The sequence below is a fragment of the Rattus rattus genome, chromosome X (genome assembly GCF_011064425.1).
Source record: "Rattus rattus isolate New Zealand chromosome X, Rrattus_CSIRO_v1, whole genome shotgun sequence".
Lineage (NCBI taxonomy): Eukaryota > Metazoa > Chordata > Mammalia > Rodentia > Muridae > Rattus > Rattus rattus.
Genome location: NC_046172.1, coordinates 76867936 through 76940024, shown reverse-complemented (window position 1 = coordinate 76940024; position 72089 = coordinate 76867936). Strand labels below are relative to the sequence as shown.

The following is a 72089-nucleotide window of genomic DNA, read 5'->3' as shown; positions in this document are numbered from 1 at the left end:
AACTATCATGAGAAGTTTTAACTGACTAATACTTAGATGAACAAAGACAACAACTACAACAAAAAGAGATGCCTGATCACTTTCTTTTGCCAGTCATTATTCATAATTACCTGAACATATTTCAATATATTTAAAATGACTATTTTCTAATTCATCCCAGTATTCAGAAGAAAATTTCTACAAAGAAAAGCTAATACTATTTTTGTTAAAGTTGAAAAACAATTGATATATATATAAATAACAAATTTTAACCTTGTCAAGCTTCAGAATAAAGTTTCTTAACATGTTCTTGCAGTGAACAATGGTACAGCTACCCTGAGACTAGGAACACATTTTTTCAATATTTTTATATCTTACATACACTCTAAACTTTATCAGTCAAATTTTATCATATCGACTTAATTATAGCTTCTTCACACTATAGACTTCAGACTTCAGACTCCTGAGAAATTTTGGTGTAATCTTAGCAGTGCTCAATAGTTTTTTTTTTTCATTTTTATATATTACGGAGATATAATAAATGCATTTTTCTCATTTTTGAGAGAAAATTTTGTATTTTCCTATTTTCTTATCACCATTTCTTCCATTATGCAGAGTATGGAATTTAAAAGCTTAGGAGAACATAACTAATACTGGGTAAATTAATGTTTCTGGATTTTTTCAGTGGGTATAACTAAAGAGTATAAAATATTTATGGAAATATTTTATAGAATACAAAATGAACAGATTGACAATAAGTTCAATTTTGGAATAAAATATTTTGGTTTTTACCCATGTTTTACTAAACTATAGTGTTAACTTTTTTCTAAAACAAAACTATACTGGTATTAAACAAGTGTTTAACAATAATAATATCAGTCAATACGATGTGATTGACAAGGCTAAACCAGTTTTTGTTGGTTAGTTTTTAGTTAAAAGTTATAAAATACAAACAGTATGTTTTGAATTTACCAAAATGTGTTTGCTTATATTTCTAAACCCAAAACTCTAAAAGTAGTTTGATGCACATTGCTTCAGTATTTAATGATTAGAGCTTTTAAACTTAACTTTTATTGAATATATATATGTATATATATACACATAAAATACAATATATATTTCTACTATTTACAGTTTTCATAATCATAATTTTTCTTCTTTCATTCTTCTATAAGAAAGCATATAATTAAAGACATAGTTCTGTTGCTCAGACTTAAATTAATAAAATTTTTCTTTGTCTCTGAGATATTTCTGTACAATAAAAAATACCTGAGGTTGGATCTCTAGCATCCATGTAAACCACAGCTGAAAGAAATGGAAGTACACTTTTGCTTCTTGACCACCAATCAATCCCCATTTTTGTTGAGAGATCTTATTTCATGAAATAAAACAGGGAGTGGTAGACCAAGACATCCAATATTCCCTCTGGTTTCTGTGTCTGTAAACGTGATTATAGATACAAAACCAAAAGGAGACAATATACACATAATTCAAAGTAATATTTTAGAATACTTATTTTTTCATGTGTTTAGATGTTTTACATACATCATGCTTGTAGGTATATTAAATTAATGCTTATTGGCCATGGAATAAAACAAAACAAAAACAAAGCAAAACAAAAAACTAACAAACAAAAAATAAAACAAACAAAAGAAAGAAAAACAAAGCATTGGATTTCCTAGAACTGGAATTAGACATAATTATGAAATTTCTAATTTCTTCCTTTTCATTTTTATAGTGTATTTCCTTTATCTACATTTCATATGTTATACTCCTTCCCTGTTTCTTCTATACCATGCCCCCAACCTCTGCCTCCATGAGGGTGCTCTCTCACCCAGCAACTACCTCCCTCCTCCCAGCCCTGGTATTCCCCTTTACTGGGGTAGCTAGCATTCACAGAACCAAGGCCCTCTCTTCCCATTGATGGCTGACAAGGCTACGAGTTCTCTGGAAAAAATTTTGGGGTCATCTAAGTATATTATCATATCATCTGCAAATAGTGATGTTTTGACTTCTTCCTTTCCAATTTGTACCCCTTTGATTCTTTTGTCGTCTAATTTTCTCCTGGCTAGGGCTTTCCAAGTACTATGTTGAATAGGAGGCAAGAGGGCAGCCTGTCTAGTCTGATACTAGTTGGGATTGCTTCAAGTTTCTCTCATTTCATTGATGTTGGCTACTAGTTTACATATATTCCTTTTACTATGTTTAATTATGGGACTTGACTTCCTGATCTTTCCAAGAAAACTATCATAATGGGGTGCTGAATTTCGTCAAATGCTTTCTCAGCATCTAATGAAATGATCATGTGTGTTTCTCCGCACCGCCCCCGCCCCGAGTTTGTTTATATTGATATTACATTGATAGATTTCCCTGTGTTGAATCATTCTTGTGTGCCTGGGATGAAGCATACTTGATCATGATGAATGATGGTTTTGATGTGTTCTTGGATTCAGTTTGCAAGAATTTTATTGAGTATTTTTGCATGGATATTGAAAAAGGAAATTGGTCTGAAGTTCTCTTTCATTGTAGTATCTTTGTGTGGTTTAGGTATAAGCATATTATGGCTTATAAGAATGAATTGGGTAATGTACCTTCTGTTTCTATTTTGTGGAAGAGTTTGAACAGTATTGGTATTAGGTCTTCGAAGAAGGTCTGATAGAATTCTGCACTAAACCCATCTGGTCCTGAGCTTTCTGTGGTTGGGAAATATTTATTGACTGCTTCTATTTCTTTAGGGGTTATTCAGATGATTAGATGGTTTATCTGATCATGATTTAACTTTGGTACCTGGTATCTGTCTACAAAATTGTCCATTTCATCCAGATTGCCAGTTTTTTTGAGTATAGAGATTTCTAGTAGGATCTGATAATCTTTGAATTTCCTCAGTTTCTGTTGTTATATCTACTTTTTCATTTCTGATTTTGTTAATTTGGATACTGTCTCTATACCCTCTGGTTAGTCTAGCTAAGGGTTTATCTATCTTGTTAATTTTCTGAAAGAAACAGCTCCTGCTTTTGTTGATTCTTGCCATAGTTCTTTTTGTTTCTACTTGGTCATTTTCAGTCCTGAGTTTGATTATTTCCTGCCAGCAATTCCCTTTGGTTGTATTCGCTTCTATGAGTTTTGCAGCTTTGAGGAGTATTTTCAAGCTTTTAGTATATGCGCTTTCCTGGTTTTTTTGTTTGTTTGTTTGTTCATTTGTTGTTTTATTTTGTTTTGGTTGCTGTATTTTTTCTTTTGAGACATGTAAATCTATGAGTTTTCCTCTTAACACTGTTTTCATTATGTAGCATAAGTTTGGGTATGTTGTACCTTCATTTTCATTAAATTCTAAAAAGTCTTTAAATTCTTTCTTAATGTCTTCCTTGACCAAATTACCATTGACTAGAGCATTGTTCAGATTCCATGTTTATGTGGGCTTTCTGTCGTTTTTTGTTGTTATTGAAGATCAATCAGCCTTAGTGCATGGGATAATTTCAATCTTCTTCTACTTGTTGAGGCCTGTTTTGTTACCCATTTTCTGGTCAATTTTGGAGAAGGTACCATGAGGTGCTGAGAAGAAGATATATCCTTTTGTTTTATGATGAAATGTTCCATAGGTATCTGTTAAATCCACTTCGGTCATGACTTCTGATAGTTTCTCTGTGTCTCAGTTTAATTTCTGTTTTCCTAATCTGTCCATTGATTAGTCAGGTGTTGAAATCTCCCACTATTATTGTGTGAGGTGCAATGTGTGCTTTGACCTTTAGAAAGGTTTCTTTTATAAAGGTAGGTGCCCTTGCATTTGGAGCATAGATATTCAGCAATGAGCGTTCATCCTAGTGGATTTTTCCTGTAATGAATGTGAAGTGTCCTTCTGTATCTTTTTTTGGTAACTTTTGGTTTAATGTCAGTTTTATTTGATATTAGAATGGCTACTCCAGCTTGTTTCTTGGGACCATTGGCACAGAAAATGGTTTTCCAACGTTTTACTCTAAGTTAGTGTCTGTCTTTTTATCTGAGGAGTATTTCCTGTATGCAGCAAAATTCTCAGTCCTCTTTAGGTATCCAGTCTATTAGTCTAAGCATTTTTATTGTTTTATTGGGGAATTGAGTACACTGATGTTGAGAGAGATTAAGAACTTGGAGGTGGAATTATGATTTTTGTGGCTCTTTTTTTTTTTTGTCTTTTTTTTTGGCAAGAAGACTACTTTCTTGCTTTTGTTAGGGTATAGTTTCCTTCCTTCTGTTGGAGTTTTCCAACTGTTAACCATTCTAGGGCTAGATTTGTCAAATGATACTATGTAAATTTGATTTCAACATGGAATATATTGGTTTCTCTATCTATATTGATTGAGAGTTTTGCTGCATAAAGTAGCCTGGTCTGGCATTTGTGTTCTCTTAGCATCTATATGAAATCTGCCAGGATCTTCTGGCTTTCATAGTCTCTGGTGTGAAATCTGATGTAACTTAGATATGTCTGACTTCACATGTTACTTGAATTTTTTCTTAATTATTTTAATATTCTTTATTTGTTTTGTGCATATGCTGTTTTGACTATTATGTGACAGGAGGAATTTCTTTTCTGGTGCAAACTATTTGGAGTTCTGTAATTGTTTTATATGTTTATGGTCATCTCTTTCTTTAGCTTAAGGAAGTTTTCTTCTATAGTTTTGTTGAAGATATTTACTAATCCTTTAAGTTGGGAATCATTGTTATTTTCTATACCTATTATTCTTAGGTTTGGTCTTCTCATTCTGTCCTGGATTTCCTGGATGTTTTGGGGCATTTTGCTTTTTGCATTTTCTTTGACTATTGTATTAATGTTTTCTATGGAATCTTTGCCCTAAAATTCTCTCTTCAATCTCTTGTAGTCTATTGGTGATCCTTGCGTCTATGACTCCTGATCTCTTTCTTAGGTTTTCTATCTCCAGGGTTTCCTCCCTTTGTGATTTCGTTATTGTTTCTATTTCCATTTTTAGATCCTGAATGGTTTTGTTCAATTCCTTCACCTCTTTGGTTGTATTTTCCTATAATTCTTTAAGGGATTTTTGTGTTTCCTCGTTAAGGGCTTCTACCTGTTTACCTGTATTCTGCTGTATTATTTTAAGGGAGTTATTTATGTCCTTCTTTAAGTCCTTTATCATCATCATGAATTGTGGTTTTAAATCCAAATTCTGCTTTTCTGGTGTGTTTGGGTATCCAGGGCCTGCTGTGTTGGGGGAACTGGGTTCTCATGATGCCAAGTGGGTTTGTTTTGTGGTGCTTAGGTTCTTGCCCTTGCCTCTAGATATCTGCTTATCTGTGGTCTTAGCTGGTCTTGCTGTGTCTGACAGTAGCTTGACACTCCTATAATCCTGTTTGTTAGTAGTCTAGGAGACTGGCTTTCTCCCAGCCGGATCCTGGTACAGAGAGCTATGTCCCAGGGTCACCTCAGGGCGCAGAAGGGAACTGGAAGGTTCCTTGGTTCCCATGTCCAGAGAATTGCAGGAGGGTTTCTCTTGCACCACGGATGTGAGCAGAAGTGATGGTCTCACCTGTGATCTCAGGATTGTCTGTACTCCCAGAATCACGCTCTCTCCCAACAGGATCTGTGTACAGATAACTGTGCCACCTGGAAATTTTTTTCAGAACCTTTTAATCTTAGATTGTGCCTGTCATTGTCACTGAGACACATTTTCTATATGCAGCAAAAATGCTGGGTCCTGTTTATGTATCCAGTCTGTTAGTCTATGTCCTATTGTTGGGGAATTGAGTCAATTGATGTTAAGAAATATTAAGTAATAGTGATTGTTTTGTGTTATTTTTATTGTTAGAGGTGGAATTATGTTTGTGTGGCTATTTTCTTTTGGGTTTGTTGCAAGTAATTACTTTCTTGCTTTTTCTATGGTATAGTTTCTCTCCTTGTTTTGGAGTTTTACATCAATTATTCTTTGCACTCCTGGATTTGTGGAAAGATATTGTGTAAATTTGGTTTTGTCATGGAATATCTTGGTTTCTCCATCTATGTTAATTGAGAGTTTTGCAGGATACAGTAACCTGGGCTGGCATTTGTGTTCTCTTAGGGTCTGTATGATATCTGCCAAGGATCTTCTGGCTTTCATAGTCTCTGGTGAGAAGTCTGGTGGATATCTGTTAGGTCTGCCTTCATATGTTATTTGAGCATTTTCCCTTACTGCTTTTAATATTCTTTCTTTGTTTTGTGTGTTTGGTGTTTTGACTGTTATGTAACAGGAGGAATTTCTTTTTTGGTCCAATCTATGTGGAGTTCTTTAGGTTTCTTGTATGCTCGTAGGCATCTTTTTCTATCTCTTTCTTTAGTTCAGGGTAGTTTTCTTCTGTAGATTTTTTTTTTTTTTTAGATATTTACTGGTCCTTTATATTGGGAATCTTAGTTCTCTTCTATACCTATTATTTGGTCTTTTCATTGTGTCTTGGGTTTCCTGGATGTTTTGGGTTAGGAGCTTTTTGCTTTTTGCATTTCCTTTGACTATTGTGTCAATGTTTTCAATGATATGTTAAGCCCATGTGATTCTCTTTTCAGAAATACTCTTGTATTCTGTTGATGATGCCTGCATCATTTACTCCTGATCTCTTCTTAGGTTTTCTATCTCCAGGGTCTTCTGCCTTTGTGATTTCTTTATTGTTTGTATATCCAATATTTGCTGTGGTGGGAGGACTGGGTTCTGATGATGCCAAGTAGTCTTGGTTTCTGTTGCTTAGGTTCTTGTGCTTGCCTCTCGCCACCTGTGTATCTCTGATATTAGTTGGTCTAGCTGTCTCTGACTAGAGCTTGACCCTACTGTGGGTCTGCAAGACTGTAATCTTAGGAGTTTGAGAGCTCCTGGGAGACTAGCTATCTCAAGGAAGTTTTTTTGTCTGAGAGCTGTGGGATAGTCCCATCTATAGGCACAGATGGAGACCTGAAGGGTCCTGCCTTAGGCCGCCCTGTGGCTTTCATGCCCCGTGCACTCCAGTTGTTTCTCATCTTGGGCAGCCAATTATAGAAAGTTGGTTCAATCCCACCTGTGGGCTGCAGGCTTAGGAGGGAGAGAGCTCCTGGCAGACCAGCTCTCTGAGGGCAGGTTTTGTGTTCAAGGGCTGTGGGAGAGCCCTAGCTCTGGGTGCAGAAGGAGACCAGAAGGCTATTCATTACCTTTTAAAAATTAAATATACAGACTTTTATTTGTGCTCTGTGCTTTAAAATGCAAAGAAGCCTCAAAGACTTTCTTAGATGTTTTTTTATATTTTGAGGGCTCCATGATCATGGCCAACATATAGGCTTAGCCTTGATACATTATAATGATTTTGAACATGTTTAGAATGCCTTCCTTGAAATATTTTTTTTCCTCTGTCAGACTGTGTTCTTAGAGACCAATATAAAAACTGGGATTATTGAGTGAAACAGATGGCTTTCTGCTGGCTTCTTGAAGGGGTTTTATTTCAGTAGTCTATGTGTTTCACTTTTATAGCAATTGATTTTAGCCAATCATTAAGATAAAATAATGTCATTATTTTAACTATCTTTCCTTTCCAGCTGCATGTTAAAAAATTTCACTTAGATCTTCCAGTTTAAAGGAGTATACATTTAAAAGAATATATCTTATTATTCTCAAAACTTCCGGAATGTCATTTGTTTTGTCCTAATTTTGTATCTGCTTTTGTTAATTAGGAGATACTATCTCTACCTTTTACTTACTTTGGATAAGGGTTTGTTTATTTTGCTGACTTTTCACACACACACATACACACACACACACAAAACACAACTCTTTGTTTCACTGACTTTTTTGTATTGGTCTATGTGTTACTATTTTATTGATTTTAGCCATAGTTTGAGTATTTCTTGCCATCTACTCCTCTTGGATATGATTACTTCTTTTTCTTTGGGAGCTTTCAGATGTTAAGTTGCTAGAATAAAATATTTCCAATTTTTATGATGAAATTTATTATTATGATCTTTCCTCTAGGCAACACTTTCATTGTGTCACATAAGTATGAGTATGCTGTCTATTTATTTTCATTGAATTCTAGAAAGTCTTTGAAGTCTTTCTTCATTTCTGTCTTGACCCATATTTCCTTCAGAAGAGAGCAGTTCAGTTTCCATGACTTGTAGGCTTTTTGTGTTTTCTGTTACTTTGAACATACAGCTTTAATCAATGTTGGTCTGATAGGATGTAGGTAGTTATTTTAATTTCGTGCATCTGTTGAGACTTGCTTTGTGTTTGATTATATGGCAAATTTTGCAAAAAGTTCCATGATATATAGATAAGGTGGTATATTCTTTTGTGTTTAGGTAAAATATTCTGTGAATATCTCTTAGGTTTATTTGGTTTATAAAATCTTTAAGTTGTAGTAATTCACTGTTTAGTTTTTGGCTAGATGATCTATTATGACGAATGGGGTATTACAGTTTCTACTCTCAGTGTGAAGGTCAGTACATGATTTAAGCTGCAGAAATGGTTTCAGTGTTTTGTTTTAACAAATTTGGGTAGCCTTGTGTTTGGAACATATATGTTTAGAATTGAAGTGTCATCTTTGGATTTTCCTTTTGATAATGAGTAGTGTCCTCCCCTATCTATTTTGATTAATTTTAGTTTGAAAATATTCTGTTAGATATTAATATAGCTGCATAAGCTTCTTTGGTCCATTTGCTTGGAATATCTTTTTCTAACTATTTACTCTGAGTTAATGTCTCTCCTTGTTCCTGAGATTTATTCTTTTTATGCAGAATGAGAGATTATCTTTTTATATCCATCCTGTTAGTCTGTGTCTTTTTTGAGGAATCAAGTCCATTGTTATTTAGAGATATCAGTGGACCAATGATTCTTATTGCTTTTACTTTTTTGATTTACATTTTAAATGTAAATACATAAAATATCCAAGGAAAATAAAATTACTAAAAAGAAAAGAAATCCAAGACCCATTCAGTCATGGGTGGAGCTATGTGATATAAACTTCAGGAATGCTATGGTCAAAATGGCTGAAGAATATGTCTTGCCTAATTTTCTGCCATGTCTTTGATTTCTTTAGGAAGATGACAAGTATTCTAGCCACTCCATATATAACAAGTCATTGGAACATATTAATTCTTTATCAATTTTGAATTACGTTATCCATGTCTAGCCAAAGAAGTAGGGATACCACTTTTGAGCACTTTTGATATTAACTCATTTTTTTTCAGTTATCTTGGAACTCACAGAAAATATCCCATTAACTTTCCTCTCAATCTCAGAGAGAATAGGCCTGACTACAGCCTAAATTTTAACACTGTATTTTTATTCACGATAAGTAAAACTCCATGTGAAAATTCAAAGCATGGGTAAACAAGTGGTCATTCAATTATCCAAAAGTGCTTAGAGTAGACTTCCCCTCAAGAAATAAGTGAACTGTTCCTGCCTTGCTTTAACTGAGCACAGCCTTACTGCTGGAAAACCTGCTAACACAAGGGCAGTGAAATATATTAGCTATTTGGTCTCACCTGAACAGATCAAAACAACCAAGAAAAAGAGTTGGTAGATATCAGAGAAGGTAAAGTGACTGAGATACCAAAAATGCCTAAGCCCCCGTGCCTTTGAATTATAGATGCAGTCATCCAGAGCCTGTGTAACTAAATTGGTCTTAATACTTAACCTCTGGAAAATAGACATGCAGCAACGTGGAGAAGTTGGCAACGGCCATCTCAATCTTCCAGAGAGTTCCGTGGAATTTATTTCCTAGTTCAAAAAACATACATTGACAAAATGTACTTGAGAAAAAAAACAGGAATCTTCTTGGAGTTTGAACCATTCACTTTTATACATTTTAAGGGAGGAAAGGAAATTTGACATCCTGTTATCATCCCTCCCCACAGACAACCAACCTCAGCCAGGTATCCTGCTTCTGATTGGTTGTGAGCTACCTTTTGTGACATCACATTACAAAGGGGATGCTTACTTCAGCATGCCTCCTTACCCATGATTCTACATGTTTGTGAACAGTATGTGTTGGAAGTACCTCTTCCAGTACTTGGTGGAACAAAAGTCACTTTTGATTCATCAGAATGGTTATGAGGATTTCAAGGTGTACAACATACAATAGTAATTTCATACAACCATAATTCACAGGTTGAAAGAAGACTATGAAGCAAAATTTTAGCCTGCTGTTGAAGAGACAAGAAATGAATTCCCATGTTATTCTTTCCTTGATTCAAAAATGAATTCAAGAAAACCCTTAGAGGCACATAATGAAAAAGTTGTGAAGATCCAGGTTTCCCACAGAACTCTGAGTCAGATGAAAAGATGTACTGTACAACCAAAGGTGATGGCAACAATAACCTCAAAATATCTTACTCAGAAGGTTTAGGAAGACAGTACAAAATGAAGCCTTTAGTCCATATACTTAGATGATGATGTATAAATCAAAATGATTGCTGCAAACAGTTTTAGACGAGATTGTTAAGTGGAGTAGTACGAGATGTTTTTGGCAATCATCCTCAGGAGATTAACAAGTTTAACTTGCTATCTGAGCTTCCAGCCAAGTGTGTCTCCTTGAGTTTTCAGTTCCACAGATTTATCAGGAGCTACATTTTCCAGAGTTAACAAAGACCAGATAAAAGAAAGCACAGCTATTACAGTGAAAGAAACCCTTTATTGGCTTGACTCTTTTTTTCTGTATAAACAATACGACATTCAATTTTTGAACAAATATTCTCTTTACTACAGAGGAGAATGAATTTTAACATAGATACTAGTCCTTTGTCAAATACATATACACATACAGACACACACATCATCATATACATATACATCATACACATGCATCATATACATATATATAATATATACATATACAAACACATACAAACACCATACACATACACATATACACACATACAGTATATACATACACACACACACACACACACACACACACATATATATATATATATATATATATATATGTAGCTTGTGTTTATATCAATTGAGTTTTGAGTTCATTGTGGGGGCATTTTTTGGGTTGAGAATTTACTAATATAAATCTAAATGATAAATTACAAGCCTATAGAGTTTTGATTTCACTGTTTTACAGGAATTCATGACAGCTAAACACATTGGGTGGATGGATATATATACTGTGTGTGTGTGGGTGTGTGTGTATGTGTGTGTGTGTGTGTGTGTGTGTGTGTGTGTGTGTGTTTAAATATTTCCTACAGGTATTTCCTTTGTACTTTCAACCTTTGCTTTTACAAAATAAAAATGCAAGCACACAAAATATTAACATAAAAGTCACATGAACGTTTAAAGTAGTGTTTTAATTACATTATTTATTTGTGTATATATGCATAAGTGAGGGTTAGAGAACAACTAAGGAACAAGAGGTTTTGTATGAATTACAGGAATTCAAAAATTCGCAGGGAACTCAGGTTATCAGGCTTTATTGGAACTATTCTTACACACTGAACCACCTTGCCACCCCAAGTACATTTTGAGTTTTGATCCTATGTTTTGCTATTAAAGAAAATAAGAGAGATTTCTTACATTTAGTTAGGCTTTCTATGTACACAATGATATTCAAGTAAGGGTTGATTTTATTAGAACTAAGAGAGTTTAATTGGTATATATTGGTTGAAATATAAATAAGAATCCATGCTACTGTCAGCAAGGCACCAGCGGACAGACCAGCCCATTCTCAGCCTAGTAGAAAGGCTGACCTGTTCTCATCCTGGCAGACTCTGCTCATCCCCGAGCATCCACCCAATGTAGTTGCTTTGTCATAATTCCTGTAAAACAGTGAAATCAAAACTCTATAGGCGTTGGGGTTTAGCTCAGTGGTGAAGCGCTTACCTTGGGCGCCAGGCCCTGAGTTCGGTCCCCAGCTCAAAAAAAAAAAAAAAAAAAAAAAAAAAAAACTCTATAAGCATAATTTATCATTTAGATTTATATTAGTAAATTCTCAACCCAAAAAATGCCCCCACAATGAACTCAAAACTCAATTGATATAAACACAAGCTACACACCTAGATGTGGCAAAAGTACCTTACTTACTATTTAATCATCAATCTAAGAATCCCCAAAACTTGTGACTCCCAGGACGGTGTGATTTTGGCCCCTCTTCTTCTCCTATAGTTTCCATCTTGTCTCCTTCTTTCTTTTCCTTCCTCCCTCTCTCTGTATTCCTCTCTAAAATTCTCAGTCCACCTTCCTTTTCCACTGCTCAATCACAGGCTCTCACATTATTGTGAGCCTGCCCTCACCTGCATATAGACAGCAATCCACAAGTTTCTTAGAAGAAACTGCTTAAAACATCATAGCTTTTCTATGCATAGATGTGTATACTTTATATGCATGCAAATATATATGCATACATGTGTGTGAGTATGTATGTGTTCTTCACTTTGATTGTTTATTATTGTGGTGTCTGGAACTTCCAGTACTATGTTACCTAAAAGTGATGAAAGATAAAGTTTTTCTGTTCTTTCTGATCTTAGGAAGAAACAGTTTTTATATATGTATAGCTTATTAATGTATAGTTAGCTATAAGTATTTTTAAAGTGAGTGCTAACAACTTTACAAAGATTCCTCTGTAGTCCTAGTTTTGAAGAATTCTAATCTAAAAGCATATTGGATGTTATGCTTTGTAAAAATATTTATTGCATTTATTAATATTATCTTGATATTTTCTATTACTGATATGCGTAGATAGTCATATACCTAGATTAAATTTTATTAGTCATAGTTTATAATGTTTGTATGCATTGATGATCACAATTGATGAATTACCTTTAAAGAGTTTGCATCTGTATTAGTAAAATGTATTGGTTTGTAATTTTCTGGTCCTTATGTATCATGTATTATTAAAAAAAATCTCTGGTTATTTTTCATATCACACTTTTAATTATTTCATTCGTTTACATCTCAAAAGTTAACCCCCTTCCTGGTTACCCCTCCACAACTTGCCCATCCCATCTGCCCAATCTTCCCTCCCCTTTGCCTATATGTGGGGTCTTCTCCACTCACCCAACCACTCCTGGCCCACTGCTCGACCATTTCCCTATGCTAGGGCATCAAACCTCCACAGGACTAAGTCTACCCTCCCATTGATGTCAGATAAGGCAATTTTCTGTTACATATGTATCTGGAGCCATGGATCCTTCCATATAATCTCCTTGCCTGGTGGTCTTGTCCCTGGGAGCTCTAGTCAGTCAGACCACCCTAAATTTTTTTCCTATGGGGTTGCAATTCCCCTCCATGCCTCCAGTCCTTCCCCCAGCTCTCCCACAGGGGTCCCTGAGCTCAATATGATGGTTGGCTACTACATATACATTGGTCAGCTGCTGGCTGAAGCTCCCAGGGAATAGCCACACCAGGTCCCTGTCAGCAAGGCAAGTACTTCTTGGCAACAGCAAGAGTCAGGGTTTTGTGTCTGAAGAGGAATTGGATCCCCAAGAAGGGCAGTTCCCTGATGGCCCTTTCTTCTGTTTCTGTTCCATTCCCCCCCCATCTTTCCTTAGGATGAGAACATTTCTGGGTAAAAAACTTTTGAAATGGGTGGGTGGCACCATCCCTCGACTGGGGGCCATGCTAATCTACAAGGTGGTCTCTACAGGTTCTATCACCCCTTCACAGGGCATTTCATCTAAATTCATCCCCATTTGGTCCTGGGAGATTCTCACTTCCCTGGCATCTTGGATACTCCAGTGGCTACCTGCAGTTCCTCATCCCCTACTGTTACATATTTTTATCCAAATTTCTGACCCTCTGTAACTCTCTCCCATCCCCTCCAATACCCGATCATGTCCCCAATTTTCTCTTCCCCTCCTCTCTACCCTACCAGGTACCTCTCACCCACCCCTCCTATGATGATCCTCTTTTTCCCCCTCTATGCAGAATGAAGCATCCACACAGATCTTCCTACCTCCCTAAGCACCTTATGGTCTGTGGGTTTATTGTGGGTATTCTTTTGTGTCTGGGTTACCTCACTCAGGATGATATTTTCTTTTCTTTTCCATTAGACATTTTTTTACATTTCACATGTGATCCTTTTCCCCATCCATCTGCCAACCCCTACCCACCCCCCGTCCCACCTACCCACCCTGATATTCCCCTCCCCTGGGGGGGGGGGGTCCAGCCCTTGCAGGACCAAGAGATTTCCCTCCCTTTGGTGTCCAGCAACACCATCCTCTGCTCCATATGCAGCTGGAGGCATGTTTCTGTCCATGTGTACTCTTTGGATGGTGGTTTAGTCCCTGGGAGCTCTGGTTGGTTGGCATTATTGTTCTTATGGGGTTACAAACTCCTTCAGCTCCTTCAATCCTTTCTCTAACTCCTCCAAAGGGGACACTGTTCCAGTTCAATGGTTGGCTGAGAACATTTGCCTCTGTATTTTCATGTTCTGGCAGAGCCTCTCAGGAGACAGCTATATCAGGCTCCTGACAGCATGCACTTTTTGGGATTAGCAATATAGTCTGGGTTTGATGACTGTATGTATATGGGCTGGATCCCCAGATGGGGCAGGCTTTGAATGGCCATTCCTTTATTCTCTGTTCCAAACTTAGTCTCCATATCTCCTCCCATGAATATTTTTGTTCCCGCTTCTAAGGACTGAAGCATCCACACTTTGCTCATCCTTCTTGAGCTTCATGTGGTCTGTAGAATGTATCATTGGGTAATTCGAGCTTTGGGGCTATCAGTGAGTGCATACCGTGTGTGTGTGTGTGTGTGTGTGTGTGTGTGTGTGAGAGAGAGAGAGAGAGAGAGAGAGAGAGAGAGAGAGAGAGAGAGAGAGAGAGATTTGGTTACCTCACTGAAGATGGTATTTTCTAGTTCCATCCATTTGCCTGTGAATTTCATGATGTCATTGTTTTTAACAGCTATGTAGTACTCCATTGTATAGATGGAACATATTTTCTGTATCCATTCCTCTGCTGCTGAATGACATCTGGGTTCTTTCTAGCTTCTGGCTATTATAAATAGGGATGTTATGAACATAGTGGAACATGTGTCTTTGATCTATTCTGCAGAACCATCTGGATATATGCCCAGGAGAGGTATAGCTGGGTCCTCAGTTAGTGTAATGTTCAATTTTCTGAGGAACCTCCATACTGATTTCCAGAGTAGTTGTACCAGCTTGCAATCCCACCAACAATGGAGGAGAGTTCCTCTTTATTCACATCCTCACCAACATGTGTTGTCACCTGAGTTTTGGTTTTAGCCATTCTGACTGGTCTGAAGTGGAATCTCGGGGTTGTTTTGATTTGAATTTCCCTGATGACTAAGATGTTGAACATTTCTTTAGGTTCTTCTCAGTCATTCAATATTCCTCAGCTGAGAATTCTTTCTTTAGCTCTGTACCCCATTTTTAACATGGTTATTTGAATCTCTGGAGTCTAACTTCTTGAGTTCTTTGTATATATTGGCTATTATCTCTCTATTGTATGTAGGATTGGTAAAGATCTCTTCCCAATCTGTTGGTTGCCATTTTGTCCTAATGATAGAATCCTTTGTCTTACAAAAACTTTCCAACTTTATTTTATTTTATTTTGCTTTATTGAGTTATAATGATAGGAACTAAGTATTTCCTATATCAGTTTTATTTAAAACACAAATAAGTATTTCTCTTTTACTAATGACAAATAGTTCAAATAATGCTGAACACAAATCAATGCCTAATACAGGGCACTAAATATGAACAGACTTTTTTAAACAAAAGAATAAAGGTTATACACAAAAGAGAACTATAATCTATAGGTCAATTCAAAAAAGGAAATGTGTTTATAAAATGTGTGGTGAAACCAGAACCTTCCACCTCTGCTGTGGAGAAGGACTATCATACAACATTCAGTCTGCTGAAGATGGATTGTTAAAAGTGTCTATACAGAAACTGCAAGTCATTTTTGTATGTCCAGAATCATCCAGAACTTCCCAACTGAACTGGCAGTCCTGTGACTTTTGTCCTTTTCCATATTCCTAACAAGGCAAGATGAACTTCAACTCTTGGTAAGCTGCTTACAACAGCAGGTCCTTGAGAGTCAACATGACAGGTGATGCAGGATTTCCCTATGTGAAACAAACTGATTACCTACAACAAATATTACAATGAACAAGTCCTTTGCTTCCTTCCACCAATTCTGTACAGGGTCTCATTTCAAGACTATTTTCCTCATCAGACTTGTTCTTTCACAAGTCCAAACCTTGAGGTGATATGAAGACCAAGATTAAGAGAAGAAAATTCAATCCAAAAATGAAGAAACTGGAGGTGTACAATACACCACAGAGCATCTTGCTATCCCTATGACAGTACAGCCCAATGTACTGCTATAGTCTGTTGATCAATACTGGCAGCTTGAGGTTTTCTCCCCCCTCCCATGATTAAAGCACATCAAATAAATACCAAGGAAGAGGAGTTTCCTGGAAGAGGTAGAAATTTTTTAAAAATTACCAATTTTCTGTCTGTGTAATAATTCAATGCCAGTAAGATAAAGGTATTGAAGGGAAAATTTTCAAACTAAAAAAAGAATTTCTAGTCATGTCACCATCTCTTATACAGAATACATGGAATCCCACAAATAGAAACTTAGTTTCAGGGGACCCCAGAGACACTTTGAAGCCTTTAAAAATTACAGTAACAATAAATTAGCTATTGCTCCTCAGACGCTTATGGAGCAGTTAACACAACAAGACCAGGTCCAGAGTTATGTCCATATCTCAAGTTCCCCAGCAGCCTCCTCTTTACAGCTTATATGAATCTCCAAATACCTTTTAAAAGATATACAATTTAACATAGCCTCAGTGAATCTTTTGTTTAGTTGTAGCATGACATTTGATCCACAATGGTTAGCAGCTGTCTTCATTTTATACTCTGATAAAATTAAGACAATACATAAATAAATACAGAAGGAGAAGCTAGCACACAATGACAAATACCTCAAGGACCACTGAGTTCTCATGCACTGTTTCATTTGGAGCTCAGTCTCATGTGGAGGGAAGAGGACTACAGAACATTCTTCTCAAGGATGCTGAACAATGGCATCAAATGGACAAAATGGTTATCAAGGGTTATAAAAGATCTGACCCCGGGGAATCTAGGACACACACAGGTATTTCATAGGTGAACTTTTGATTTGGGTAGAATTTGAGACTCAACGAAATTATCGTCTCAGGTAAATAGATGAAAATAAGTCCAGTTTCTGGTGAGTTTTATTTTTTCAAGTGTCCTCATTATCCCCCATTCACCTTCAGCTGTAAATCATCTCTGAGAGCTCAAGCAGAAGGTCACCTTCATCTTTCCCAGGATCCAAGTCGATTTCAGATTCTAAATCCTCTCCTGAAATTTCCCATATTAGTATCTCAAAATCATCTTCCACAGAGAATGGAGGCTTTTCCTATGAGGAAGAGCTCAGTTGGTGAGGTTTTGTTGCCATCTGGGATGAGGAAGGGCCAGATCCGTCGGGGAGCAAGGATTCCGATGAAGCTTGGGCTGAAGACAGCACAGAACTTTCGTTTGGTTTCTCTGTCTCAGACATGGTGGCAGAATTGTCCTTGAAGAGGAGTGGAACAACAGCCACAGCTGCTTTCTTGGTGAGGCTTTCCTGCTGGACACTGCTGGAGCTGAGCGGCTGCTTCCTAGCTGCCATAACAGCAGACTGAATCTCCATAGCCTTGCTTTTGGGAGCCAATTTGGGGGTAGAGACAACTTTGATCACAGATGGCTTCACATTTACTTTGGGTTTGGCTTTACTCCTTTTTTCCAAAGTCTGTGCTGCACACTTCACATGTAGTATTGAATTTACAATCCCAGAGGTCACTATCTCCCCTTTCTGGGATGACTCCTTGGGGAGCCATTTTACCAGGTGCTAAGTGATGCTTGATACAGCAGAGAACACCAGCTTCCCCACCACTCAGATATAGTAAGAAGCCTCATCTTCCCTCATAGATGACAAGGCTGTCTTTTCATTTCATGATACACCTCTCTCTTGTTGTCTCTGTGTGTGTTTTACTTTGAACATGTCACATCTGTCAACTGGAAGTTTTGTAGGATCACTTATGGTATCATCTGAAGTCTCATTAATGAGACGTCACACACTCCTTCTCAGAGCGGTGTGAATAAGAGTGTCACCACTGTCTTCAAGTTCCAAGTATTTTCTCTTCTCTTGCACCTGCTCTTTTGGTGATGCAGAGCAACCTCTTTGCCCCTGGGGCACCCTCAGCTTGAAGTGGTAGTTGCCACTCCTCTTAGAGCTTTGCTGCACCCTCAGGGCCCTTTCCAGCTTAATTTCCTCTAGTGTCTTAATATGCACTTCCTGCATAGGCCTGGTTCTGCCTGCAGGTTCTTCTTCGGGTTGTCTTTTGCAAATAACAACAGTCCACAGACTCACTGTCTTTTTCACTTCAGTATCTTCCATTAGCATGAGACAACATGTATCATTGTTTTTGTTTTTGTTTTTGTTTTTGTTTTTTTTGGGGGGGGATTTCTGTCTTTCAATTTCCTGCTGCCAATGTTTCTTTTCAGCCTGGACCTCAGAGAAGGTTTTGATCTGTACAGAAGAGGAACTCTTTGTTCCTGATGGAGAATCGTCATCTCCTGAATCTTCCATTTAGGTTGAAATTCACCAGGTTACTGACTAGCTCTTTCAAGAAGAATTTCTTCCCATGACTTCCTGTGGATCTCACCAGCTTTACTAACTGTCTCTTTCTTTGGTGCTTCATCAATGTTAGTTTCTGGTGCTTCCACTTTTTCCCCCCAGCCTCTGTGCAACACTTTGCTTTAATGGGGGATCACTGTCACCATCTACTGAATTTTTTTTGTTTCCCCAGTCTCTCAGTTAGACTTAGTCTAACCAAGGGCTCTTCTTGTTTGCATGACAGAGTTACAGTCCTCACAACAGTCTGAATATTCTCTTTCTTAATGCCTGGATTGGGCTGAGGCTGATGTAAAACACTGGAAACTCTTGTGAAGCCTACACTTTGATTCTTGGATTTTCCCTTCACTTTCTTTGATTTAATTTCCTCAATAGTTTTTATTCCAAAGTTCACATATTGACCTTGCTTTGAACTGACTCCACGTGAGCCTGCAGAAGCCACTCAGTATCTACATTGAGTGTCAAAAGTTGGTAGCAGAGCAGGTGACTTGTTTTCATCACCCTCAGCCGAAAACTGATCACAGTAATCATCACCTGCAGCATTGATTACAACAGGCAGATGAGTGGGAATGGGAATGATTTCTGAACTCTCTACTATTGTTACACTCCACAGCTAAGGAGAATGGTTATTGATCTAAAACCATAAGCCATTGGTGTTCTGTTCAAGAAATTTACCTCAGTGTGTATGTGTTGGAGGCAGTTTTATGAGATCCCATTTGTTGATTCTTGATCTTAGAGCATAAGCCATTGATGTTTTGTTCAGGAGGTTTTCTCCAGTACCCATGTGTTCGAGATGCTTCCCCACATTTTCTTTTACTAGTTTGAGTGTATCTAGTTTGATGTGGAGATCGTTGATCCAATTGGACTTAAGCTTTGTACATGGTGATAAACATGGATTAATCTGAATTCTTCTACATTCTGACCTCTAGTTGAACAGGCACCATTTGCTGAAAATGCTATCTTTTTTCCATTGGATACTTTTGGCTCCTTTGTCAAAAATCAAGTGACCATAGGTGTGTGGGTTCATTTCTGGGTCTTCAATTCTATTCCACTGGTCTTTCTGTCTGTCTCGATACCAATACCATGCAGATTTATCACTATTGCTCTGTAATACTGCTTGAGTTCAGGGATAGTGAATCCCCCGGATATTGTTGAGGATAGTTTTAGCTATCCTGGGTTTTTTGTTATTCCAGATGAATTTGCAAATTGTTCTGTCTAACTCTCTGAAGAATTGGATTGGTATTTTGATGGGGATTGCATTGAATCTGTAAATCGCTTTTGGTAAAATGACCATTTTTACTATGTTAATCCTGCCAATCCATGAGCATGGGAGATCTTTCCATCTTCTGAGGTCTTCTTCAATTTCTTTCTTCAAAGGCTTGAAGTTCTTATCACACAGATATTTCACTTGCTTGGTTAAAGTCACACCAAGGTATTTTATATTATTTGGGATTATTATGAAGGGTGTCGTTTCCCTAATTTCTTTCTTAGCTTGTTTCTCTTTTGTGTAGAGGAAGGCTACTGATTTATTTGAGTTAATTTAATACCCAGCCACTTTGCTGAAGGTGTTTATCAGGTTTAGGAGTTCTCTGGTGGAACGTTTGGGATCACTTAAATATACTATCATATCATCTGCAAATAGTGATAGTTTGACTTCTTTTTCCCATCTGTATCACTTTGATCTCCTTGTGTTATCTGATTGCTCTGGCTAGAATTTCAAGAACTGTATTGAATAAGTAGGGAGAGTGTGGGCAGCCTTGTATACTCCTTGATTTTTTGTTTATTAACTTGAGTATTTCTTATATATATTTCGAGTGTTATTCCCTTTCCCGATTTCCGGGCAAACATCCCCCTAATCCCCCCCCTCCCCTTCTTACGAGTGTTCCCCCTCCCCATCACCCCCCCTGCCCCCCCCCCCCAACAATCTAGTTCCCCGGGGGTTCAGTATTAGCAGGACCCAGGGCTTCCCCTTCCACTGGTGCTCTTACTAGGATATTCATTGCTACCTATGAGGTCAGAGTCCAGGGTCAGTCCATGTAGAGTCTTTAGGTAGTGGCTTAGTCCCTGGAAGCTCTGGTTGCTTGGCGTTGTTGTACATATGGGGTCTCGAGCCCCTTCAAGCTCTTCCAGTTCTTTCTCTGATTCCTTCAACGGGGGTCCTATTCTCACTTCAGTGGTTTACTGCTGGAATTCACCTCTGTGTTTGCTGTATTCTGGCTGTGTCTCTCCGGAGAGATCTACATCCGGCTCCTGTCGGCCTGCACTTCTTTGCTTCATCCATCTTGTCTAATTGGATGGCTGTATATGCATGGGCCACATGTGGGGCAGGCTCTGAATGGGTGTTCCTTCTGTGTCTCTTTTAATCTTTGCCCCTCTATTACCTGCCAAGGGTATTCTTGTTCCCCTTTTAAAGATGGAGTGAAGCATTCACATTTTGATTATCCGTCTTGAGTTTCATTTGTTCTAGTCATCTAGGTTAATTCAAGCATTTGGGCTAATAGCCACTTATCAATGAGTGCATACCATGTGTGTTTTTCTGTGATTGGGTTAGCTCACTCAGGATGATATTTTCCAGTTCCGACCATGTGCCTACGAATTTCATAAAGTCATTGTTTTTGATAGCTGAGTAATATTCCATTGTGTAGATGTACCACATTTTCTGTATCCATTCCTCTGTTGAAGGGCATCTGGGTTCTTTCCAGATTCTGGCTATTATAAATAAGGCTGCGATGAACATAGTGGAGCACAAGTCTTTTTTATATGTTGGGGCATCTTTTGGGTATATGCCCAAAAGAGGTATAGCTGGATCCTCAGGCAGTTCAATGTCCAATTTTCTGAGGAACCTCCAGACTGATTTCCAGAATGGGTGTACCAGTCTACAATCCCACCAACAATGGAGGAGTGTTCCTCTTATCGGCATCCTTGCCAGCATCTGCTGTCACATGAGTTTTTGATCTTAGCCATTCTCACTGGTGTGACAGGAAATCTCAGGGTTGTTTTGATTTGCATTTCCCTTATGACCAAACATGTTGAACATTTCTTTAGGTGTTTCTCAGCCATTTGGCATTCCTCAGCTGTGAATTCTTTGTTTGACTCTGAACCCCATTTTTTAATAGGGTTATTTGTCTCCCTGCGGTCTAACTTCTTGAGTTCTTTGTATATTTTGGATATAAGGCCTCTATCTGTTGAAGGATTGATAAAGATCTTTTCCCAATCTGTTGGTTGCCGTTTTGTCCTAACCACAGTGTCCTTTGCCTTACAGAAGCTTTGCAGTTTTATGAGATCCCATTTGTCGATTCTTGACCTTAGAGCATAAGCCATTGGTGTTTTGTTCAGGAAATTTTTTCCAGTGCCCGTGTGTTCCAGATGCTTCCCTAGTTTTTCTTCTATTAGTTTGAGTGTATCTGGTTTGATGTGGAGATCGTTGATCCAATTGGACTTAAGCTTTGTACAGGGTGATAAGCATGGATTGATCTACATTCTTCTACATGTTGACCTCCAGTTGAACCAGCACCATTTGATGAAGATGCTATCTTTTTTCCATTGTATGGTTTTGGCTCCTTTATCAAAAATCAAGTGCCCATAGGTGTGTGGGTTCATTTCTGGGTCTTCAATTCTGTTCCATTGGTCTATCTGTCTGTCTTTGTACCAATACCATGCAGTTTTTATCACTATTGCTCTGTAATACTGCTTGAGTTCAGGGATAGTGATTCCCCCTGAAGTCCTTTTATTGTTGAGGATAGTTTTAGCTATCCTGGGTTTTTTGTTATTCCAGATGAATTTGCAAATTGTTCTGTCTAACTCTTTGAAGAATTGGATTGGTATTTTGATGGGGATTGCATTGAATCTGTAGATCGCTTTTGGTAAAATGGCCATTTTTACTATATTAATCCTGCCAATCCATGAGCATGGGAGATCTTTCCATCTTCTGAGGTCTTCTTCAATTTCTTTCTTCAGAGTCTTGAAGTTCTTATTGTACAAATCTTTTACTTGCTTGGTTAAAGTCACACCGAGGTACTTTATATTATTTGGATCTATTATGAAGGGTGTCGTTTCCCTAATTTTTTTCTCAGCTTGTTTCTCCTTTGTGTAGAGGAAGGCTACTGATTTATTTGAGTTAATTTCATACCCAGCCACTTTGCTGAAGTTGTTTATCAGCTTTAGTAGTTCTCTGGTGGAACTTTTGGGATCTTAAATATACTATCATATCATCTGCAAATAGTGATATTTTGACTTCTTCTTTTCGATCTGTATCCCCTTGACCTCCTTTTTGTTGTCTGATTGCTCTGGCTAGAACTTCCAAGAACTATATTGAATAAGTAGGGGAGAGAGTGGGCAGCCTTGTCTAGTCCCTGATTTTTAGTGGGACTGCTTCAAGTTTCTCTCCATTTAGTTTAATGGTAGCAACTGGTTTGCTGTATATGGCTTTTACTATGTTTAGGTATGGGCCTTGGATTCCTATTCTTTCCAGGACTTTTATCATGAAGGTGTGTTGAATATTGTCAAATGCTTTCTCACCAGCAAATGAAATGATCATGTGGTTTTGTTCTTTCAGTTTGTTAATATAATGGATCACATTGATGGTTTTCCATATATTAAACCATCCCTGCATGCCTGGGAGGAAGCCTACTTGATCATGGTGGATGATTGTTTTGATGTGCTCTTGGATTTAGTTTGCCAGAATTTTATTGAGTATTTTTGCATCGATATTCATAAGGGAAATTGGTCTGAAGTTCTCTTTCTTTGTTGGGTCTTTTTTGTGGTTTAGGTATAAGTAATTGTGGCTTCATAGAAGGAATTCGGTAGTGCTCCATCTGTTTCAATTTTGTGGAATAGTTTGGATAATATTGGTATGAGGTCTTCTATGAAGGTCTGATAGAATTCTGCACTAAACCGTCTGGACCTGGGCTCTTTTTGGTTGGGAGACCTTTAATGACTTCTTCTATTTCCTTAGGAGTTATGGGGTTGTTTAACTGGTTTATCTCTTCCTGATTTAACTTTGGTACCTGTATCTGTCTAGGAAATTGTCCATTTCCTGCAGATTTTCAAGTTTTGTTGAATATAGGCTTTTTTTATAGTAAGATCTGATGATTTTTTGAATTTCCTCTGAATCTGTAGTTATGTCTCCCTTTTCATTTCTGATTTTGTTAATTTGGACACACTCTCTGTGTCCTCTCGTTAGTCTGGCTAAGGGTTTATCTATCTTGTTGATTTTCTCAAAGAACCAACTTTTGGTTCTGTTTATTCTTTCTATGGTCCTTTTTGTTTCTACTTGGTTGATTTCAGCTCTGAGTTTGATTATTTCCTGACTTCTACTCCTCCTGGGTGTATTTGCTTCTTTTTGTTCTAGAGATTTTAGGTGTGCTGACAAGCTGATGACATATGCTCTTTCCTGTTTCTTACTGCAGGCACTTAGCGCTATGAGTTTTCCTCTTAGCACAGCTTCATTGTGTCCCATAAGTTTGGGTATGTTGTACCTTCATTTTCATTAAATTCTAAAAAGTCTTTCATTTCTTTCTTTATTTCTTCCTTGACCAGGTTATCATTGAGTAGAGCATTGTTCAATTTCCACGTATATGTGGGCATTCTTCCCTTATTGTTATTGAAGACCAGTTTTAGGCCGTGGTGGTCCGATAGCACGCATGAGATTATTTCTATCTTTCTGTATCTGTTGAGGCCTGTTTTTTAACCAATTATATGGTCAATTTTGGAGAAAGAACCATGAGGAGCTGAGAAGAAGGTATATCCTTTTGCTTTAGGATAGAATGTTCTGTAAAGATCTGTTAAGTCCATTTGGCTCATGACTTCTCTTTGTCTGTCTATGTCTCTGTTTAATTTCTGTTTCCATGATCTGTCCATTGATGAGAGTGGGGTGTTGAAGTCTCCTACTATTATTGTGTGAGGTGCAATGTGTGTTTTGAGCTTTAGTGAGGTTTCTTTTACGTATGTAGCTGCCCTTGTATTTGGTGCATAGATACTTAGGACTGAGAGTTCATCTTGGTGGATTTTTCCTTTGATGAATATGAAGTGTCCTTCCTTATTTTTTTGATGACTTTTAGTTGAAAATTGATTTTATTTGATATTAGAATGGCTATTCCAGCTTGCTTCTTCTGACCATTTGCTTGGAAAGTTGTTTTCCAGCCTTTCACTCTGAGGTAGTGTCTGTCTTTGTCTCTGAGGTGTGTTTCCTGTAGGCAGCAGAATGCAGGGTCCTCGTTGCATATCCAGTTTGTTAATCTATGTCTTTTTATTGGGGTGTTGAGGCCATTGATGTTGAGAGATATTAAAGAATAGTGATTATTGCTTCCTGTTATATTCATATTTGGATGTGAGGTTATGTTTGTGTGCTTTTCTTCTCTTTGTTTTGTTGCCAAGACGATTAGTTTCTTGCTTCTTCTAGGGTATAGCTAGCCTCCTTATGTTGGGCTTTACCATTTATTATCCTTTTTGTAGTGCTGGATTTGTAGAAAGATATTGTGTAAATTTGGTTTTGTCATGGAATATCTTGGTTTCTCCATCTATGTTAATTGAGAGTTTTGCAGGATACAGTAACCTGGGCTGGCATTTGTGTTCTCTTAGGGTCTCTATGATATCTGTCCAGGATCTTCTGGCTTTCATAGTTTCTGGCGAAAAGTCTGGTGTAATTCTGATAGGTCTGCCTTTATATGTTACTTGACTTTTTTCCCTTACTGCTTTTAATATTCTTTCTTTATTTTGTGCGTTTGGTGTTTTGACTATTATGTGACAGGAGGTGTTTCTTTTCTGGTCCAATCTATTTGGAGTTCTGTAGGCTTCTTGTATGCCTATGGGGATCTCTTTTTTTAGGTTAGGGAGGTTTTCTTCTATGATTTTGTTGAAGATATTTACTGGTCCTTTGAGCTGGGAGTCTTCACTCTCTTCTATACCTATTATCCTTAGGTTTGATCTTCTCATTGAGTCCTGGATTTCCTGTATGTTTTGGACCAGTAGCTTTTTCCGCTTTACATTATCTTTGACAGTTGAGTCAATGATTTCTATGGAATCTTCTGCTCCTGAGATTCTCTCTTCCATCTCTTGTATTCTGTTGGTGAAGCTCGTATCTACAGCTCCTTGTCTCTTCTTTTGGTTTTCTATATCCAGAGTTGTTTCCATGTGTTCTTTCTTGATTGCTTCTATTTCCATTTTTAATTCCTTCAACTGTTTGATTGTGTTTTCCTGGAATTCTTTCAGGGATTTTTGTGACTCCTCTCTATGGGCTTCTACTTGTTTATTTATGTTTTCCTGGAATTCTTTCAGGGATTTTTGTGACTCCTCTCTATGGTCTTCTACTTGTTTATTTATGTTTTCCTGGAATTCTTTCAGGGATTTTTGTGATTCCTCTCTGTAGGCTTCTACTTGTTCTCTAAGGGAGTTCTTCACGTCTTTCTTGAAGTCCTCCAGCATCATGATCAAATATGATTTTGAAACTAGATCTTGCTTTTCTGGTGTGTTTGGATATTCCGTGTTTGCTTTGGTGGGAGAATTGGGCTCCAATGATGCCATGTAGTCTTGGTTTCTGTTGCTTGGGTTCCTGTGCTTGCCTCTCGCCATCAGATTATCTCTAGTTTTATTTGTTCTGCTATTTCTGACAGTGGCTAGACTGTCCTATAAGCCTGTGTGTCAGGAGTGCTGTAGACCTGTTTTCCTGTTTTCTTTCAGTCAGTTCTGGGGACAGAGTGTTCTGTTTTTCGACGTGTAGTTTTTCCTATCTACAGGTCTTCAGCTGTTCCTGTGGGCCTGTGTCTGGTGTTCAACAGACAGGTCACTTGCAGCAGAAAAGTTGGTCATAGCTGTGGTCCCAAGGCTCAAGTTTGCTTGTGGGGTGATGCCTACGAGCTCTCCACTGCAGCAGCCACCAGGAAGATCTGTGCTGCCCTTTCCTGGAGCCTCCGTGCACCAGGGTTCCAGATGGCGTTTGGTGTTTTCCTCTGGCGTCATTGGCGTGGCGGGAGTTCAGACGTCTGCTCTGCCTATCCAGGCGTGTCTGCCTCTCTGAAGGTTTAGCTCTCCCTCCCACGGGATTTGGGTGCAGAGAACTGTTTATACTCCCTGATTTTAGTAGGATTGCTTCAAGTTTCTCTCCACTTAGTTTAGTGTAAGCTACTGGTTTGCTGTATATGGCTTTTATTATGTTTAGGTATGGGCCTTGAATTCCTATTCTTTCCAGGACTTTTATCATGAAAGGGTTTTGAATTTTGTCAAATGCTTTCTCAGCATCTAATGAAATGATCATGTGGTTTTTATCGTTCAATTTGTTTATATAATGGATTACGTTGATGGTTTTCTGTATATTAAACCATCCCTGCATGCCTGAGTTGAAGCCTACTTGATCATGGTGGATGATTGTTTTGATGTGCTCTTGGATTCGGTTTGCCAGAAATTTTCGTGAGTATTTTTGCGTCGCTATTCTTAAGGGAAATTGGTCTGAAGTTCTCTTTCTTTGTTGGGTCTTTGTGTCATTTAGGTATAAGTATAATTGTGGCTTCATAGAAGGAATTCAGTAGTGTTCCATCTGTTTCAGTTTTGAGGAATAGTTTGGATAGTATTGGTATGGGGTCTTCAATGAAGTTCTTATAGAATTCGGCACTGAACCCATCTGGACGTGGGCTCTTTTTGGTTTGGAGAACTTTTATGACTGCTTCTATTTCCTTAGGAGTTATAGTGTTGTTTAAATGGTTTATCTGTTCCTGATTTAATTTCAGTACCTTGTATCTGTCTAGGAAATTGTCCATTTCCTGCATATTTTCAAGTTTTGTTGAATATAGGTTTTTATTGTAAGATCTGATGATTTTTTGAATTTCCTCTGAATCTGTAGTTATGTCTCCCTTTTCATTTCTGATTTTCTTAATTTGGACACACTCTCTGTGTCCTCTTGTTAGTCTGGCTAGGGGTTTATCTATCTTGTTGATTTTCTCAAAGAACCAACTTTTGGTTCTGTTGATTCTTTCTATGGTCCTTTTTGTTTCTACTTGGTTGATTTCAGCTCTTAGTTTGATTATTTCCTGCCTTCTACTCCTCCTTGGTTTATTTGCTTCTTTTGTTCTAGAGCATTTAGGTGTGTGGTCAAGCTGCTAATATATGCCTGAGAAGCAGGAGAGCTGTTTCTTTCTGCAGGCACTCAGAGCTATGGGTTTTCCCCTTAGCACAGCTTTCATTCTGTCCCATAATTTTGGGTATGTTGTACCTTCATTTTCATTAAATTCTGTGAAGTCCTTAATTTCTTTCTTTATTTCTTCCTTGACCAGGTTATCATTGAGTAGAGCATTGTTCAACTTCCATGTATATGTGGGCATTCCTCCCTTATTGTTGTTGAAGACCAGCTTTAGCCCATGGTGGTCTGATAGGTCACATGGGATTATTTCTATCTTTCTGTATCTATTGAGGCCTGTTTTATGACCAATTATAAGGTCAATTTTGGAGAAAGTACCATGAGGTAGTGAGAAGAAGGTATATCCTTTTGTTTTAGTATAGAATGTTCTATAAATATCAGGTAAGTCCATTTGTTTCATGACTTCTCTTTGTCTGTCTATGTCTCTGTTTAATTTCTGTTTCCATGATCTGTCCATTTATGAGAGTGGGATGTTGAAATCTGCTACTATTATTGTGTAAGGTACAATGTGTGCTTTGAGCTTTAGTAAGGTTTCTTTTATGTATGTAGGTGCCCTTGTATTTGGGGCATAGATATTTAGGATTGAGAGTTCATCCTGGTGGATTTTTTCTTTGAGGAATATGAAGTGTCCTTCCTTATCTTTTTTGATGACTTTTAGTTGAAAATTGATTTTATTCGATATTAGAATGGCTATGCCAGCTTGCTTCTTCAGATAATTTTCTTGGAAAGTTGTTTTCCAGCCTTTCACTCTGAGGTAGTGTCTGTCTTTGTCTCTGAGGTGTGTTTCCTGTAGGCAGCAGAATGCAGGGTCCTCATTGCATATCCATTTTGTTAATCTATGTCTTTTTATTGTTGAGTTAAGACCATTGATATTGAGAGATATTAAGGAATAGTGATTGTTGCTTCCTGTTATATTCGTATTTGGATGTGAGATTATGTTTGTGTGCTTTTCTTCTCTTTGTTTTTTTGTCAAGACGATGAGTTTCTTGCGTTTTCTTGGGTGTAACTTGCCTCATGTTGGGCTTTGCCATTTATTATCCTTTGTAGGGCTGGATTTGTAGAAAGATATTGTGTAAATTTGGTTTTGTCATGGAATATCTTGGTTTCTTCATCTATGTTAATTGAGAGTTTTGCAGGATACAGTAACCTGGGCTGGCATTTTTTGTTCTCTTAGTGTCTGTATGACATCTGTCCAGGATCTTCTCACATTCATAGTCTCTGGTGAGAAGTCCGGCATGATTCTGATAGGTCTGCTTTTATATGTTACTTGACCTTTTTCCCTTACTGCTTTTAATACTCTTTCTTTATTTTGTGCATTTGGTTTTCGACTATTATGTGAAGGGGGGATCTTCTTTTCTGGTCCAATCTATTTGGAGTTCTGTAGGCTTCTTGTACGTTTATAGGCATCTCTTTCTTTAGGTTAGGGAAGTTTTCTTCTGTGATTTTGTTGAAGATATTTACTGGTCCTTTGAGCTAGGACTCTCCACTCTCTTCTATATCTATTATCCTTAGGTTTGATCTTCTCATTGAGTCCTGGATTTCCTGTATGTTTTGGACCAGTACCTTTTCCTTTTATATTATCTTTGACTGTTGTGTAGATGATTTCTACAGAATCTTTTGCTCCTGAGATTCTCTCTTCTATCTCTTGTATTCTGTTGGTGATGCTTGTATCTTCGGCTCCTTGTCTCTTCCTTTGGTTTTCTATATCCAGGGTTGTCTCCCTTTGTATTGCTTCTATTTCCATTTTAATTGCTTCGCCTGTTTGATCATGTTTTCCTCGAATTCTTTCACGGATTTTTGTGATTCCTCTCTATTATGTTTTCCTGTGTTTCTCTAAGAGAGTTCTTTATGTCTTTCTTGCAGTCCTCCATCATCATGTTCAAATGTGATTTTTTTTTTTGGTTCTTTTTTTCGGAGCTGGGGACCAAACCGAGGGCCTTGTGCTTCCTAGGCAAGTACTTCAAATGTAATTTTAAATCTAGAATTTGCTTTTCTGGTGTGTTCAGATATTCAGTGTTTGCTTTGTTGGGAGAATTGGGCTCTGATGATTCCACTGTGATACGCTGTATCCTACAGAGACAAACTACACAAAGAGAAAGTTTGGGTCATAGGAGACATATTTTTAGCAGACAGTTTTCACATTTTAGTTCATTCACAGAAATAGAAATTGGAAATAACTATGTTATTATTATAAACGTGCAATAAATTCTGTGCTATATTTTATCATTATTTTTTTAATTCTGCATCTTTTATATTTAAGTGTTTCAGATACCAATGCAACTAGTCCCTGGCTAGGTTTATATATGTTAATATGTATAAATTTTAAAAACTGGATTTGTACTTATTCTATTATAGTAAGTGGTAAGATATCCTATCTGCACATATTTTATGCATTCATGGCATACTCTTTTCTGATTTTTGATATATATGTGGGGGGCAATAAAGGGGATGTATAGGCAGAATACCTGGATTGGGAAGGTGGAAGGGAGGGAATGGGGGCTTATGGACAGGAAACTGGGAAGGGGAATAACGTTTGAAATGTAAGTAAAGAAATAGATCTGAAAAAAAAGTAAAATCAATTTTTAAAAGAAAAATATAACTGCAATTTGAAGTTCATTTTTCTCAAATTGTTCCAAAATACTTGAAAACCTACACCTTAGTGAACCTGTGCAGTTTGTCTGAGCTTTTATAGTCTTTTACATGCTCTATATATCAATTAACAATTATTTAACAAACTTCATCAAAACTTACTAACTTAAATCAGGTATGGTTATAAATGTCTGTTAACCTAGAATTTGGGAGGTGGAAGAGAAAGAATTAGGACCAAAACCACATTAACTTTCTTAGATTGTTTGAGGCCAGTTTGGATTACACAACACCCTCTCTTAAATACAAACAAACATGTAGAAAATTTTCCCTTAATTGTCTAATTGGTGAGTAAAGATGACACATAGCCAATCTCTGGGCAAAAAATGAGAAGGCAGGTTTTTCTGGGCAAGACAGGAAGAGGAGGGGTGGAGGAGGAGTTGCAGGAGATGACATCTTGTTGGTTGATCCAGATATGAATATTCTGGAATGGAAGAATATTTGATGAAGTAAAACAAAACAAACAAATAAAAACAGTCTTGCTGGAGATTGTAAAATACAATCTCCAAAAAATACAAAGAGGGGATCCTATTAATTATCTAGGTTATAGAATAGGTCTGCAAAAGGTTAGGGCACAATAGGTGCAAATCAGAAGAAACAAATTAATGACCCATAATGATTTTCAAAACCTACTGTGAAATATTAACTGGTTGTGGCCTGTGATTGACTTAGCCACTGAAGAGCTAAGCAATTTATTTCAAACCTTATTACGTGATAAAGACTTAAATAGCCACAGAAAATTATCACCAGAGGCAGAGAAGGAGCGAGCTCATGTAGAAAAGAAATTGGAGGATACACATCTAGATCATATTGATCCCAAGATGACCTGCATCTTAGTCATCTTGCCTTCTACTCTTTCACCTACAGGAGTTCTCATGCAGAGGGAAGATTATATCTTAGAATAGATATTTTATCACATAAACAGAGTAAAAGCTAAAACACTACATTGAGAAGATCTCTGAATTGATATTAAATGGAAAAATGAAACATCAACAATAATTGGAATGGATCCAGCTGAAATTTTGGTACCTTTTCCTAATGCAGAGATGGCCATGTTATGGGCACCATATGAACATTGGCAAAGAGTATTGGGACAGTGTCGAGAACGAAACTGCTGGACTAGTCAGATTCCTGAGAAGGGCTTGACCTTTTCAACGAAAGAACATGTCCTGGAAGACTGTTTCCTCCTTGTCTAAGGAGAATATCTTGCAGTTTAATGATTCACCTTATGTCCTTGGGCACTTCCCCCCGCCCTAAGCTTCAGTTCCTGCTTCAATTCCTGCTTCAGAGCTTTAAATGCTGGACATTCCTCTCAATAAACAGACCTTGACAAGGACACTGCTTGGTCTCGCTCCTCTTTCTCGCCCTTTCTCCCGCAGGTATGGGTACCCCTCGACCCCCACAAATAACTGGGTCCCCGCTAGCTGGGGCAGGACAGATTAATAACAGATACCCTAAATGCAAGCTATTTCATTTCATAAAATAAATAATTAGATTCTCTCATACAATAAAAGGAATTCCATTATCTGTAGGTCCTACATTTTACACTGATGCCAATATATCAGGAAAAGTAGGACACAAATCAGAAGATGTAAGTAAGGTGGCTGAGAATCCTTGTAAGTCAGTTCAAGTATCTGAATTGTAGGCAATATGCATGGTGTCATCAGATATTCAAGAGTCTCTTATTAACTGACTCAATACGCAGAAGGGCTTGTGTTACACAAAGAGACTGCTAAACTTATTCAAGATGATTCTAAATTGATGTCACTATTCAGCTAAAACAAATGCTTAGAAATATGAGTTATCCACTACATATAACACACATAACATCACATACAGGTGTACCTGGCTCTCTGGGGCAAGTTAATAATGAAATTGACTAACTATTGATAAGAAGTGTACTGGAATCTTCAGAATTCCATAAAAAAACTACATGATAAAAGCAAAGGTTTAAAAAAAGAATTTTCAAGAGAAGCCGTGGCAGGACAAGATGGCAGGTGATGTTAAGATTCTGCTCTGTGTATTTACAGGTTGTTATTAATATTCTCAAGGGATGGATGGTACCGGGCTTTGTATGTTTAAGTGGGCAATTATATCTTACCAATTTGGTCAAAGATTATTGTGTTGTGTGTTCTTTTATGTGAGGGTTTGAGTGTAAGAAAGTGTGCGGCTGAGATGTGTGTCCGCCAAGATATCTAGCAGATACCTTGAGCACCGCAGTGCAGACCTAGCAGGTAAAAGACAAACATACTTTTTTTATTTTTATATTTTTACAACAACAGAAGGCAATCCAAAATGATGGGCAAGAATCCACGAGTAATCCTGAGAGTTGAGAGAACGTTTTTATGTTCTAAGTAAGAGGAGGCCGGCGCCATGTTAAGTCATGTGATGTCTTAAGCAAGGGAATTCAAACAAGGAAATGGGGAAGAAGCCACCTGGGCTGGCAGGCTGTAGGTCCCCTGCTGTGTGAGAAGTAATGGCAGATCAGATAGTTAGAGATTAAAAACTGCTTTTTAAAGAAAGTTGTTTAGAAAGTCTTTCAGGATACTCATATTCTTTTTAATGTGGGCTCCATGGGAATTTTGGGTTGAAATCCTAGTTAGACAAGCTACTTCTTAATTACAGGTATTATTAAAAGGTGATTGAGTTTGTTTTTAGAAAGAAGAGAGTAAAGAGATTACCTGAATCAGGTGGGGATTTTCATCCACGGTTCAGAACTTAGATAGGGAAAAATTAGTCACTAACTCCAAGTAGAGAGTTGTGATAAATGTCTGTAACACCAGGGAGAGTGAATGCAGGCATATATTGTAGAAGTTATTAAGGTTAAAGGAAAATCTGTGGCTCTGGGTAGAGACCTTAACAGATGGATATATTTTGGGCTAAAGTCCTGAGTTTTAAGTTTTTTGTTGGTTTTAGAATTAATAGAAGGTGTTTACGTTTGTTTTAAGGAGAGTACAGAGATTACCCGAATAACGTGGTGGAATCATTTGGGAATTTCATCTATGGTTCGAAACTTAGGGAAAAATTGGTCACTAACTCCAAGTAGAGAGTTGTGATAAATGTCTGTAACACCAGGGAGAGTGAATGCAGGCATATATTATAGAAGTTTTTATGTTAAATAAAATCTGTGACTCGGCAGAGAGTTTGACAGATTGAGTTATTTTGGGCTAAAGTCCTGGTTTGATGTGTTGTTTATTGATACTGGAATTGATAAAAGGTATTTTGTTTGTTTTATGAATTACTCAGCTAAAGGCCATATGGCTCGTTGATGCCGGCTAGCGAGGGTTTGATTACTTTTGATATCTACCACAACAGGGAGCTCGTATTCTCTTAATGTGGGCTCCGCAGAAATTTTGGGTTAATTTCCTGATATCACAGAGTACAAAAGCCTATCAGGCTCATTGTTTAGCTTACTTCCTTTTTAAAAATTGTTTAATCTTCATGATGGGTGTGACTTTGAGTTTTATGGTTATATTATTACTCTGGGAGAGAGTTCAAGATACAAGCTTTTCTGGTTTCACACTAAGGAACACAGTATTTTGGGGAAAAGATTTTGTCTTTGTGTTTTTAGAAAGTGTGATTAGGCTCTGGAAACCTCACAGAGTCATACTGATCAGATTTGATAGAGGTAGACCGCCTGAAAAATTTATTTAGGAGAATCAAACAAAAAGATATCTGGATTCTAAACGTTTGTCTTGAGAGTTGTATTTTATAGAGTGTGCCTAATTGGATTCCTGGTCTCAAGGCCTTTCAGCTGGAACCAATCAGGACACATCAGCTACAGCATTTGTTTCAGTCTTCCTACCCCCTACCCCCAAGGACATCTCAACGCCCATGTACAGCTTGAAGAAGTTATAGAGGAGTCGTTGCCCCAATTCCCTGGACTTTGGGGGGGGCTGAAAGTGGTTATTCTAAAGGTTTTTTTTATGAAGTACTTAAAATTGGTTGTAATTTAACAGTGAGGAATTAGGTAGATTGAGTTATACAGTCGTAATCTCATTTGTTAACTAAGCTAAAATCATATCTTTGCTTTGATGTAGAATTTATTTGCTAAAAGTTTAAAGGTACAAGGTTTAGAGCCAGTCCTTCTATTGATGTCATTAAAATTTTCTGAGTTGATTACACATGTGAGTTAAGGGCCAAATAGCAAACATACTACTGACGTTGTGAAAGTGCTTTCAAGATATTATTAAGATATAAGGACAACAGTACAGATTGTCTTCTATAGGTAGATGGTTTTCAAAAACGTCAGAAATCCACAAAATTTGAGATTTAAAGTTATTTATCTTTTGTTGAGACATATCTGCTCCTAACAGTTACCCTTTGGTGGATTTAATGAAGAATGTGAACATCTCTACCTCCAGGTGACACAATACTTTGTGGCTAGGCAGCCACTGGACAAAACTGCCTGTTTCATCTGCAGACTAATACTGTCCAGAAAAGGACAAATTATGCAGTATAGTTGACTGATAAACCCTGCCAAGACAGGGTGATCAGCCCTTCAAAATCTGCATTTCAAGAGTCTGTCAGTTGATTTTGGGCCAGACGGCTGAAGACTTGCGCTCACATGTTGCTAACAGGGGACTGTGCTAGTGGAGATTTGTCTCTACAACCTCTCAGTTCTGGCAGCTGTGTTAGGTTTCCTATATTTGGTCATTCTTAGATTTCTGATGGGGTTGAAGACATTACAGTCTCATAGTCTATCAGGCTGTTTAACTTAAATATAAATATTTTATTGGATAGTTATTAGATAGTATACAAGCTAGCCAAGATATAATACAGATTGTAAGCATTTCTTAAGCTGGAATGGATAACTAAATGTTCTGTTTAACTGATATAGTGATTGACTGGGTTTTGAGAATATCATATGCTTCATAAATTTTAGAATGGTAACAATTGTACTCAATTTATATAATAAGTGAAAAGGCTTTTTAACTGGATAAAATGGGGGAAATGTTGTGGTTTGCCCTGAAGTTATCTGTATTTTGATGCTAATTCCACTTCCCCAAGGAAAGCTGCCTAGTCAAGGACTCAGAACTCAGGTGACTTCACCAGAACCACCTCTCCATTGAATTTGTAAAGTACTGGTGAATGGCAGGTACAGGATAGAAGGAGGCCTGTCATTGGAGGAGAAGGAAGGATGGGCAGGAGAGAAATTTGAAGGAAGAAGAAGAGACTAAGGGAGAGAGGAAGAGACAGGAGGGAGAGAGGGGCAGAGAAGCCGTGGCAGGACAAGATGGCAGATGATGTTAAGATTCTGCTCTGTGTATTTACAGGTTGTTATTAATATTCTCAAGGGATGGATGGTTCCGGGCTTTGTATGTTTAAGTGGGCAATTATATCTTAACAATTGGGTCAAAAAAAAAGAATTCTCTATAACTTGGCAACAAACCAAGACAATTGTGAGGCAATGTCCTACTTGCTCATTATATAACCAAACCCCAAGAACTAACAAGAACTAACTCTATCAGTACTCAAAGACGTGCCATTTGGCAAATGGGTGTCTTCCATTTTACAGAGTTTGGTAAACTAAAATATGTGCATCATACTATAGGCAGATATTCAGGATTTCAATGGGTAACTTCCTTAGTGTCATAAAAGGCTGATTCTGTAATTACATATTTGTTAGAAGTTGTGGTCATTATGGGAATACCCCTACAAACTAAAATAGACAATGGTCTGGCATATATCTCTAATAAGATGAAGCAGTTTTTTTTTAACATATACATGTTGCAGGCATATCAATATCACATAATCCTACAGTACAAGTGATTGTGGAAAGACCTAATTGAACTCTCAAGGAGATGCTTAACAGACAAAAGGGGATAACAAAAAACCCCAAAGATAGATTATATAGTGCTGTATTAACCTTAAAATTTTAAATGTTAATGAACAAAACACTACAGCTGCTTAAAGACATAGGGTTGTAGTAAGAAAAAAAAACTACTGAACTAAACCAGCCTGTTCATATTAAAGATATTCTGACATCAGAATGGAAAATAGGAAATATGTTATGCTAGGAGAGGGGTTATGCTTATATTTCCATATGAAAAGAATAGCACTGGATTCCTTACATGTTAACTAAAATCAGACATGACAAAGGGAGACCTCCTGAAGACCATGGTGATGGAGAAGAAAAGGGAGACTAAAACGATCAACAAAATAGGTGATGTATTAATGTAATGTATATGTCTCTGTCTATGGAGACAGCTCTTGAACAGGCTGAGACTAATGTGCCTATACACAGCCAATAACACTTATTGGGTACAAAGTTCTCATAATTAGTTATGTTATGCCATCATTTAATATAGTATATATAGGATTTTATATTGCAGTCTGATTATGTGATAAAACTAACCTCTGAAAAAAAGGCAGTCATTTTTCTTTATTGATCTTCATTAACCAATCTATGAACCCCGCATGCTCTTTATGAATGTCAGAACTATATGTTACTTGTAATTTTTGTGTACTATAGGATGAAAAAAGTAAAAGCCAGCCCTGACAAGACTCACACGCTGGGATATTGAGATTCTGGGACTTTCCATTCCTGTTCCTTGTTTTATTTTACCACAACTACATAAATTCTGCTTCTTATTAGGACTTGCTTTCTGAACTATTCCAGAATAGCTAGCTCACCTATGCAGCCATTTAGAATGTCATAGTCAAGATGTCAGCTAAGCAATGAACTTTTTCATCACAAAATTAATGGAAGGCAAATATTGCCAACTAGCTCAACTTTGACAAAGCTAATTTTCCTATTTCTCTTTGGTCCCCCAGAAGGGAATTCTTTGCTCCAATTCAGCTCGAAGCAGACAAAACAAGATCATAGTCCCCATCACTTAAGTTGAGATGGATGGTTTTGGTTATTTTATGAATTAAAGATAAGTTGTCATTTTAAAGCATTCTTTAAATATGTAGCTTTGAACAGGGAGAAAAAAAGGGAGATTAAACTCAGGGATTTCTCCCTTTTCTTTCCTCTTCTTTATCCTTCCTTTGTAAGTAAGGCAGGGATGGGTGGAAGAGTGAAGGAGGATATAGTAATATAGAAATGAGAGAAACAGGCAAATAGGAAGAGGTTATCAAATTTACTCTTGAACAAAACATTTCATAGCTGTATCTTACATTGATAGAAACATTTATAATTGTTACAAAGTTAATTTCTGATATTGGTACAGAATTTATTTTTGATTGTGATACAGATAGATGTAAGGTTTTTATTGGTACAAATTTCTTTTATTGCAACAAAGAGTTAAGAATATGAAACATAGATCCAGTCCTCCTATAGTTACTATTACAAACTTTTTAAGTGATTAAGCGATAGTAGTTAAAGGTGGCATAGGAAACTCATAGGTCTGAATTAATTGAAAGACTGTTTCCAAAATATTTCAATTAGAGAGGACTGAGTGTAGTTAAGGCTTAACAGTTTAGGCATAATTTGCATAGATAGAGAGATTTCAAAAATGTCAGAGATCCACAGAATGTGATGTGTAATGTTATTTGATCATTTGATGCTGAGACATATCTTCTCCTGACACCACCCCCTTTCTAGAAGAGGGTTCAAAGAAGATCCTGAGCATCTCCATGCAAGGTTGTTTATTGTGGCAATGTAGTCACTGGGAAGAAATTGTCTATTTCTTCCGCAGATCTATACTGTCCATGAGAAGACACAAGATACAGGAGCGGACACAAGATACAGGAGCGTTGACTTCTTAGTTCTGTCAAGACAGAATAAGATAGTCCTTCATAATTCTTGTTTCACAAGGTCTATCAATTGGTTGTGGGCCAGAAGGTTACAGATTGATGCTCCAATGTATTGTGGACTGAGGGACTGTCCAGGTGATCAGCTGTCACTATAAATTCTTTAAGTTTTGGATGCTAGGTTTTGTGCTCCTTATATGTTCATGTAATATTTTTGTTCTGGGGTTTGTGACAGGGTTGAAAACTTGGTGTAGTCTCGTAGTCCAACCCAAGTTATTTAGCATTGAGAGAGAGGACATAGATTGGAGAGTATAGTTTTCAGATGGTATACAATCTGCAACCATGACATAATTCAGGTATAGAATTAATTTAAGTTAGATGGATGGCATAATGCTGTAGGTTATTGAAAAATTGTTGGACTGTCATTTATACCTCAAACTGTGTAATTTACTTGTCATAATTTTTTCAATTTTATCTTGGAGAAGAGTTTTTATTGGGCAGAAAAGGTGAGGTGTGGATGAATTTCCCTTTATTATCTGAATGGCTAATAAAGATGATGAATATCCAATCATTGGGTGAAAATGAGGAGACAGATTTTTCAGGGCAAGAGAAGAAGAGCATGGGAAGAAGACAGAGGGAGAGTTGTTAGAAGATGGAGCAAAAATACATGGCCTGAAGAAACTGCAATTAACTGGGATTTCAAAGCAGGGGAAGAAAGTGGTGTAGAGGAATATCTGCCCAATACAAGGGTGCAGTTTATAAATATATAACTGAGTTGTGTTTTCCTTGCGTGGGTTTATTTCGGTTGGAGATTTACCACAACAATCACATAGTGGCTTAAACACTAACTGGTTTACTCAGGATTCTATGTCATCATGTTAGGCTATGCAGAGGAAGTAAAGTTAATCTATTTTTTATAAGTTATGGAGCTTAATATTGAGTGCATGATCTCAGCTGGTATAGCTGAGTGGCTATAAATCCCATTAATCTGCAACCACATGAAATATCAACCTCTAATAGAAAAGATCAGTCTGATTTTGATCAAATGATGACCACTCTAGAAGAAAAGAGAGGAAATCAGAAAATTCTCTGAATTCTAAATTTAGAATGCATATAATTTGAATAATCATTAATTCAGTGTGTCAAAACAAGCCATAATGCACCCCCATCTGCAAATTTAGACCTAGGTTCTACCATTTGAAAACAGATGAAATTAATTTCCTATTATTTATGATTCACCACATTCTATCTAGCAGTAAAGGCTCTATTTTAATTCTATTTCTGAAGTGAAATAAAGATGAAAATGAGTTCTAATCCATTCTGTATTTCATAGGCAGTCCCTTTTCAATATGGTTACCAACCATATTTTCTTTAGTGGTGATGTAAAAACCTATTAGCATATATTTAATGAGCACATGAAAATTATGTATTAATCAAATAAGATTCTTAATGTGAACATAATACAAGATAAAATACTCAAGAAATGTTCTCAGTAAGTTAATGTGATTGAAGATAAGGTATTATTTAGTTCAATGGAAGCAATGTACAATTATCGAAAATGTACTCAGGAGTTAATTTCCATTTAAAAAAATGAAGCAACTAAAAAAAGATGCATTTGACATCTTTTATAGAGCTTATTTCTATTATCTGAGGGAAAAAAGTGCAGATAAATTCAAATTTATCATTGTTTCATGAGTAAACCATAAATTATTCAAATTTTCATCTATGGAATTGCTATGTGAATACATTGAAATATTCAGGGAATAGAAACAAAAATATTAAACAATAATGCACTCATCTTGCCAAGTTTCTTAAAAACATGCCTATCTCACAACATTTAAGCTAAAAAATTCATTTTTGTTTAACATTCTCTAGTCAGCCCAGAAATCAAAATTGACAAGAATTTGTTAAAGGTAATAAAACTTTCTTCACAGAATGTATAAAAAGGAGCTAAAATGTTAATGTAAACTATTATACCTCTTTACTTCCCTCCTAGAATAATTTTATACTGAAATAAAAAACATTTGGTATTCAGTTTTTTAGCAGTTTGCAAGCCAATATTGCTTTGTATGTTTTCCAATAATTGTGACCAGGCATTCAAATGGTTTCTATTAAAATTTCTATTCCAGGTGTTAGAAAGTAACTTCATTTACAAAGCCAAATACTGAACTTTCTTTTTAACCTGAGTATTGATTTCTCCCTTTCTCTAATAAAAAGGAGTAACTTTCACAACCCAGAAAGAAAAATAAGATTAAGATGATCAAACTGATATATTGTAATATTTTCTCTTCACTTATTGATCAGTAGAATACACTCAAAATCCAATTAAAGTGAAAAACAAAAGAAGAAGAAATATTAATAGCAGAACAATAAACACACAAAACTAGGGCAATATATGTGATTTTATTATACTGTGTGCTTATCCATTTGTGAAAAATATATAAGCTAATTTTCATCTGACATCAAGAACTGGTTTTACTTTCTAAAATAGTTGTCTTTTCTTATTTCTTTATTGGATAATTTTTTAATTTACATTTCAAATGTTATTCCCTTTCCCAGTTTCCCCTACATAAGCCTGCTATCCCCTCCCCCTCTGCTTCTTCTGTAAGAGTGTTCCCCTCCCCATCCACCCCCTTTCTTGACTCCCCAACATTCTCCTACACTGGGGACCCAACCTTGGCGGACCAAGGGCTTCTCCTTCCATTGGTGCCCAAAATGTCCATCCTCTGCTACATAAGCAGCTGGAGCCATGGGTCAATCCATGTATAGTCTTTGGGTAGTGATTTATTCCCTGGGAGCTCTGGTTGGTTGGCATAGTTTTTGTTACAGGACTGTAAGCCCTATCAGCTCTTTCAGTCCTTTAATTCCTCCAACGAGGGTCCCATACTATTCTCAGTTCAGTGGTTAGCTGTTAGCATTCACCTCTGTATTTGGCATGCTTTGGTTGTGTTTCTCAGGAGAGATCTATATCCAGTTCTTGTCAGCATGTGCTTCTTAGTTTCATCAATCTTACCTAGTCTTTTAGGTTCATCAATCTTACCTAGTCATTCATATATATATATATATATATATATATATATATATATATATAACATGTGGGGTAACTCTGAATGGCCATTCCTTCAGTCTCTGCTCCAAACTTGGCCTCCATATCCCCTCCCATGAATATATTTGTTCCCCCTTTTAATAAGGACTGAAGGATCCACATGTTGGTCATCCTGCTTCTTGAGCCTCATGTGGTGTGTAGAATGCATCTTGGGTAATTCGAGCTTTGGGGCTAATATCTACTTATCAGTGAGTGCATACCAAGTGTGTTTTTCTGTGATTGCGTTACATCACTCATGATGATATTTTCCAGTTCCATCCATTTGCCTATGAATTTCTTGAAGTCATTGTTTTAATAGCTGAGTAGTACTCCATTGTGTAGATGTACAACATTTTCTGTATCCATTTCCCTGTTGAATGGCATCTGGGTTCTTTCCAGCTTCTGGCTATTATAAATAAGCCTGCTATGAACATAGTGGAGCATATGTCTTTGTTATATGTTAGGGCATCATTTGGGTATATGCCCAGGAGAGGTATAGCTGGGTCCTCAGGTAGTCAAATGTCCAATTTTCTGAGGAATCTCCAGACTTAATTGCAGAATGGTTGTACTAGTTTGCAATCCTACCAACAGTGGAGGAGTGTTCCTCTTTCTCCAAATCCTTGCCACCATCTGTTGTCACCTGAGTTTTTTATCTTAGCCATTCTGATTGGTGTGACGTGGAATCTCAGGGTTGTTTTGATTTGCATTTCCCTGGTGACCAATGATGTTGAGCATTTCTTTATGTACTTCTCAGCCATTCGATATTTTTCAGCTGAGAATTCTTTGTTTAGCTCTGTACCCCATTTTTATTAGGGTTATTTGGCTTTTTGGAGTCTAACTTCTTGAGTTCTTTTTATATTTTGGATATTAGTCCTCTATCAGATGTAGGATTGGTAAAGATCTTTTCCCAATCTGTGAATTGCCATTTTCTTTCCTATTGACAGTGTCCTTTGCCTTCTATTCCACTGATCTACCTGCCTGTCACTGTACCAGTATCATACAGTTTTTTTATCATTATTGCTCTGTAATATTGCTTGAAGTCAGGGCTCGTGATTCCCCCAGAAGTTCTTTTATTGTTGAAGATAGTTTTCGCTATCCTGGGTTTTTTGTTATTCCAAATGAACATGCAAATTGGTGTTTCTAAAAAGTTGTCTTTTCAAATGTTGGCAATTTGTAACTGAAAAAAAATCAATAACGGTAATGTATGGTCTCTCAAATAAAGAATTTCTAATAGCTTTGGTTGTTTCTTGCTCACCAGCATAGATTTGACTAATGTCATAGAAGAGGTAAAGGAAGTCATTTTGATGTAAATATTTCTTGGTTTTCAAATAATTATATTTCCTGCAATCATTAATTTTGAACACTTGGTCTGGAAAAAGCATAATAAGTGAAATTGAATTAATTTTCATAAACTGTCAATCTGGATTCTACAAAATGTATTTACATTTGATTAAATATTAATAATTCTCTGTCAGTTGCATTCTATTTATAATGTCCAGAGAAGAAAAGTGATGCTGTGAATTCAGTTACCTATAGATGTAATATGAATTCAATTCTCAAGACTTTGGGTTTCTATTGGTAGGAAATGATATAGAAGACTAAGGGATTCAGATTCACATAGGGATTTTATCCATATAAAATATCACAAAACTTTCCATTACTGTTAATGATAACCCAAATCTCCAAAAGAAATTGATTCAATCCTTTGTTCTACACCTAATTTCACTCTCACATGTTACAAGCACAATTTTTCATCTTTGAATTTTTAATCCTATAACTTTATCTTGAGTGTGTGTTCTTCTCTCTTGATATAGTAAAGCATTTATTAGCCATACCTAAAGCACATATACCTAGGCTATAACTTTCATCATATTTCTTAATTTAATTCTTTTAATTATATGTGTCATCTTTGTTTGAATGAGATTTAGTTCATCTAATAAATTCAAACGGTTCTTTAAAATAAGAAAATATTTTCTAAATTAATCATATAATAGAAGTGAAGGCCTTTTTAAAGTTAAAATTATCTATCTCCATGTGTTCATTATATTTTAAAGTGAATTAAATTTTAGAAAACAAATATACTCATAATTTTTTATACTCATATTTATACTCATATTTATTTTTCTCAATTAACTTATAATTTTAAATGCTGATTTTGTATGCAAAGTCTACTTCAATGTGAATTACCATTTAATATTTGAAATATCAGAACCCCATCTTTGAGGACAGCTTAACAATTCCAAAATAGCATGGACAGCAGAACAAAAGGAAAAATCAGTATGCAAGCTCCTGTCAATATTTTAGTTTGTGGCATACAAAGTGGCTATTGTTAAACACAGTGAGTTGAAAAAAATAGCTACTCAGTGTCCTTTTCAGAGACTTAGATGATCCTAGAACACTTAACTACAATATTTTAAGCCATTGAAAACTCACTCCAATCTAAACATGAAAACAATATTAATTTAGAATTGGTACATGGAATATGAGCATCAGAATGATGTTCTTTTCTTGTACACGTTATTTCAGATGAACAGATGGCATGCTTTTTGCAATGAGATTTTTCTATTGCTCACAAAATGCTCATGGTATAATGAAAAGGCACTGGACAGGGATTAAAAGACAGTTTTTAGTTCAAGGCTTTTTGTTATTCTACATGCAGTAACTGAAGTTACTTTGTTTCAGGAAGCAAAGAAATGTGAGAGGTGTGAATTATATACTATTATGGCATCATTCAATTATGTAGAACATAGTTATTTGGAAATAATTAAAGACAGTAAAAATGTATGAATTATTGTGAAATCCTGAAGTTATGTAGATATTTTGTGTTTCCGCAAGTATAAATTATTAACTAGTTCTCAACTTTATTTGAAATGTTGAACTAAATATATAGTTCAAATATTGGACCATCAAAAGGTCCATTAAAAATATACTATTAATGGAATGAAGATTCCTGTAAAAAATGGGAAGGCATTAAAATTGGTCCTAAATAGCTTGCATTAAGACAGAATAAGTGATTTTGTTTTATATTGTGATTGAGTAGTAGTAATAAAATTAGGGTTCTTAATAGACAAATAATTTTACAAGGAAATGGCTAGAGAATTCCTGTGCATCCTACAAAGGCTGAGAGGGAATCATATACTTACCAATGGTTATAACATCTTGTGATTAATGGGAAAAATAGGCATGCAGTGAGTCCTGTTAGATAGGAGGATATTTTCATTAATAATGGCAGTTTTTTCTCATTTGCAGAAATCCATTTACACTGAAAAATCATACACATTGGAATCCATACCTCACAAACATTACTGCTAAGAACCATACATTTTGTATTTAAACGAATTGCCTGTGTTTTAAATGACTAAAAGAAAATCACAGGACATGATAGCATTATTATTAATAAGGAGTGGACACACAGAAACAGAAACACACACAAACACACACACACACAGACACATCTATTATATACTTCATATGTGGTTATTGAACACTACTGATTTAAATATACTCACCTATCACTCCTTTTTCCCCTCTTTTTTTAATTCTATACAACTGTCTCTAATTTATAATTTTGTTGCCACTGGAAATAAAAATGCCTAACTTGGAACAATGCTGGCTTTTTATCTTTCAGATACTGTTGGATAAGAACATTAGAGAAAGGAGTTCTTAATGGTGTTCAAATGCCTGTTGATATCTATTATTCATATTTTAAGATGCTTTCTTATAAGCCATAAAGTTAAGAAAACCATACAATATCTCTGATTTTTCATGAATATTTTGTAGGGATAATTTTCATTTCCTCAAAAACCCATTTATGTTATGTGAATATGTTTTTTTTTTTTAATCCCAGATGTGGTATAAGAGGCACTTCACAGCAGGTGATTATGATTTGGCTGTGCATGAGCTGGGGATGTGATCTTTGCCAGCTGCAGATAGTTTAATTCTGGGAATTCTGTAGAAAGTATAAAATAGAGAGCCGTCAGAGGACCTGAGAAGGCTGCTGCTTCTCCTGATGTTCCTGGTTGTTGTTGTTGAAGTTTGTGAAGTGAGCACAGATACTAGAAGAAGTTGGAGATATCCTGAAAATGAAGATTGGACTTTCCCCAAGGAGTTCAAATTCCTGAGTCAGCAGGAAGTAGCCTAAAGAAGTCTATGTCCCATTATTTTCTCTGTCCTTTCTCATACTTAGTGTTGGAGAGGTTGGAAGGGATTAGGGTGGAATAAGATTTGGAAGGGAGGTAGAGTTAAATAACCCAATAAAGCAGCTAAAGATATAACACCAAAAATGTTTTGTAATATTTTATTATATTAATCATAATTTTTCTGATCAAAATGGGAGGGCCTTTTAGAGCAAGGCAGGGATACTTGGCTGGTGTTAGGTAACTGTTGGGCAGACTAAAGAAGGAATGCCAACAGATACATCCCTGGTTCACCCCGAATAAAGTGTATGCAGTCACATGTACCACCAAATAAAGCAATAGGAACAAGCAAGGATCATCTCAGAGAGCTGCTTTAAAAACAAAGGGCGTGGGGAAGGTGCCTTTCAAGAGTGGTACCTGAGACTCCTGAAGAAGGTTTTTATTCCTCCAGTCCCTCTGGTACTTGGCACTTGCTCCCAATCAGACTGAATCCCACTCATCCCACGCTCCATTACTCCTTTTCTGCCTGTCAAGCAGATGCCCAGAGGAGAAAGGTGGAATGCTGAATCCCGTTTCTGACTTCCTTTCCTGGCAGTATACAAGTACCTGGGCACCAGAGAGGAAACAGGGAACAACAGCCTTTGTCCCAGATCTTGTTATTTTCCACTCTGGTATGTAATGTAGTGGTATCTGACCCTCCAGTGGGAAAAATGGGTTACAGACTTCCTGTTCTAGAGGCGAAATCCAGTTACTCCTGGCAGAGGCAGACCACGGTACAAACATAAGCCTATATAAAGTTTTCCTTATTTTTTTCCCTTGATGCATTTGTTCCTTATTTCCTGGATTATAAACCTGGATAGTAGCTTTACTTTGTTTTCTTTTTTTCTGAGATCCTTCTAGCCTAAAACATCTTTACAGATTTTCTTTGGTTTTAAAAATCATGATTCTTTTACAATATATGTGTTTTATAAAATGATTTTTCAGTGGTGAATCTGTTTATTATCTAGTCATTATGCTGTGGTGTTAATTTCATAAGGCATGGTATATTTAAATAACATATCAAGGGTATTAACTATAAATATGACTTATACTTTACAAATTTTGGTCAATTGGCTGGTGTAATTTTTATTATTTTACTCTATTATAAGAATAGTTCCTTGTCTTCAGAGGAAATCAAGTCTGTGCTATTAGATGTGAAATTTACTTGTCTTTTTATAGGAGCAGTATCTATATAACCTAATCTGAATTATTGTGAGAGATACTATTTTCTTTTCTGGTTACCACTTACAGATATATCTGCTTAAATACAAAGACACATGTTTTTAGCATACACTCTGCAAAAAACCCCTTAAATATACTTTAATTACTCCAAATTTGGCCACTGGGAGATACCTTAGTTAGTTAATTTATCCTTTTGAAATATCCATGTACTTATATGTTTTGTTTTGTTTGTGGAGTTAGTAATCAATTATTACTATTGTGTTCATTATAACATACTTATTTTTCTGACACCACTAAAAGGCTAAGGCTCACTATATATTTTAAGCTCCAGTATTTCCTAATTAGCCTTCCCGAGTCCTTTTATTGAAGAATAAAATTTAAGATCATTGCTTTGGCAATCGTGGCTGTTATTACTGGAAGATCATTGCTTGGAAGCCTTTTGGAAAAAAAAAACCTGTATGTAGGTTTTCTCCTGTATTTTTACCTAGAAATTTTATAACTTGGCATTTTATGTTGAAATTTATGTAAAGTTTATTTTATGATAGTATTTTTCCATACAACATTACTATAGAAAACGTTGCGATAGACAGGATTTTTTAATGTATATTGATTATATAAAGTTCTGGGTCTCATTTATCATTTCATACATGTATGTAAGATATTTTTGAAGATTTATAATTATCTATATACCTATTACTCTGACTTCTTTAAATGACTCCCATCTGCTGCTACATTCTTTCACTTGCTCAGCAGCTATTCTCCTCCTGCCTCTCGCTCTCTCCCACCCCTCCTCCTCCTCTCTCCTGCGATCTATCTCTCTCTCTGCCTGCTGCCTTTAACTCATCAATGTAAATAATCCATTCTCTTGTTTTCATCATATTATTGAAAAGTAGTTGGTTTTGATCTCATTAACAGTCAAATCAGACTCATTTTTACAAGATCAATATTTGCTTTGTATTTTTATTTGCTGATGAAATAAAGACTAATTGCATAACTTAGTTATTATAAATAGTGTCTAAAAATATGGATATCAGATATATCTGTGGTAATAAGAAATATTTTTCTTTGTGTGCCCAGAAGTATAGCTGCATTATATGACATTTCTTTTTCATACTGATTTTCAGAATATGTGCATTAACTTGTATTTCTATCAGCAGTTCATAAGACTTTATTCTCTTCCATGATTTATTTACTTTTTCTGATAATCATTCTGACTATGGTATCTGTGTGGTCTTATTTCTGGGTCCTTTTTTAAAATTCTCTATTCCGTTGACTTAAAACTAGGAAGGGGGATAACATTTGAAATTTAAATAAACAAAATAACCAATGAAAAGTCTGTTTTGGATTCAATAATGCTGTTTCTTTATTAGATAAACACAGAACGAAAATTTAATTTTCCTTAAGCTTCAATAACTGAATAATATGGTAGGTAATCTAATCCAACCCATAATGATAGCCAAATTATGAAAGTATCAGGTAAATCATGTACAAAGCAAATTAGAATTCAAATCATTTCGCCTCCCAAGTATATCATTTTGATAAAAGTTAAGAGTTCTGTAGAGATTGTTAATCTCTTCTATCACAATTCTCCAATACCCAGACTAGACTCACTCATAAAGGTTCCATATTAAAGAACCCTTGAATGGCTTACAATTAAATACTAAATGTATGAAACCTCAATATAATCATAAGAAATGATAGCAAGAGCTATTTCCACGTATTAGCAGAAAATGACAGCTTTAAAGTCTTTAATCTATTTATGACATATTATTCACATATATCTCCACATTGAATCATTTTATCTATTTGACTAGTTGACATTTAATTCTCAGTTAAATTAGGCAGCAAATCTGGTGAGCTGTATCCTACTCTAGAGACCAATATATGACTTTTATATTCTCTCTCATAAAAATACATCCCACTGCAGCTTCTCTGTTACCTATGGGAGAAAAGGAACCTAAAGAGCAGGAAAAAATGTCACAGATACCCCACCACCACTATAAAGAGTACCACAAAAACACCAAGCAAAAAACAATAATATATGCAAAGTACCTTGCCCAGACCCATGCAGCCTCTGCTGTCTCTTTCTCTCTGGGTCTCTTAAGCCCTGTTTAGTTGACTCTACTTCCATTGACAGTGTTCCCCCAGTGTCTTCAAACCCTCTGGTCCCCATAATTCCATCTCCCCCTTTTCTGCAAGGTTCCTTGAACTCTAAGGAAGAACTACTGAGACTTCAAATCAGAGCTCTCTCTCCAACTAATATTTGGGGTTGGGTTTTTGCATCTGCTCCCATTCGGTGCTGGAGGAAATCTCTCTGGTGATAACTTGAATAGGCAGGTATCTGTGAGTATAGCAATATATCAATAATCCTTTCATTGATTTTTGTTGTTGCTTTTTTCTGTTTATTTGGTTAGGTTTTCTGTTGTTTGTTGTGTGTTTGGTCGGCTTGGTTTGTTTGCTCAGTAGTATTAGTTCTACTCTGACAATCAGGTCTATACAGTATTCAGTTCCTGGACATGCAGGCAGTGTCAGAAATGGGTTCCTTTTTTATAATATGTGCCTCAAATGAGACCAGTCATTTGTGAACCACCCCCGATTTTTCTGTGCCATAGGTCTAAGGGTATGTGGCAAGTTGTTGTCCAATTCCCATCACTGAAAACCTTACTTGATTACCAAACATATTTGATTCAGGCTCTATATCCTCCACTACAAGGAGTCTTCCCTTGTAGAATCCAGGAAGTTTCCACAGCATTCCTCCATAAAACACTAGGTTTCCTCCCTAGGATCACACTTGTAGATTACAGGCAGTTTCCACATCGCCCCAATTATGACCCCCAATCTCAGTCAAGTCTCCCAATGCTCTCTCCCTCCATTCCTCCTTCCAGTGTGATGTTTCCTATTCCCAGCTCCACCCTTCCCCAATCCACACCAAAAAATCTGTTCTATTTCCCCTTCCCAGGAGGAGCCCTGTATCTCTCCTAGAGTCTTCCTTGTTACATAGTCTCTTGGAATTTGTAGATTTTAATGTGTTTACACTTTACTTAACAGCTAATCCATTTATAAATGAGTACATAATATGTTTTTCTTTCTGAGTCTGGGTTACCTCATTCAGGATGAATTTTTGTTTTGTTTCCATTTTCTTGTTTTCTAGTTCCATCAATTTGCCTGAAAATTCGATTATTTCATTTTTTAACATCCGAGTAGTACTCCATTGTGTAGATGTACCTCATATTTCATTTTGTTTATTCATTCTTCAGTTAAGGGACATCTTGATCATTTCCAATATTTTGCTATTATAAATAAAACCACAATGGGATAGTTCAGCAAGCATACTTGGTAGTGGATTCAAGGGGATCATTTGACATATGCATAAGAGTGATATGTAGTTAACCGGAGTTAAATTGATTCAATTTTCTGAGAAACTGCTTACCACATTCTTCAGTCACTATACATATTCACACTTCCTCCCTCAATGAAGGACTGCTCTACTTGCTCCACATACTCATAAGCCTGAATTGTCAGTTGTGGATTTTTTTTTTATCTTAGCCGTTCTGACAGATGTAAGATGAAGATCGAATCATTTTGATTTCACAATTCCTAATGACTTGGCATATGGGAACATTCCCTCCATTTAAGTGTTTCACCAATTGAGTTTCTTTTTCAAATTTGGCCATTCAGCTCCATTTTTAACTTGGGATATTTGGTTTACTGTACGTCTGATTTCTTGAGTGTGTCTTCTGAATACATGGTAAATTTTGTCAAACATGAAATTGGCAAAACCTAGCTCCATTCTCAAACTCTGTCTCCTCGTACTAGTGATGGTGTTCTCTGCCTTTAGAGATGCTGGCTTCTCTATGTGGGACTACATACTACTTTCTATAAGCAATTTTAGTCAATATATTAAAACCTTATAAAATTGTCATTACTTTCATTTCCATTTCACAATATTAAAAGTAAAACACAAAGCTTAAATAGTTTCTACAAAAATATACGCTTCCACTGGTGGAGTTAGTTGAAATCATTCATTTATTTTAATTTCCTATGTTTTCATACAACAGAAACATCTTCTGATAAAGACACCTGGCCATTTAAAGTAACACCAATAAGAGAATATTTCCAATTAAAAATGAAGGCACAACACATTAAAACACAGCTCAGGTAAGAACAGTCCTTTGGGAGGGAATATGGTGTGTATGAATAAAAAACACATATATGAGTCCCACATAAATGAAGAAGGGCAAAGATTCCAATAGGAAACTGGCAAACACTGTGACTCTGCAAGTCACAATGTGCTAACACCAACATTCACATTACTTGATGCTCAGCATTACAAGAACTGAAAAGAGCTGTGCAAAAGTTTCCACCCATTTTACTGTCAATGCCATTTGACTTTTACGGTATTTATGAGAATAAGTGACATGTGGGGATAGAGGAGAGGCTGAGTGCCTCAACTCCCATTGCTGTGCCCCTGTGCCTGCCTAGAGCCCTGGTCTCTGGGACAACATGTAGGTGGTAGGGGAGAAATAATCCTCCCTGCAACCAGAAACTCAACTGCTTGCTGGTCTGTGTTCCTGGGTCTTCCTGCCATGTCCCTCCTTACCTACTTCTTTCTGACAAACTCATTTATTTTTCCACACTCAAGTTCTATATTCTGATAAAATTATAATAATGATATCAGAGAATAGTAGTTATAAAATTAGCATATAATTTAAAAGGTAAAAAGAAGACTGTTGATAATATCAGTTTTTAAGTGTATCTTTTCAAATGACAAAAACAATTTCCATGTTATGGATCATAAATTAAGTTTGAACAATTGTCTGAAAGAACTGTATCATTTTACAAATTTAAATTTAATCTGTAAATATATAACAAGGGAGTACATAGCAAATGTAGTGATAAATAATAAAAATGAAAGGAACAAAATACCAACCCAGGCTATTGTCGGCACCGGCATGCCACAGGGCATCTGCTAGGTATTTTCATCTCAGTTAACAAGACTTGTAAGATTCTTTAGCCTGTGCTCTTAGATCGCCTTCACCCAACTCACTAAGTTCCCATTCCTCATCCCATGCTACAGACCAGCTACTCTGGGCACTGTGGCAATCTCCGCCCGCCCCCATGTGACTAGCCATATCAGCAGCTTATCTCACTGCTCTGCAGAACTCCATTCATAATCCCAACATCCACACCCTGTACGCATTGTCACAATTCCCAGTAACCTGACAAAATCAAAACTCTAGATGATTATAATTCATCAATTAGATTTTTTATTTATTGTATATTTTTAAATTTATATTTCAAATGTTATTTCCCTTTCCAGTTTCTCGTCCATAAACCCACTATCCAATCTCCCTTATGCCTGCTTCTATGAGATTGTTCCCCTACCCACCCCTACCTACCCACTCACCTCTACCTACCCACTCCTTCCCGCCTATGCACCATGACATTCTCCTACAGTGGGGGTTCCAGCCTTGGCAGGACCAAGGGCTTCTCCTCCCATTGATGCCCAACAAGGCTATCTTCTGCTACATATGCAGATGGAGCCATGAATCTGTCCATGCATAGTCTGTGGATGGTGGTTTAGTCCCTGGGAGTTCTAGTTAGTTGGTATTGTTCTTATGGTGTTGCAAACTCCTTTAACTCCTTCAATCCTTTCTCTGACTCCTCCAGTGCGGACCCTGTTCTCAGTTCAATGGTTGCTTGTGAGCATTCACCTCTGCATTTGTCATACTTTGGTAGAGCCTCTCCAGAGACAGCTATATCAGGCTCCTGTCAACATGCACTTTTTTTTTAACTTGTTTTGTATCTTTCTTAACTCTGAGTATTTTTATTTACATTTTCGATTTTATTCTTTTCCCGGTTTGTCACAAGCACCCAATGTCCTCGCCAGCAAGAACGACGACGGATACCAGGATCCTTCTGCAGCAAAGCCGCTTATTGCATCTTTGAAGAGAGAGACCTGGGCCAGCAAAGGCACTGCTTATAAAACCCTAGCAAGGCCCATGCCTGATTGGTCGCTTACCCACGATCTCATTGGCACGCCTCCGGGTGGGCAAAAGACTTGGCGGAAATACCTTTTGCACATGCGCACACAGTTAGTTTCCTGAAGAAGTCGGCTGGTATTGAAGGAAGCCAGCCATCTTGTAATGGGCGGAATCGCTATCGCCTGCTTTCCAACATCTCCCCCTTTTGTTTTGCATTAGAATGAGGCTGGTCTAGGCCTCTGCAGTTACGCCCATCTGCTGTGGTTTTGGTCTCAGGTCGTTCCTCTAATGTCAACACAGCCTTATCCGCCGAGGGTAACCTTATCGCCACCGGCCCCGTGGTCTTAGATTGGTCTGTGCATGAGGAAAGTTGCCTGTTTCCTGATAATACCGAAGTGCTGTGTGACAGTAACTGCTAAACGACCTAGGGCAAACTTCTTGGGCTAAAAGAGGCCAGCCAGAAATGAGTTAGTGGGGAAATCATGATCACCCTATCGCTTTTGTAATGAGGAAACTCAGCGATGTAGAAGGGCTGATCAAAGAATCATTGAGTCTCTCTCATCCAGTGCAATGGATCCACAAATCCATGGGGGTGCAAGAGCAGAGAACTCAGATGCCGACTAATTCCTGAGCATAGATAACCAAATTCCAGGGAGGCCCCTTGTTCAATGGTTTGAGTGACAAACAACCTTTCACGCTTTCTGTTGAGATCTGAGTTTGCAAACCAACCATAGCATGAACACAATCCACAGCATAGTGCACTAAAACAGAGCCACTCCTGATAAGTAGTGGGCACTTCATCTGGCTCTCTCAGCTGTTACCACCAAGGGTCAAGCAAGCCGTCTTCCTATAATAAAAATTTAGAATTCCCAATTGTTAGCAACTACTCCAGAAAGTTCACCCACTGTGCTTGCCTAACAATAGATTGGGGAGGTAACTCCAGACACTGCAGACACAATGGTTGTAGCAGTAATGATGCCAATAGCAGCCAAAATGCCAAGGTCTTTCCCAGGACAGTTCAGGATCGGTCATTCTTCTCTGAACAAGCAGGCAATGGAACCATGTCTGAGATCTGCACAACCAGGGCAGAGTTCCCCAGTCCACAGCAGCTTCACGCAAATGGCATTCCTGTGAAGCTACAGACTGCAAGATGACAACACCAGTTAAGGCAGCAAGAGTTGCCAGGAGAATAAGGGGGGCAGGGGTAATGGCTGGAGTCCAGCTTCTCCAGCAAGCAGCAGTGCCCAGAGGGTCGGAGCGCAGGCCACGATTGGACGGGACACAATGACTGCAGCAATACCAGAATTTCTGTGATGACAAAAGATGAGGGGGAATCCTCCGTCTTCCTCTCAGGGCAGAGGAATGACTCCAGGGACCCAAACCACGAGAGCTGAATCTTTATGCTCCCAGGATCAGCAAGTCTCAGCAACCACCTCTGGCAGCTGGCATACTCTTGTAGCATCCTGTAGAAAAAACACAAACATTCCCTCTTCCCCATAAAAATACCTGGACAGGATCATGCCAAATGCAGAAGTATGCCTAGTTATAGGGTGCCATAAACACTCAGAGTTCCTTGGCATCCAAATTTTAAAATTGGAAATAAAAGGAGTATTATTAAATAATTGTATAGCATACAGGGATAACTCCCCCTTTTTATTTATTAAGATATAAACTGCCTAGTATCATTGTCCTCCCTCGTTAAGGGGTCCAGGCAATCCAGTTTGAGTTCTTAAATGGCCTCTAAAGGAATAGTATTTAGTGTTGTTTACCACTAAGCCATCTTTCTAGCACCTCACAAACTTTATTTACCTAAACATAAGCATTAATTAGAAATGTCAAATCCTGTAAATATTGTCCAGTTTCAGTCTTACTAGAAATCCCTGAGCTGGCAGGGTGAGGCTGGGCATTGAAAGTAAGCAAATGGAGTCTTCCTCTTTTCGTGAGGGTGTGTTATCAACTCCATTACCATTTTCAAAGAGCTGGGTCTATGGTTTTGTTTAGTTGTCTGAGCCAGAGCACTGAAAGGACAGTGAGTTGTCATACATTCACAATGAATCATCACTACAGATTTTATGTAGAAAACTCTGCCTCTAATAAAGCATTAAGTAATTGAAATCAATTGTAAACTAGAAGGCTAACATTGGCTATCAAATGAAATTGAAAGCTTGATTTTTTAACATTTTAAAAACAGTGGCTATAGCACGTAATTTAATAATCTGTGTTGAAGCAGGGGAAACTCAAGAGAATAAACAAGGATCCAATCATACATGTAGCCTTTTCATTAGATGAACCACCCATAAATACACTAGTGCATTTTTATGGTTGTATGCACAAATTTACAGTAAATACAAAAAGCACATAAAGAGTAAAAATTATCAACTTTGCCTTGAAAAAATTTGTAGAAGTGGATAGGCCAAATATCAGTATTTTGTAAATAAACCAATTTGATTGATGTTTGAATAAGGTATGTTTCACCAGGTTTCTTTTTTAAATATTTCCATGACTTTAGTTTGTTAATTTGTATTAACACAACTGAAGCTTTTATCTCCAATGAGATAACAAAGGTAAGTCCTCAAGGTGAGGTACTTTGGCAATTAATATATCCTTAGAAGCTTAAAATTAGTTTTAAATATTTTTTCTGGAGTAGTGTAACAGCTACTTCCCTCAAATATTAAAGCTCATTTTGAGAGCAAAGATTTGTAGTAAAAATTTATAATACACTGAAAGATTCAAAGTTCTAACTTCTTACATTGAAGAAGCCAACAAACTTACATAATATAAGGCTATTAGCCATCTTTTGTAAAAAAATTTTAATGATATCACTCATGGCTTTCTAAAATTTATAAGCAAGCTCACAAAATGAAAACTCACAATCGCTATTAAAAAAAATTGCATAAAATAAACTTTTAAATCTGTCTTGAAATGGAAGTTGAGTAAGTAAACTGGCTGTAATGTTTCCTCATGTTCTAAAACTCATCAATCCTTCTAAACTTGTACAATCTCTCACCCGTTTGATTTTTTCAATTACAAATAAGTTTGAGAATCAATGTAGCACTGGCAATCTTTTAATCACAATCCTTAAGTTCTCCTTGTAATACCAGAGCACAACCACAAGGTCACCTGAGTTCTGAGTAGTGACTAGGCAGCTGTTCTTGGGGCAGTGGAATTAGCATTAAAATACAGATAACTTCAGGGCAAAACCACAACTTTGGAAAGCAAACTCAGCCTCCAAAACCTAGTCTCCAAAATCCAGTCTCCAAAAACACTGAGTCTGTCTTTCATATTACAAAGTTTGACTGTCAATTCCTACATATGAACGCATGATGGTGCAGTCTCCGATACCTCAACAAAGAGACATTGCCCTAAATTCTTTTAGAAGCCTGGTTTCTTGAATAAGAATTCCAAAGAATATTACCTCAATTTAGACCAGTTTCCCTAGGTTGGCTCATGCCACATGTTGTCTAGAATGACTTCATCCAAATTACCGTTTTAAGCCAACTTTCTGTTACCAATGTTGCACCTTTTTAAACCATATCCAATAACTTAAAAGCCAATAGTCCATAACCAAGGCATGTAGAGCATATTATACTTTTAAAATCAATGAGAAGCAAAATTGAAGTGGCTACACATATCTTCAATATTTAGACCAAGCACCATTATGACTTTTCTAGCTGTGATTTTAAGAGAAGCACCTTGTCACCTGCTAAGTCTAATAATAAGTAAGGGATTTTTCTAAGAGAAAGAGCCATCATTCGTACCAAAAGAAGTTGAGGAGGCTGGCGCCTTTTAAGATCAGCTTTCTGCGTTAAGACGCCACCCCTGGCAGCTTCCAGCTGACCTTAGACTAGGCTTAAAGGTGCAGGGCCCAAGGACTGATTGAAACTGCTTTTTATTCATTTGTTCCTTTTTTGAAACGAGTTAAAACCAAATCAATGTGTGAACAGCTGGCAGATAAAGTTTTCACCATTTTTTCTTTTGAACATGAAACATAAAACATTTAAGCAACAAGAAACAAAAACCACAGACATAAACTGACATACATGGACAGCTTGATGCACCAAGGACAGACAATAGACAAAGAGGAAAACTAGATGGTGTCCCACCAAAGGACCCAGATTCCAATAGGAGTCAGCAGAGAGGTAGAATTTCCTTCCCACCACTTCCACGGTGGAGTTGATATGACTATGGATTGTCTCAATTCCTGCATCTGTAGACCATCAACGCTGCTGAAACCAATTCTGTAAGATACTGAGATATATTACGGGATATCTGAGCAGCACACTGACATTCACAAATGGTATGGAAGTGAACACAGTCCTAAATATTTCCACCACAACCCAATTACATTAACTCCAAGTTGTGCATGGTATTGAGATGTCCTTTGTTTGATTCTTCTGAATAAAATTTTCAGGCGGTCTACCTTCTATCAAATCTGATCAGTATGACTCTGTGAAGTTTCCAGAGCCTAATCACACCTTTTACAAGCACAAAGACAATTTTTTTTCTCCCAAAATACTGTGTTCTTTTTATCTCCTTCCTGTTTCTTCCCAGGGCGCCCCTTTCCTGATATCTTCGCCTCGGATCTAAAGTCCCTCGAAGGGCTCTTTTTTTTTAGGTGCACCTTTTCTTGAGCTCTTTAATCTTTCATTCTCTCTGTTTTGACATGCTGTCCTGTAACCCCCTATGCTCCCTGTCCTGCTCTACTGTTGGGCTGCATTTCCCATCTTCTAGGCATGACGGACTGAAGTTTGATGGCAGCCGCAAAAACTCAAAAAACCAAAAGAGAAGAATGAGCGCTGCCAAACAATAAACAAAAAGCTTCCACCGCAGATTCTAATGGGGAGAGAGAAGAGGTCAAGACCAAACATGCCTCCAGAGCTTACCTTCGACCTGCAGTTCTGGACCCTCTCCACAAGCGGAGGCTCTCCTCGGCGCTCGGGCGATGGTGAGGTGCTTTGTTCCAGGTTTCGCACTATATGTCGGGCGCCCAACGCCTCGCCAGCAAGAACGACGACGGACACCAGGATCCTTCTGCAGCTAAGCGTTTATTGCATCTTGAAAAGGAGAGACCCAGGGCCCAGAAAGGCGCTGCTTATAAAACCCTAGCACAGTGCGTCTACGCCTATTGGTCGCTTACCCATGATCTCATTGACACGCCCCAGGATGGGCAAAGACTTGGCGTGAACACACTCTTACACATGCACACACAGCTAGTTTCCTGAAAGGAAGTCGGACTGGTGCAGCGGAAGCCAGTGCCATCTTGTAATGGCGAATGCTATCGCGGCTTTCCACACCGGTTTATGGGCCAACATCTCCGAACCGCGCCTCTCCCCTTCTATCTTGGTGTTCCCTTCCCTATCCTCCCCCCATTACTGCCCTTCCCCCAACAATCACATTCACTGGGGGTTCAGTCTAGGCAGGACCAAAGGCTTCCCCTTCCACTGGTGCTCTTACTAGGATATTCATTGCTACCTATGAGGTTGGAGCCCAGAGTCAGTCCATGTATAGACTTTGGGTAGCGGCTTAGTCCCTGGAAGCTCTGGTTGGTTGGTATTGTTGTTCATATGGGGTCTCGAGCCCCTTCAAGCACTTCCAGTCCTTTCTCTGATTCCCTCAATGGGGGTCCTGTTCTCAGTTCAGTGGTTTGCTGCTGCATTCACCATGTATTTGTTGTATTCTGGCTGTGTTCTCAGAGAGATCTACATCCGTTCCTGTTGGCCTGCACTTTTGTTTCATCCATCTTATCTAATTGTGTGGTTGTATATGTATGGGCCACATGTGGGCAGGCTCTGAATAGGTGTTCCTTCTGACTCTGTTTAAACTTTGCTCCTATTCTGCCAAGGGTATTCATGTTCCCCTTTAAAGAAGGAGTGAAGCATTCACATTTTGGTCATCCTTCTTGAGTTTCATGTGTTCTGTGCATCTAGGGTAATTCAAGCATTTGAGCTAATAGCCACTTATCAATGAGTGCATACCATGTGTGTTTTTCTGTGATTGGGTTACCTCACTCAGGATGATATTTTCCAGTTCCATCCACTTGCCTATGAATTTCATAAAGTCATTGTTTTTGATAGCTGAGTAATATTCCATTGTGTAGATGTACCCCATTTTCTGTATCCATTCCTATGTTGAAGGGCATCTGAGTTCTTTTCAGCTTCTGGCTTTTATAAATAAGGTGGCTATGAACAAACGGGAGCATGAGTCTTTGTTATAGGTTGGGGCATCTTTTGGGTATACCCAAGAGAGGTATAGCTGGGTCCTCAGATAGTTCAATGTCCAATTTTCTGAGGAACCTCCAGACTATTTTCAGAATGGTTGCACCAGTCTGCAATCCCACCAACAATGGAGGAGTGTTCCTCTTTCTCCACATCCTTGCCATCATTTTCTGTCACCTGAGCTTTTGATCTTAGTCATTCTCACTGGTGTGAGGTGAAATCTCAGGGTTGTTTTGATTTGCATTTCCCTTATGACTAAAGATGTTGAACATTTGTTTAGGTGTTTCTCAGCCATTCAACATTCCTCAGCTGTGAATTCTTTGTTTAGCTCTGAACCCCATTTTTTTTTTTTTAGTATTTTTTTTCATTAACTTGTTTTTTTCTTATTTACATTTCGAGTGTTATTCCCTTTCCCGGTTTCCTGGCCAACATAGCTTCTGGCTATTATAAATAAGGCTAACATGCACTTTTTATCAGTAAATTCTCACCCCACAAAACATCTATGCAATAAACTCAGAGCCAATTGATATTGCTATAAACTGCCCAGCTAGATAAGAAAAATTGTCCTGTAATAATCCATCTCTTATAAAATATTCATAACTACCTGTGGCCATTTAAGGATACATGAATCTGGGTTGTCCTTCCCTTTCTCTATCTTGGTTCCTCTCCCTTCTTCCTCTCTCTCTCCTCGCCCATCTTACTTTTTCACTGCCCAATTATAGGCCTTGTCTTATCTTGTGACTGCCCTCACCTGTTTATAGACATCAATTTATAAGAAAATATTAATCTGGTTGGGAAATAAAGAATCCAATTCTGTCATATCATTGTTAGATGAGGTAAATGTATAAGTAGGAACAATAACAACCTCACTTAAATATTAATGTGTAAAGCTGAAAATTACTTGCATATGTATCTAGAGAAATAGTAAAAGTAGATGAATTGAACTATGAGAAACTTAAAGAGAACTAAATATAGAAAATATGCAAAAAATAAATGAAAATCCTCACTGAAATTTGTATCTTTAAAGAGAAATATTTAATGTTTTAAACAGAATTAATAAACCTAAAAGTACAGACAGAAAAATCTCAAATCTATAATAATAAATAAAAAAAATTATATAACTGTAGAACTTAATTGTTGTGAATATATTGTAAATTAATTTTAAATTGAATTAGGGAATGGAGACATGCTTAGTGGTTAACTGCCACAGCTGCTCTTACAAAAGACATGCGTTTGATTCCCATCACCAACAGATTGAATCATATCTGTCTGTAACTCCAGTTCCAGAATGTCTAATGTCTGTTTCTGGCCTCCACAAACACTTCTAAGATATGGTACACTGACACAGACAAAATACCCCTACACATAAAATAATAGTACACTATAAAAAATAAAATTCAAAACAAATAAATAATATAATGGTCTTGCTGTATTGCTGTATACCAAAAAACCTAAACAGAAAAAAAATCCAAGAACTAGGTATATTAAAACATTAATTAAAATCACTGTACCAAAGAAAACTCCCAACAGCAATGATCCTATTTATGAACCATATACACTATCTAAAGAGGAAATAAAATCCACCTTAATTAAATCTAAGGAAAAAGGGACCAGATGTATCAGAAACTAATTTACTAAAACCTGTTGCTATCAAAGTTAATATCAAAAGCCTTTAGGAAACATTTAAGAAAGAGAGCTAAATGTAGAGCTCAGTAATAGAGGACAGCACAGTCAAGTCTGACGTTATAAATTGAAATCTTGGCACAGCCAGAAAAATAAATTTTTAAGTCAGTAAAATTAGAGCCCAATTTTAGTTATTTGGTCAATTTTTTCTTTGTTTATTTGTTTTCTTTGTCAAGACAGGGTTTCTCTCATGATGTAGACCTGGCTGGCCCTGAACTTGTTATATAGTCTAGACTGGCCTCAAACTCACAGAGATCTACCTGTCTTTTTGCCTGCTGAATACTGAGATTAAAGGCATGTTCCACCATACTGAACTCCAATTTTTGATATTATATGCAACTGTTCATGAATAGGGTGCACAGTAACAAATAGTAATATGACAAAAGAACACATTATACATCACTCCTTTTCATAAAGCAAAAAATAAAATAAAATAAAATACATCTACACAAGAAAGAAAATGATTCATTGATAATAGGTACTTTTGGTAAACTTTGCAAAGTTAGAAGCATATGAAATTGATAATTATATGAATTTAGACTTGAACACAATTGTGCTTGATGTATTTGACATGTATGAATAAATATAATTATTTGATTGATGGAATGAACCTTTTATAAATATGCCCCTTTTAATATTGAGAATGTATGAACAATTGACAACTATTATTAATTTCATGAAATGTACTATGTAAGAATAATCCAATTCATTATTTGCCTTTGGTTTCCAGTATAATCTCAGAAGGAACAAACTTTACCCAACTCAAATGGGGTAGAATTCGGAGTCATCTAATATTGTTTGAAACTTAATCAGTGAACCCATGTTTCTGTGTTAGCTGTAGCAGCTTCATTTTCCAAGTTTTAATTTTTTTCAATATCACATAAGACCACTAAGAAAAGCTATATTTAATAATACCTGATTTTTCTCCTTGTCTTTTACAAAATACAGATTTTATATGGCTTTTTCAAGATAAAACTAATATAAAGTATCATTTAAAATTGGTTTCAAGCAGTTATGTACAATTAAAATAACTGACCTAAAACAAGAGCATAAATAGACATACTAATATACAAATTTTGCTAACTTCAATAGAAGTAGTAGAGAAATCAAGTAAAATATTTTTAAAACAGTCTTACATGACTCAATGTAAGAAAATATAAATTTTACTAACCCCTAAATCATAAAATGTATCACAAAAGAAATTATAAAGACATTGAATGTAATATATATTTGTATATATAAAATATAATATTAGCATATCTTCCTTCTGATGGAAAATAGCAAAAGTATCATACGGGATAATTTATAGTTTTAAATATTTTTATTTTAATAAGGAAGAAAAATCGAAAATGGCTGACCTTATTATCTAGGCAAAGGAGACAGAGGAAAATTGAAGTCTATGAAAAATGAAATAAATGATATAATCCAGCAAAATAAATTAAGAAAACAAAAATGCATATCACCAGATTAATTTATCTAAATTTTTGTGTTTTAGAATTGAAACTGGTGCCATGAGGACTACTCAGCCCTACAAACAATGCTCCATATTATTGTGAGGAGGCCTGAGCTAACTCAGGGAACACAGGCCAGTCAAATCAGAGAAAGCCATACAACAAAAGTAAGTACAAGACCATAATCAATACAAGTGATTACAATGTGGCACAATCAGAACCCAACTCTCCTACTACCACAAGTCCTGGATATCCTAACACATCTAAAGAACAAGATAGTTAGTATAAATCCCATTTCAACAAGATGTTAGAACTCTTTCAATGAGATATAAATAATTGCCTTGAAGAAATACAGGAAAACACAAATTGGTAGAAACCCTTAAGTGAGAAATAAACCTCTTAGAAAACTAAAGGGAAATACACTAAATAATGTAAGGCAAAACAATAAAACACATCCAAAATCAAAAGTGGAAATGGGCCAGTTTCCACCTGCACCCTTAGCTGAAAGGTGGTCTCCAGGAGCACTGACACAACTGAGAGTAGAGGTAAGGACCACTAATTCTGCTCAGATGGACAAACTAGGAGCCATCATGTCACAGAAACCAAGGAGCAGACTGGGACAGGATCCTTCCAGTTTCTGCCTGTGACTAGAGCTGACCCTTTGACACAACTCTCAGTACCCAGATCCCATTTGGATAAGTCCAGTTCCCAGGAGTGTTAAGATACACATTTACAGGAGGGTCAAGCCACTGTCAGAGATAACAATATGAGATAACACCAGAGACAAACAGATGGTGAGAGGCAAGTGCATGAACCTAAACAACAGAAACCAAGACAACTTGCAATTATCAGAGCCCAGTTCTCCCATCAAAGCAAATAATGGATTTTACAATACACCAGGAAAGGAAGATTTAGAATTAAAAATCATGTCAGGGGAGTGGTAAGGGAGGTGGATGGGGGGAACACACATATGGGGGAAGGGGTGGGGATGCAGACTTATGGACAGGAAGTTGGGAAAGCAAATACCATTTGAAATGTAAGTAAAGAAATATATCTAATAAAATATTTAAAAAATCACATCTCATGATGATGATAGAAGACTTTAAGAAGGATATAAATAACTCATGTAAAGAAATATAGGGGAAACTCACTGATCCCGGTCCACAGCTCCCTGCTCCTAAACCCCATGGGAGAGAGAGCTCATCACCCAAACAGGTGGGCACTGCTGAGATTGCAGGTAAGGAGAGACCACAAATGATTGCCCATCTTTTGCCTGACATCCCTGGCCCAAGAGGAAATGTAGGCGTCCTTGGGAAAAGGAAGATAGGGGCACTAGCTGCAGGAGCCATGCAGTGTAGATGCATTTGGATCTGAAGGGACCCTGACAAACAGCTCCCCTGCACAAATCCTGTGGGAAGGAGAACTAGACCTGTCAGAGGGGCAGACATGCCTGGGAAACCAGAGGAGACTATGCTCTACCTTCTGACTTAGAGGAAAATGCCTGGCACCATCTGGGGACCCTGTGCACAGGGACGAGAGAGAAGGTAGGGGGCCCCTGGTTGCTTCACAGGGAAAGCCTAAACCCAGCACCAAGGCCCGAAACTTAGCCTAAGACCAACTTTCTGCTCCAAGTGACCTGCCTGGACCCAGGACACACAGCCCAGAGGAACAGCTGCCAAAAACCAGTAGACAACTACACATGTGCCTGAAAAGCAGAACAATCTGTTCCATAACTGACTGAAAGAAAACAGGAAAACAAGTCTACAGCACTCCTGACAAACAGGCCTTATAGAATGGTCTAACCACTGACAGAAATACCAGAAAAAGGTAACACCAGAGACAATGTGATGGCAAGAGTCAAGTGCAGGTATCCAAGCAACAGAAACCAAGACTACATGGCATCAGCAGAGCCCAATTTTCCCACAAAAGCAAACAATGAATATCCAAACACACCAGAAAAGCAAGATCTAGATTAAAAATCACACTTGATTATGATGAGGGAGGACTTCAAGAAAGACCTAAAAAACTCCCTTAGAGAAATGCAGAAGCCTATACAGAGGAAATGCAAAAATCCCTGAAAGAATTACAGGAAAACACAATCAAACAGGTGAAGGAATTAAAAAGTGGAAATAGAAGCAATAAAGAAAATGCACAAAGGGAACAACCCTGGATATAAAAAACCAAAAGGAAGAGACAAGGAGCCATGAAGATACAAGAATCAAAAAAAAAAAAAAACAGAAAACAAGAGATAAAGAGAATCTCAGGAGCAGAAGATTCCATAGAAATCATCGACACAACTGTCAAAGATAATATAAAATGGAAAAAAACTACTGGTCCAAAACAAACAGGTAATCCAGGACTCAATGAGAAGATCAAACCTAAGGATAATAGGTGTAGAAGAGAGTGAAGACTCCCAACTCAAAGGACCAGTAAATATCTTCAACAAAATCATAGAAGAAAATTTCCCTAACCTAAAAAAAGAGATACCCATAGGCATACAAGAAGCCTACAGAACTCCAAATAGATTGGACCAGAAAAGAAACACCTCCTGTCACATAATAGTCAAAACACCAAACGCACAAAATAAAGAAAGAATATTAAAAGCAGTAAGGGAAAAAGGCCAAGTAACATATAAAGGCAGACCTATCAGAATCACACCAGACTTTTCGCCAGAAACTATGAAGGCCAGAAGATCCTGGACTGATGTCAAACAGACCCTAAGAGAACACAAATGCCAGCCCAGGTTACTGTATCCTGCAAAACTCTCAATTAACATAGATGGAGAAACCAAGATATTCCATGACAAAACCAAATTTACACAATATCTTTCTACAAATCCAGCACTACAAAGGATAAAAAATGGTAAAGCCCAACACAAGGAGGCAAGCTACACCCTAGAAAAAAAAGAAACTAATCATTTGCAACAAAACAAAGAGAAGACAAGCACAAACATAATCTCACATTCAAACAAAATAACAGGAAGCAACAATCACTATTCCTTAATATCTCAACATCAATGGACCTCAATTCCCCAATAAAAAAGACACAGATTAACAAACTCTACATGCAATTTTGCTGCCTACAGGAAACAAACCTCAGAGACAAAGACAGACACTACCTCAGAGTAAAAGCCTGGAAAACAACTTTAAAAGCAAATGGTCTGAAGAAGCAAGCTGGAGTAGCCATTCTAATATCTAATAAAATCAATTTTCAACCAAAAGTCATCAAAAAAGATAAGGAAGGACACTTCATATTCATCAAAGGAAAAATCCACCAAGAAGAAATCTCAATACTAAATATCTATGCTCCAAATGCTAGGGCACCTACATTCATAAAAGAAACCTTACCAAAGCTCAAAGCACACATTTCACCTCACACAATAATAGTAGGAGATTTCAACACCCCATTCTCATCAATGGACAGATCATGGAAACAGAAATTAAACAGAGACAGACAGACTAAGAGAAGTCATAGCCAAATGGACTTAACGGATATTTATAGAACGTTCTACCCTAAAGCAAAAGAATATACCTTCTTCTCAGCTCCTCATGGTACTTTCTCCAAAATTGACCATAAGATTGGTCATAAAACAGGCCTCAACAGATACAGAAAGATAGAATAATCCCATGTGTCCTATCAGACACCTTGGCTAAAGCTGGTCTTCAATTAACAATAAGGAAAGAACGCCCACATACACATGGAAGTTGAACAATTCTCTACTCAATGATAACCTGGGCAAGGAAAAAATAAAAAAAGAAATTAAAGACTTCTTAGAATTTAATAAAATGAAGGTACAACATACCCAAACTTATGGGACATAATGAAAGCTGTATTAAGAGGAAAACTCATAGCTTGGAGTGCCTGCAGAAAGAAACAGAGAGCATATATCAGCAGCTTGACAGCACACCTAAAAAAGCTCTAGAACAAAAAAAAGAAGCAAACACACCCAGGAGGAGTAGAAGGCAGGAAATAATCAAACTCAGAGCTGAAATCAAACAAGTAGAACCCAAAAGGACTATAAAAGAATCAACAGAAGCAACCGCTGGTTCTTTGAGAAAATCAACAAGATAGATTAACCTCTAGCCAGAGAAGAGGACACAGAGAGTGTGTCCAAATTAACAAAATCAGAAATGAAAAGGGAGAGATAACAACAGAATCAGAGGAAATTCAAAAAATCATCAGATCCTACTACAAAAGCCTATGTTCAACAAAACTTGAAAATCTGGAGGAAATGGACAATTTCCTAGACAGATACCAGGTACCGAAGTTAAATCAGGAACAGATAAACCATTTAAACAACCCCAAAACTCCTAAAGAAATAGAAGCAGTCATCAAAGTCTCCTAAACAAAAGAGCCCAGGTCCAGATGGGTTCAGTGCAGAATTCTACCAGACCTTCATAGAAAATCTCATACCAATAGTAGCCAAACCATTCCACAAAATTGAAACAGATGGAGTGCTACCAAATTCCTTCTATGAAGCCACAATTACTCTTATACTTAAACCACACAAGACCCAACAAAGAAAGAGAACTTCAGACCAATTTCCCCTATGAATATCAATGCAAAAATACTCAATACAATTCTGGCAAACCGAATCCAAGAGCACATCAAAACAATCATCCACCATGGTCAAGTAGGCTTCATCCCAGGCATGAAGGGATGGTTTAATATATGGAAAACAATCAACGTGATCCATTATATAAACAAACTGAAAGAACAAAACCACATGATCATTTCTTTAGATGCTGAGAAAGCATTTGACAAAAATTCAACACCCTTCACGATAAAAGTCCTGAAAGAACAGGAATTCAAGGCCCATACCTAAACATAGTAAAAGCCATATACAGCAAACCAGTAGCTAACATTAAACTAAATGGAGAGAAACTTGAAGCAATCCCAATAAAATCAGGGACTGGACAAGGCTGCCTAGTCTCCTTATTATTTAATATAGTTCTCAAAGTCCTAGCCAGAGCAAACAGACAACAAAAGGAGATCAAAAGGATACAGATTGGAAAGGAAGAAGTCAAAATATCACTATTTGCAGACGATATGTTTATATATTTAAGTGATCCCAAAAGTTCCACCAGAGAACTACTAAAACTGATAAACACCTTCAGCAAAGTGGCTGAGTATAAAATTAACTCAAATAAATCAGGAGCCTTCCTCTACACAAAAGAGAAACAAGCCGAGTAAGAAATTAGGGAAATGACACCCTTTTAGTAGTCCCAAATGTTAAAAATACTTTGGTGACTTTAACCAAGCAATAAAAAGATCTGTATGATAAGAACTTCAAGCCTCTGAAGAAAGAAATTGATGAAAATCTCAGAAGAAGGAAATATCTCCCATGCTCATGGATTGGCACAAATAATACAGTAAAAATGGCCATTTTACCAAAAGCAATCTACAGATTAAATGCAATCCCCATTAAAATTTCAATCCCATTCTTCATAAAGTTAGACAGAAGAATTTGCATATTCATCTGGAATAACAAAAAACCCAGGATAGCTAAAACCATCCTCGACAATAAAAAGACATCTGGGGAATCGCTATCCCTGGACTCAAGCAGTAGTACAGAGCAATAGTCATAAAAAAAATGTATGATATTGGTACAGAGACAGGCAAATAGACAAGTGGAATAGAATTGAAGACCCAGAAATGAGCCCACACACCTATGGTCTCTTGATTTTGGACAAAGGAGTCAAAATCATCCAAAGGAAAAAAGATAGCATTTTCAGCAAATGGTCCTGGTTCAACTGGAGGTCAGCAGGTACAAGAATGCAGATCTATCCATTCTTATCACCCTGTACAAAGCTCAAGTGCAAGTGGATCAAGGACCTCCACATCAAACCAAATACAGTCAAACTAATAGAAGAAAAACTAGGGAAGCATCTGGAACACATGGGCACTGGAAAAAATTTCCTGAACGAAACACCAATGGCTTATGCTCTAAGATCAAGAATCGACAAATGGGATCTCATAAAACTGCAAATCTTCTGTAAGGCAAAGGACACTCTTGTTAGGACAAAACAGTAACCAACAGATTGAGAAAAGACTTTTACCAATCCTACAACTGATAGAGGCCTTATTTCCAAAATATACAAAGAACTCAAGAAGTTAGACCGCAGGGTGACAAATAACCCTATTAAAAAATGGGGGTTCAGGGCTAAACAAAGAATTCAGATGCTGAGGAATGCTGAATGGCTGAGAAGCACCTAAAGAAATGTTCAACATCTTTAGTCATAAGGGAAATGCAAATCAAAACAACCCTGAGATTCCACATCACACCAGTCAGAATGGCTAAGATCAAAAACTCCGAGGACAGCAGATGCTGGTGAGGATGTGGAGAAAGAGTTGCAAACTTGTACAACATTTTTGGAAATCATTTTGGAGTTTCCTCAGAAAATTGGACATTGTACTACCTAAGGACTCAGCTATACCACTCTTGGGCATATACCCCAAAGATGCCCCAACATATAACAAAGACACAAGCTCCACTATGTTCATAGAAGCCTTATTTAGAATAGCCAAAAGGTGGAAGGAACCCAGATGTCCTTCAACGGAGGAATGGATACAGAAAATGTGGTAAATCTACACAATGGAATACTCAGCTATCAAAAACAATGACTTTATAAGTTCAGACAAATGGATGGAACTGAAAATATATAATCCTGAGGAGGTAACCCTATCACAAAAAAAAAAAAAAACATGGTATGCACTCATTGATAAGTGGATATTAGTCCAAATGCTCGAATTACCCTAGATCCACAGAACACATGAAACTCAAGAAGGATGACTAAAATGTGAATGCTTCACTCCTTCCTTAAAAGGGGATCAAGAATACCCTTGGGAGAGAGTAGGAATGCAAAGTTTAAAACAGAGGCTGAAGGAACGCCCACTCACCGCCTGCCCCACATGTGGCCCATACAAATTCAGCCACCAAACTAGATAAGATGGATGAAGCAAAGACGTGCAGCCTGACAGGAACAGGATGTAGATCTCTCCCCCCGAGAGACTCAGGCAGAATAAGGCAAATACATAGGTGAATGCCAGCAGCAAACCACTGAACTGAGAACGGGACCCCCGTTGAAGGAATCAGAGAAAGGACTGAAAGAGCTGAAGGGGCTTGAGACCTCAAATGAACAACAATGCCAACCAACCAGAGTTTCCAGGGACTAAGCCACTACTCAAAGACTATCCATGGACTGACCCTGGGTTCCAACTGCATAGGTAACAATGAATAGCCTAGTAAGGGAACCAATGGAAGTGGAAGCCCTTGGTCCTGTCAAGGCTGGACTCTCAGTGATCAGGATTCTTGGGGGAGGGTGGCAATAGGGGGAGTATTGGTAGGGGAACACCCATATAGGAGGGAAGGGGGAGGGGTTAGGTGGATGTTGGCATGGAAACCAAGAAAGGGAATAATATTTGAAATGTAAATAAGAAACACCCAATTTATTAAAGATGAAAAAACAGGAGAAAAAAAGAAAAAAAAAGAAAGAAATGAGACCTCCTTAAATGTGGTACGTCAGTAAGGGCAGGCTTTAAGGTTTTACCTGTGGCTTTCTCAGAATGCCTTTCTATGCCTCTTAGTTGTGTTTGAAGATGTAAGCTCTCATCTGTGAAAGCCAGGAACCTGTGCTCCACCATTCCTTTTCTCCAATATTATGGATACTATACCCTGAAAGTCTAAGTCCAACTAAATGCTGGTTTTATTTGTTTCATTTCTCAGGATGTTTTGTCACAGCAATAGAAAGAATCAAAGACAGAAGTTGGTACCAGGGTTGAGATATTATTGTGACACATTATCATAAATTTTAACTTTGTTTTGTTTTAAGAACATAGATGATCTTTGTGATTTGGACTAAGATAGCAGCTGGATGAAGAGGAGCATATTAGTATAATTTAGTATACTGTAAAGGACATGTGTGTGGAGTTATGTTTATCTCTCACTACTATGATTACTAATATTAAAAGATTATTTGATAAGACATGCAATGATCAATAATTCTATGAAGCAGTTAATGGAAATTGGAAGAAGTAAATTAAAATACCATAAAATCTAGAAAAAATAAGGGCCAGAAAATATATTCTACATAATCATGGAAGAAAACTTTCCTAAAGTAAAGAAAAAAATATGACCAAAAATAAGAAGAACAAATATATTGGATCAGAAATGTCAATTCCCTTTGACATAATAATCAATACACTAGATATCCGGACAAGGAAAGAATATTAAAAGATGTAAGATGAAAAATCCGAATAACATATAAAAGGCAGACCTACAAAATTAGACCTGACTTTTCATACTGAGGAACTATAAATGCTAGAAACCTGGACAGATACCTTACAGGCTCAAGAGAAAACAACTGCCAACCCTAGACTACTATAACCACTAAAACTCTCAATCACTATAGATGGAGAAACCAAGAAATCACATGACAAAATCAAATTTACACGTTATCTTTCTACTAAACTTTCCCCACAGGATACTAGAATGAAAACTCCAACGAAGGAAACTATATCAAGAAAACACACAATTAATCACATCAAAACAAAAGACACACACACACACACACACACACACACACACACACACACACACACACACACACACAGGGTGGAGGGAAGAATCAGCTCAAAACCAAAATGACTAGCAATCATGTTTCATTAATATCTCTCAATGTAAATGGACTCAATTAACTAATAAAAGGACAGAGACTAACACACTTGATCTATAGTCAAGGTCCATCCCTTTACTGCATTCAAGGAATATACCTCAACAAAAAAGAAACATACTACCACAGAGTAAAGGGCTAAAAATTATTTTCCAAGGAAACAATTCCATTAAACAAGCTAGAATATCCATTCTAATATCTAATAAGATAGATTTTCAATCAAAAGTTATCGAAAGAGTTGGGGAAGAACACTGGATACACATCAAAGAAGGAATGGGTCTACCAACCTCTCTCAAAGTTTTCAAACTAGAAATGCTCCTGTTCAAAGAAAGAGTGGGACATAAATTGGAACAGAGACTGAGGGAAAGGCCATTCAAAGACTATGCCACCAGGGGATCCATCCTGTCCACCGATACCAAACCCCACACTGTTGTTATTGCCAACAGGTACTTGCTGACAGGAATCTGGTGTGGCAGTTCGTTCAGTGGTTTGGCAAACAACTGAACAATGCAGATGTGGATGCTTGTAGCCGACCATCCAACTGAGCTCAGTGGTAGAGATGGCAGAAGGATTACGGGAGCAGAGTAGAGTTGCAACCTAATAGGAAGAACAACATGAGCTGGCCAGATCATGCAGTGCTCCTACGTACTAGACAACCAACGAAGGGGTGTCCAGGAGGAACCTATGGCTCCAGATACATATGTAGTAGAGGATGGCCTTCTCTGACATCAGTGGGAGAGGAGGCCTTCAGTCCTGTGGAGGTATGATGACCCAGTGTAATGAGATGCTGGAGTAGTAGGGCAAAGGGGAGAGAGGAGAAGGCAGAGAGGGCAAATGTGGGATGGGGGATAATGGAGGGGCAATAAAGAACTGGTATATCATTTGAGATATAAATAAAGGAATGATTAATAAAAACACAAAACAAAAATAAAAAACAAAAAAAGCATAAAAATTTAGGGTTTTACTTCTGTGAACAAACATGATGAACAAGACAACTTTTATAAAGGACAACATTTAATTGGGGCTGATTTACAGGTTCTGAGGTTCAGCCCATTACCATTAAGAGCAGGAACATAGTAGACAAGAGCATGTCAACAACCAGGCAAGCATGATGCCAGAGGTGCTGAGAGTTCTACATCTTGATCTGAAGGCCACTAGGATATAGGTTAAGTGGGGGTCCCCCGGTCTGACACAAGGCATGGGCCACTCAAGAAGGCAGAATGTTGGAAGTTTGGGCACACTCACCCCACAGGGCCGCTAGGCAAGTGTCGTACTGTGAAAAGCTGGGACACAACTCCGGGGGTGGGGAAGCACAGATTGAGCACAAGACACAGCCAGAGCTGACTTGGGAATCCCAGGCCTGCAAGGAGGCTAAGGCCATCGGTTCTCAGGCCCTTGGGCATCCAGGTATCACTGGGATGCTGTGGAAGAGCAGAGAACGGAATGGGGCCCTGAGGAGCTGGATCTAGCCCAGGGCCTAGGGGCAAAGGGAGAGGGGAGCTCCAGCTGGTCCCACTGGGGAAGAGTCTTTGGCTTGACTGCAGAGAGCTGCAGGCTTGGTGACAGCCTTCTGCGAGAGATTAGGTGGCGGCTC

At 37.4% G+C, this 72089-nt stretch overlaps 1 pseudogene; it reads right to left on the bottom strand.

The window, feature by feature from the left end:
• Positions 1-17173: 17173 nt before the first annotated feature.
• LOC116888005 lies at positions 17174-52575 on the bottom strand (annotated as a pseudogene).
• Positions 52576-72089: the final 19514 nt, after the last annotated feature.